At 35.5% G+C, this 72089-nt stretch overlaps 2 long non-coding RNA genes and 1 other non-coding gene across 3 annotated transcripts; 2 read left to right on the plus strand and 1 right to left on the minus strand.

The window, feature by feature from the left end:
- Positions 1–11326: 11326 nt before the first annotated feature.
- LOC109493097 lies at positions 11327–50525 on the minus strand. The gene is made up of 4 exons (XR_006597879.1): positions 50399–50525; positions 34888–35062; positions 30494–30680; positions 11327–11504 (listed from the first exon to the last, which is right to left on the minus strand). It is a non-coding gene; the product is annotated as an uncharacterized LOC109493097 (long non-coding RNA).
- A 12170-nt stretch (positions 50526–62695) lies between these two features.
- On the plus strand, positions 62696–68455 carry LOC111561819. The gene is made up of 3 exons (XR_006597907.1): positions 62696–62706; positions 64779–64784; positions 68303–68455. It is a non-coding gene; the product is annotated as an uncharacterized LOC111561819 (long non-coding RNA).
- LOC111557043 lies at positions 68283–68446 on the plus strand. Its single transcript, XR_002736793.1, has one exon. It is a non-coding gene; the product is annotated as a U1 spliceosomal RNA (small nuclear RNA).
- Positions 68456–72089: the final 3634 nt, after the last annotated feature.

The following is a 72089-nucleotide window of genomic DNA, read 5'->3' on the forward strand; positions in this document are numbered from 1 at the left end:
ATTTTAGTCCCAAGAGACAGCACTTCACTCATACAGAAAATGACTTATCTAATCATGCTGGATTTCAAACCCATGCTGTCCTGTTTGAACCACTGGCAGGATTTGGGAATTAGAAGTGGAGAAGAGGTTTCAAAAAGGAACCAATGTTCTTGGCTTCCTTGATTTTATGCCCAGCAGCAGAGACTTTCTTAAGGGCTGAGGCAAAGGCGTCATGCTAAGCCCAGAACTGCTGGACGGAGGAATACGATGTGTTAGAGCTTTTTTCCTGTGCCGATTCTGACTTATCCTGAATCAAAGTATTATCCTGTCGTTATCACAGAGACTTAACATCGGTAATGCCTACCTCTTGATAATATTGATTTTCTTCTGTTATTAAATAATACAAAGGGAAGAGAATTTGGATGTTAAGGGGCAAGAACACCCAGAGATAAATAAAATTTAACTTCAGACAATTATAATACAGTTAACTTACATGATGCTTTAGGGATTACACTTTAAATGTACTTAGAAAAATTCATCACCAGCATTTTCAACTATCGTTAAATAGTCAGCTAAAGTACTGTTGTGAACGATTGCATTTTGTTGAGTTTTTATATTGTTCACAAGTGTTTTAGACAGTGACAAGAATTTCTTTTAAAATAAATTTAATTGTTCAATGACCAAAGCATACATATTGATCAAAGAAAATTAGAAAATAAATAGCGTATGTAATTAAATAACCTACCCTGATCACAATTATTAACACTTTATACATATATTTGCCCTATTCGTTCTATGCATGCGAGTACGTGATCAATTATATAACATGAAGGATTCATTTTGCACGTAAACTCACTGTTTTTTTCCCTTAAAAGTAAATGCAATGAACACATTTTCAAATAACTTTGTTTAACTAGAAGAAGAATATCTGGACAAAACCCACAAATTTAAATTTTTCTTGTTATTTAATTCAGAAGAGATTTCCAAAACCGGTGTATTTCTAAATTTCACTTTTACAGCATAATATGAGTACATCTTTTTCCTGAAAAAATGGCTAGATATTAATTCTATTTTTATTTTTTAATTTACAGTATATTTATGGATGGATATCTCATACGTTACACTAATTTTGGACAGTAATAAGATCGAGTCCCCTTGTTATTAATACTGTGCATTTTGCCCTCTGTGGTTCGGCATGTTGAACACTTCAATGGTTAAAGTAAACATTTTTGGAGCCAGATTAGCTGTTTCAAATCCCAATTCTATCTGTAACTTGTTTTGTGATATTGGCAAATTTCATAATCCTTTAGTGCTTCAGTTTGTAGAAGAATGAGTAGGAAGTTACTGCAATAATCCAGGAAAATTAGAATATTTGTATCAGAGTCAAGAAGTTTATTAGAAGTATTAAATGAGTGACTGCATGTAAAACAATCGAGAAAGTGCCTTAGAGAATATGGGTACTTACATTGTTTTAATACTTTAAAATTTCTATGTATAAATCTTTGATTCATCTGGAATTAATTTATTATATGATATGAGATGAATTTTATATTTTTTCTCCCAAAACAATTCTTCAAGACAACTTTTTAAACAACCAATTATTTCACCGTGGTTTATAGCATGTATTGTTGATAGATTAACTTCTCTTTACATATTCTGGACTATATGTTCTACCTAATCCATTGTTCAGTATTCATCACAGTGTTCCCTGGGCAGCATTTAACAACTGACTGCAAACTTGAAAAAACCCTTCTGCACATCTGTGGGACCATATTCTCTGGATCAGTCCCACCTCAAGTCAATTCTTTTTTTACCCTCTAAACTTTGAATTCCATGAGTATCCCAAAACTGGGTCTTGGATTTTCCTTCGACCATAGATGTGTTCCCATTTTTTATTGTTTATTCACATGACATTATACATCATGTTGATGCTGACAAATCCCAAAATTATTTCTGTGGCCTGGACCTGTCCTGTGAGTTGCAATGTGCTATAACTGCCTGATTGACAACAGGGTCTTGTAGGCATATCAGAGTCACCAGGTCCAAAACAGATACTTTGTCCCTATCTGTACTATAACCAACTTGTTCCTTTCCTTCCCTCCACTTCTCGGTAGCATGATGAGCATACCACAACGTCACTATTTTTCCAGTTTTGAAATCTGGGAGTCATTCGTCAACTCTCTTTTTTCCCTCTGTCCACACATGTATACAATTAGTTCATTCTAAATCAAAAGCAGTGTGATTACAGTGGGAAGCAAATACTTTGAGTCAAGCAAAACTGATATAATTTCTGGCTCTTTTGTTTACTGACTATATCATACTCTAAATTACTTAATCTTTCTGTCTCTAAGTCTTTTTATCTGTAAATATATTGCTTAACTTGCGATTTGACTGCAGGATTACACTGAAACTCCCATTGTCATGTTTATGGATCCCTTCAGTCATTATTATTTTACCCATCAAGTCCCTAAGCATTTGGTTTTCTCTTGAAAAAAATTTTTGAATTTCGCTAAAGTGTTAAAAGAATGATTGGGATAATACATGGTATAACTACAGAGAGGTGTGAATATGCCTGGGAGGTAAGAAAATATAATTTCTTAAAGAAATTGTCACATTATATTAAGGTGTCAAATTAAAGGTAATACGCGTGTTGCTTTATTTAATATGCTGATGAAAATACTAAAATTGTATTTTAAAGCATATACTAAAATACTAAAGTTGTATTTTAAAGCAAAAAAAATACTTCCTTTTATTTCCTATTTAATCATTTTAACAAAAATTCATGATCATTGTTAATTATTATGGTTTTAAAATATCATCTGTCATTAATATTTGTGTCCTTATTTTTCAAAAATTAGGATTTATGCTTCTGCCTTGTCTCCTTGAACACTCTTGATGTTGCTTTTCCTACGATTAGTCTCAGAATTCAGAATATTGAAACTGTTAATATGTCTTCTATGCATAAAATACCTGAGGTTCCCAGAAGGAACACCAGGTTAAAAAAAAAAAAAGAATTTTGTTCCTTTATCCTTTATCCAATCTGGATCCTTTATCCTTTATCCAATCTGGATAATAGAAACAACTCTGTATTTCTTAGTATGTTCTGAGTGGCAATTAACTCAAATCTATTGTGAGCTATCTTTCATTTATTCAACTTATGAATCAAAGAACAGCTCATATTTCAAGTTTAATTATGTATAAAAAGATACATTAACATAAAGGCTTTTCAGTCAATATATGGTTTCCATTTAAAAGAAGCATGCTCATGTTCAAGAACAATAACTGGTGCAATAACTATCTACAATGTGCTTTTTTTTCCCCTCTAGGCTTTAATTCCTTCTCTAGCAGAGATAAGCAAAGTGCATGGCATCAATAGACACGGACTTTGTCAATATCCTCCCTGTTCTTAACAGGTTCTTACTCTCAAGGACATTATTAGCTATATTCCCACAAACTGTATATCATAACTCAAGAGACGATTTCCCTCTTTTTTATCTACTGATGTGAGTTAACATAAAACTTTAGTCAGAATTGTTCGGTTTTATTGGCACAGTGAGGACAAATTAACTGTTGCCATGAATCAATGGTTTGGGAGACATTTTGCCAAAATTGTTGAGTGTATCTTTATTTGCTTGTCTCAATCATCATGGTTCCAAATCTTGGCAAAACTATAAAGCGTCCTTTGCAAAAATTCAAATGTATTCCCTACAGCTTGAGCTGGAAGTAGATTTTGATTATGTCTTGATCATTTTTTTCTACTGGCTATGAAGAAAACCATTCTCTCCAGCCTGGTGAACACAGACCTATCCCCCCAGTAAAGAAGAAATCATTTTACTGAAATTTTTATTAAAGAACTTGGTAGTCTGTCACTTAATAAATTGCACTGTCCACATCCACATCAACCTTCATGGAAGGTAGAAAGAACAGATGGAAGTCTGAAACTAAATGAGTCAATGTTCACAGAGACCTTAAAACCTGCAGTCTAAGGTACTTCCTCCTTCCATGGTTCAACTGTAGTTTGTGAGTTAATAACAGGCCAAACCATGTGTCTAGAGACATTACTTCTGATTCTAAAATCTACAATTGTTTCCATAAATGTTGTCAGGGGCTAATGAAATCCATTCTTATCACCAACATGTACTGAAACCTTAGTATTCTCTTGAGCCCTGCCTGCAGAATTGTTTCTCAAACCTAGATATCAGATTTGTTGAAGAGACACCATAGAATGACATAAGGATAAAAGTCACTGACAAGCAGTTCTGCCAACCAGCAAAGTGTAAATCTTCAAAGACTGATCCCTTGATTTCTATATGTCAGATGAGGAGCACAGGTCTTCTTTGAATCGTGGGACGGCTACTCTACCCAGAATCTCAAACTGAAGATGCTTAGGATTCTTCCAAAAGCAAAAGGTCTTGGACAGGAGTTGGCTTCCACTAATGACATCCAGACCAGGGAAATCATTATGTGATAAATAAACATCTACCAATCATTCTTCATAGAAAAAGAACCACAGTTTGTCGTACTCAATCTGTATGTTTTGATTCTTTTTTTGCACAACAATCTTTTTTTCACCCCCGCTTCTTCTTTAATATTACATTTAATTATGTTACCCGTAAAACTATGATTCCTAATACTTCTTTTGTCATCTTTAGTCACTCCCTGCAGGAGTTCAATAACTGGTTGCAACTTGTTTATGATTTGGCTAGAACATACATGTGAACCATGGTTGAGTTTGCACACATTCTCCTTGAGGTGCCAGCCAGCTCCTTTTAACACTGGTCCCTTGTCATGAAACATTTGGGTTTACCAATATTTGAACTCAACTACTTATTGATATTTTATCTAGATAGCAGAGCATTAGATAACTAAAAATCTAAAATCCCAACTAAGCTCATCTAGGAAGGGAAGCCTATGCTTCTAAGGGACACAACACTCACAGATCATTTATAGAAGGCAGCTTCTATAACTACACTTTCAGAAAGAGAAGTCTTGAAAAGGCAATAGATTAAAATCATATGTATTTAATACTTTCTCATATTTAGAGACTTCAGACAAATCAGATCTACCCTGCCCTCTGTGTGATGAGTTTTCCATTTTATATCCACCATCTGATTAACACTAGAATGACACTGAAAGCAAACAATAAAATTTATCAACCCTAATGACTTCTATGGATTTGTAGTACCAGAATCTAGTGACTATTACAACAAACTTGAAAGAAATGAACCATATTAGTGTGATAGGCAAAATAATGCACTCTCAAAAATGTCTAGATTCTAATCCCTCAAAGTGATGAAAATGTTGCCTTACATGGCAGGAGAGACTTTGCAGATGTGATTAAAGGTAAGGACTTTTAAACAGAATTATCCTATAGTTTTGGGTGGCCAAATGCAGTCATAAGGCTTTTTTCAAGTAGAAAAGGGAGACAGAAAAAATTGTAATGTGTAAAGGACTTAATATGCTCTTTACTGTTGAGCCCTAACTTGTATAGAAAGTGTTGGTATTTTGCTATGGAGTCTTTGGGAAGTAATAAGATTTAGATGACATCATGAAGATGGTGCCCCCATGTTGGGATTGGTGCCCTTTGAAGTAGAGGAAAACGCACAAGAGAAATTTCTTATCTTCAATGAGCAAACACTGATGAAAAGCCCTGGGCACACATAGTGAGAAGGTGTCTGTCTGTAAGAGGTTGGAAATCTAGGAAGTGGGCTCTCTCTAGGAAATGAATATGCTTGATCTTTGACTTTCTAGTCTCTAGAACTGTGAGAAATGAACATCTGTTCTTTAAGCCATCCTACTTTTTGCATTTTGTTGTATCAACCCAAGCTAACCAACACAGGGTCCATGAGCTGAAGAATGTAGTTGGGATCTAGGTATTGAGAAAGACAAGAACATGGATCTTCCCGTAGTATTAAAGGAGGAATGCAGTCTTGCTGATATCTTGATTTTAGCCCAGTAAGACTTGTGTTGAACTTCTAATATGAAGAACTATTGAATAATGAATTTATGTTGTTAAGCTACTAAGTGTGTGGTAATTTTTGCATCAACCATTAGAAACCAATAAATTTGGCAAGTGAATACATGTGTTCATGATGGTCAATTAATATCACTCAGGTTCCATTTGGGCACATTATTTCTATTCCTTCATATAAACAAAGCAAAACAAACAAAACAACAAAGACAATTTTATTAAGTAACTTGGTTTTGAAAAAGGAGAAAAAGTTGAGCTTTTAATCAAATTTGAAATGCTTGAAATCTTAACTACTTAACAGGAATTCTATAAAATTTTCCTCTCTCATCCAGTCTCTTCATATCACACTTTACACAAGGCATGAAAATTAAAAAAAAAATCTACATACTATGGTTCACAGATTACAGATGAACCATAAAATGTCAGTGAGCCCAAGGAACTCCTCAACTGAGAAGTTAATGACAATGGACAGCTGATGGCATAAAGTATTATAAATCATGTAATTAGATACTGTTGGCACATATTCTTGTGGTAGCCAACCACCAAGTACGTCTTCAATTATCTTTACCTCTTAGTATTAATGCTCTTGTATAGTCTCTTCCCACATTGATCTAGAAGTGCTCTAAGTGACTAACTAGGTATGGCAGAGGTGACAGCGTGTGACAGTGTGCAACTTCTGAGGTAGGCCTTAAAAAGCATGGTGGCTTCCATTTTGGCTTCTTGGATTATGCACTCTAGATGCAGCTAGCCATCATGTTAGGATGACTTTGAAATAGCCTTAGAAAAGATGAATATAGAGATAAAATGAGGCTGTCCATCACCAGCCAATACCAGTTTACAAGCCATGCAAATGAGCCATCTTGGAAGTGAATGTCCCAGCCATAGCCAAACCTTCAGATGACTGCAGTTTCAACCAACAAATAAAGAGTAGCCTCTCGTAAGATCCTTTGCCAGAACAACCTGTCTTTATCACCTACTCACAAAATTATTAGATGTCTACTACAGTGCCCATTTCCAGCTCTCCGCATTCATCAAATTGTAGTAGAATTTGTTCTTTTAACTTAATATGTGTTCTCTTGTCTTCCTTAGAAGTGGACTACACATATCGATTATAATTCTTCCTTTAGTATTTGTCTCTAATATTGTTCAAATATGTGATTTCAAATGTTGTTCAGATGCTGTCCCATCAAGTGATATTACAGATGATCAACCACACAAAAGGATAGAAAAAAAAGACACTATACAGTGGTCAAAATAACTCCCAAAAAACACCTTATCTATAATTACATCTCTTCAAACAACATTGTACATCTGGATTGATCATGTTCCCAAATAATAATGGTCTCTCCTCCATTTCAGGCTGAGGGACAATGAGATGGGATAAAAGCAATAAAAAACCTAAGTCAATATAACGTGGGTTTGTTTGTTCGTTTGTTTGTTTTATCTCCACAGTGTAAGCCTTTGCCCTTGAAAAAAAAAAGAGTATCAAATGCTAAATAAATTTATTGTTTGCCTCAGGAAATCACTCAAGAACAATTGAGCTGAGACAACATGCTCGTTCACCTAGGCAAATATCTTACCTATGCAACAATGGTTTCTTATCAAAACTTGCTTCAAGACCTTCACCTTGCTGTGGCCATCAACCTTGCATTATTGCATTCTGACCAATTTTTATGTTACTCCCCTTGGAAGACTCATTTAACTCACTTGAGCCCATACTCCGTAACAGGGAAAAATCCTTCTCTGAGTCCTCACTATTGAGACATGACTAAGAGTCTGTCAAAGTGTCATACTTCCTTGCCAGAGAGAGTTTTAATAAGTTTAGTTTTACTTCAAACACAAGTTGTCCTGTGCTATTTTCGGGAGTTATATTGGTTAAAATACAAAATGTTAGCTAAGGTACTATTTCGTGAACTTGTGATTGTGCCATATATGGTAGACAGTGTTCATTACTGTAAAATATACCTATTATTCAATCAACAGGCATTTTTTGAGCACATACTAAACTCTAAGTGATTTGAATAGAGAAGATTGATCAAAAACATACCCTCAATGAATATACATACCTTTATACATAATATGCTGAGTAGAGAGCCCCTGACATAGTCAGTGTCATGGCAACAGGCAAGTTTAGGTGAGCATTTCCCATAACAAAAAAAGCTATGTTCATTTGTGCACTGTGTATTTGTGTTTGTGTTTGTGTTTGTGTCTGTTTGGTGAGATAGCTAGCAATATAATTTGATGTCTTAAATACCCAATTGGGAAAGGCATCTCAGTAATAAATAAATAGAAATTCTGGTTTAGTTATTAGTGTTTTTTTTTTTTGGTTATCTGAGCTTTTTACTAGGATGTGATATCTTATCCCATTTTTACATTCACATCTACAGACACACACACACACACACACACATGCACACACACACTTAATATGGTGATATTCTGCTCATGGTAGAAATAAAATATTATTTCTACTATCATCAAAACTAGTCATTTTGAGAGATGCCTCATCTGAAAATTAACAATTTATAGTTCCTTTATAGATTAATATGAAAATTTGATGTTTCCTTTCCAGAAATTCAAATTCATATTTCAATAAACAGGCATCTCTCTCTGCAAAACCTGGAAATGTAGTTCTTTTGAAAAATAATCTGTGCTGGAAAATTGCATGTCATTTTGGGAAAAGACCAATCACAAACAGTAATTACACAGAAAATCAAGCCACAGAAACATCCGTTTCCCTTACAGTTAAGAGTCCTTACTCTCCGAAATGTACACAGGAAAACCAAAAGGGGATGAATGTTCCTGACACTTCAGAGAAAAAGTCACTTGAACAACAGCTCAGCTGACATAATCAAACATATGCAAACCTGGAAAGGAACAAGACGACTGTTTTTCATATTAGTTCAGCTGTCAAGAAAGTGCAAAATAAAACTATCATTCTTTACTGCATGATGATTTTTTTTTCAAATCATTATTTGTTCATTTTGCAACTTCAACAGCTAACTTGCAGGCTGTGTTCCATGACATTGAAGGACTACGCAATCACACTCATGATAATGTAAAGGGAGATGACAAGAGAGTACGGTGGCATTTGGATTAATTTCTATTATTACATGCAATTTGTGACCAAATAATTCAAGGTGTATTTTTTCACAGCATTTTAATCAAGATGAACATTTACTAATGAGTCATTTTAGGGGACTTTTAATTTTAAAAATCAGGGCCATCTTTTCTAAGGGTTAGACTGCTTATAACTTTAGGGTTTTTTTGTTTGTTTTTGTTTTTGTTTTTGTTTTTGTTTTTGCAATTTATAGTTAATGCCTAAGACCTTAATGATTTCTATTTCATTTCAATGTCTAACTTCCTTTACAACAAAATTCCATATTTGGCATATGTAACTACAGTACATTTGTTATTTGCAACCAAAAAGCACTCAGTGGTAAACATTGCCTGCTGTATAAGAATAAGTTAAATTCCGGGGCACCTGGGTGGCTCAGTCAGTTGAACTTCTGACTTTGGCTCAGGTCATGATCTCACAGTCTGTGAGTTTGAGCCCCGCGTCGGATTCTGTGCGGACAGCTCAGAGCTTGGAGCCTGCTTCAGATTCTGTGTCTCCCTCTCTCTCTGACCCTCCCCTGTTCATGCTCTGTCTCTCCTGTCTCAAAAATAAATAAACATTAAAAAAATTTAAAAAAAAGAATAAGTTAAATTCCTATTCTCTGTGTTCTATAGAATTCCTAATTTCTTCCATAGTGTCAGATGAACTTAAAGTGTAATAAGATGAAGGAATCAGCCTATAGGAGTGTAGATCTAAACTAAGTTGAACCTATGAGTGTCTGATGATGGATGGTGGAAGAAGTTGTTATAGCAATTTGTCTCAGGACTCTAACCTAGTATTGGATATTTTTAACTGAGGCCCAGTGCATCTGAAATTCCAAGCAGGTAGAACATTTTGAGTGGAGATCTCTTCCAGGAATTGCCCCTCGCAGGGAATACATGACAAGATTAAGGAAAGCTCTTATAGAGTTCTCATAGGTGACCCAAGCAAATGTGTTCTAGGCAGATGCTGATCTCAGGAGATCTGCACTCATCCATCCAACAATTCTCAGGATCAAACTGAGAAACAAAATTATTGGACTTATGCCTATTCTTTTTCCTATAAACTTCCTTTTTATAGGCTCATAAAAATATGATGACATACTACAAAAGGAAAGTCAGCAATATTCTACGTACTAAGGCAGGTTTTTGTCAAGAATAAAATAGGATCAAATGATCGAAGAATTCCTAAAAGCATTCCTCATTTGTGGGGTCAAAACACATACAACATTTGAAGATCCAACAAAAAAAAATTCCATTTTAGGTCTAACACAAAACTTATTTTCACTGTGATCAAGGAGGCTTTCAAATGTATGATTCAAAAGGCTTAAGAGAAACTCCGTTTCTGGGTTAAAAAACTTGAATCATAATGGGAAGAGTGTCTTGGCTAGTTCCTGTAAAGCCCCCAGGGATGTTGCTTAGTGACTCCCCAAAAGACCAACTAAAGCATGTTGAGTAAGTAAAGCTAAATAAAATAGAAGTACAACTACAGAGGAAAACACTACCTTGACAGGGTGGTGTTTTAAAAGAGTAGATGATGAGGTGATACTTATAGGCCATAAGAGTGTGGGTTCAAGTGGATACGCAGGCCTTTCAAGGCCAGTAACTGATTAGAATAGGTAAAATCCATGACATAAGTACTGAGGATTGAGGGACACTTTTAGATGAGGGCCTTGAAGTGAGTCTTCATAAGTAAACCGCTATTTAATAAACAGCTATCTGCCCAGGTGAGAAATCTATTGTCTGAAAAGAGAATTGTTTGCTCACACAAATTGGTTTGCAGAAATTTCCTGAAGCAAACAATAAAGTTATTTATTGGTTTACCATCCTACCTTCCTGAAAAAATAATATGAAATAAATTTTTAAATCATGTTGACATAGACAGTCTCAGGTTTTATTTCTAATAGTTAAGCTATGTAAATACAGGTAGTCTAAAGTTTCTATGTACTGTTGATTAACACTATCCAGCGAAGATATTACTTTTATTTACTATGAGCTTCAGCTGAAAATCTAAAAAAAAAAAAAAAAAAACTTAATTTCTTGTCTTTAATGAGATTATTGTAGCTGTGATAATCAGCGGGCTGTGTGTATGTGAGGAGTGTGCATACTGTCAACATATTCCAAAACATCTTCTCTAAAATTTCAATTTTGAGTGAATGGGAGAACTGTTAAATTGTTTAAGTCTTTTATTACTTAAATCCTATATTACTTCAATTGATTGCTCTGTATTTTTATGGCCAAGTTTTTGATATGTTGCCATGAATTTCAATGAAAAATCTGTTCAGCATGAAAACAGAAGTATTTATTTTCCAAAAGGATTCTCCACCATATGTCATTTACAGAACAGAGTCAATTCTTCAGGGCGTAGATGTGTACATTTCCTTCTGTCGGTGTGGAAGTAAGCGAAATGCCGACGATTATACATTCTTCACGGGATTCTCTGCAGCTTCAGGTAAAACTGTTAAGATGCAGAAAAATAAAAATAAGCTGCTAGAGATTCATAATTACAAATCAGGAAATAAAAATAGAATCATTGCTTGAATTTCATATTTCTCTCTAGGGAATTAAAAGCAGTATATAAACATTGTTTACAAATGTCCATATAGTCCTATGCTGATTCCATATGTGAGCAATCGACCTTCTGTTGAAGTCATTGTTGCATTTGTTTTTCAGACTGGAAAGTACTTGTCTGCCAGAAATTTTGATTTCTTCATCTGAAATGAGGGGATAATATATCTGAAAGCATATATATTTTTTAGCATGAAAAAATTGCTTTTGTATTCTAATATATGACTGAAAAAACCTCATATTTAAAAGAATCTAGGGAACAAGGTGCCATATCCAAGATAAATTGTATGATAAGTACATATTCCATGAATTTATACCAAATAAATATTTCACAAATAATAATAAAGGAACTATTTTACAGCCTCATTCCTACAACTAATAGCAATGGTGCACACACACTCATATGTAACTATATATACATATACATATATACATATACATATACATATACATATACATATATACATATACATATACATATATACATATAGTATATATACATATACTATATGTATATATGTATATGTATATATATATAGTCACATATTATATATAAGGAGAGATGGTTCCATGCATATCATTAGCACTGTCTTCATTGTCATTAGTACCACCACAGAGCTGTTACTTCTTTTTTATATATGATCATGTGTGTATGTGCATGTGCATTCCAGGTACAATCGAGAATTTCTGCATCATTTCAAATATGCCACTCTCTTATTACCAGATCAGTAAAAGGTAGTTTATGAATTCTAAAACTATACACATAGACATCTTCCACTTGTTCAATATTCATTAAAGCTCAAAAAATATTTGGATTTCCATTCAAAACTCTTCCCTATCTCTTTGTCTATCTTCTTTAATTTTCACTGTTGCTTAATTTTAAATAGCTACCTTTTGTCACACAAATTCCAACATTAGGCTGCCCAACCTTGGTCTCAGAGTAGTCATACATAATACTGTATTAAGGCCTTGTCCTCCCTAAAGTCTTGACCATAAAAAAAATGTAAGAAAGAAAAATACTGCAAATGTCAAATAAAGGCCCATTCTATAGTGTAATTGGTAAAGCCCTGAACTGACCGTCATAATCCATTATAAGGTAATCAAGCAACTGAAGAGATTGGAGAGTATTATAAAAACTTTATTGCAATTAATCATCATGGTCATTGGTCTATAGGAAGGTACTGTGTAATCGTACCCCTCTTTTTGCTTTCTCTTGAATGCCATATTTAAATATAAACGGATGGAATTCATGAGATATAAAGTGACATAAAAACAATGTTCCTCCGGCTTTCCAGTGGATCTTATTTCATCTAGGAGGTACATTTCCTCCATATGTATGTGATAATTATAGTCTCATAATTTGGATTTATTGAAGCTTGTTTCTAAGAAGCTTTGGGGTTGATAGCAGGGTCTCCTTTTCCTCTTATATTTTCATTTGACCAGCTTTATTGTCTGTGACTTTCCCACATTAATAACATAATTACTGTGACCAGTGCTTTGATTGTTCAATATGAATGTGGAAAGAGATGAGTCATATTATTAGATAAAACACTGCAGACAACATATTATTAAATAAAGATTTATCAATCAGCCAGGAAAAAAGTAGTAATACTCCTGGAGGGTTATTTCCAATAGTTGATATAATTATCATTGCAATGGCCCTATAAATGAGCAAAAAGCTAAAATAAAAGAAGAAAAAAACAGAATAGCTTAATAGTAACTTCTTGCTTTGATTTCACTTGAAATTTGTTTATTTAATACTATATACAAGTATCATTTTTGTTAAATGGCATTGATAGGACATTCATGATTAAGTTGAAAATTTAGAAGAAATATTTGAAGACCACACTTACAACATCATTAACTAAACTTAACTCAAATGCCCAAGTGTAGACTTAACCAGTAATATACCTATGAAGGAAGCTGGAAAACAATCTGAATGACACATATTTAGATTTGAACAGAGGCAGAGAAATATCATGTTCTTGGAAAAGACTCAAAATAACAAATGTGTCATTTCTCCTTAAATAAACTATATCTTTCATGGTATTACGAAACAGTATTTTTGGTGTTTACTTTCCTGGTGTTAGATAAGTTGACTGAAATTGACTCAGAGGGGTAAAGAAGCAGAAATATGAAGTCAAGGTATCTGTAGGACAATGCTCTCCCTAAAGGCTCCAAGGGAGGATCCTTCCCATCTTTGTTTTTTTTTTCTTCCCTCTTAGCTTCTGATGTTGGCAGTAATCTGTGATGCTCCTTGTAAATGCATCCCTCTAATCTCTACTCTCTTCACACAAGCGTCCCTTCGTATGTCTGAGCTTTCACATTGGCCTCCTCCTCTGCATGTCTATATTTCTTCTTTTCTTATAAAGACACCAGCCATATTGTATTAGGTTTCGTCTTAACCAGGTTACATCTATGAAGATCCTATTTCCAAATAAAGGCACAGTCCTGGAAACTGAGGGTTGCAATTTCAGTGTATTTTGGGGTGACACAATTCAAACCACAGCACCATCCTAATGTTTCACTCACTAATGAATTAATATGTATTGACATATAAACATTTTTACATTTACATGGTGACTTTCTAAATTATACTGTGTTGTATAGTTTGGTCCACCAAGAGGACCAAATGGAATCACCTACCTTAATCAATTCAAGTATGTTGCCTAAGCAGTGAACGCCATTGACGCTCAAATACAAGAATACCTTTCATTTTACCTGTAGAAGAAAAGTAATAGAATCCACCTTTGTTACTTTCCTGTCTCTCTCTTTTTATCCTGACTTCTCTTTTTGCTGTTCTTGCTATGTCTGGTTATTGGTGTAGGAGCAGAAAATGTTTCCTTTATTCTCTTCTAGGTTCTTTGGTCTAATAATTAAATTGACATAAAACATATTAACACGATAAAAACAAATTTAATTTTGTACTTATAGGAGCCCCACCAAAAATATGAGCCTCAAGGGAATAACCAAGCAGGCAGATTTTTTACCTTTGAGACAGAAAAACAAAAAAAAATTGTGAAGAACTGATAAAACAGAAAAACAAAAAAAAATTGTGAAGAACTGATAAAACAAAGAAGTTGGGGTGGTAAATTACTGAGGTATTAACAAGCTTTGTTGCCATAGCCTCTTTGGCCTTAAATTTCCTATTTTTTGTAGTAAGGATGTTTTCTACCTTCCTGGTACAGGGAAGGTGCCTTTCATATGGGAGGTTTATTTCCTACTTTTACCAAGACAAAGAATGGTCAGAGTGTCGTTCTTGCACTGGCTGTTTCGTAAGAAACTTTAATTCAAAATAATCATGATGCTAAAATGGCATATTATGGGGTAACATATTCTGCCCTCCTTTATAGTCAGTTTGGGTTCTAATTCTGATTAGTGCATGACCACTGAACTACTCTCCACTGTTATAGCAATGGTTAATTCCTTCAGGACAATGTTGAATAGAAATAGGGAAGGGGAACAGCTTTGCCTTATTCTTAATCTCAGGTTAAAAAAAAATCTCAGGTGAGTTTTTAACATATCATAATTTAGTATGATGCTAATGGAAATGTTTACAGATGACTTTTGACAGGTTGAGGAAGCTATTTACTATTCCTAGCTTGCTGAGAATTCTTAAAAATTAATGCTGAATTTTGACATTTTTTTTTTTGCTTCTATGTCCATGATTATATGTTTGTCCTTTCAAATTGTTATTTTGGTGAATGAGACTGATTTTTTTTTTCAAATGGTGATTTTACTTTCCATTTAAGATAATATTTTATTATGGGACGCCTGGGTGGCTCAGTCAGTTAGGTGGCTGACTTCAGCTCAGATCATGATCTCATGGTTCATGGGTTCGAGCCCCACGTCAGGCTCTGTGCTGACAGCTCAGAGCCTGGAGCCTGCTTCGGAATCTGTGACTCCCCCTATCTCTCTGTCCCCTTCCCAGCTCATGCTCTGTCTCTGTCTCTCAAAAATTAAATAAACGTTCAAAAAAATTAAAAACAAAAGATAAAATTTTATTACTTCTAATGCTTTTCACAGAGGTAGAAGCTGGAACTGATTAGTGAGTATTTTAAGAGATTTTGCACATTAAGTTTTTAAAAAGAAAAATACATTAATATAATTTTAAAACTATGTTAAAATTCCAATTTTGAGTTGATAGAGCAGCAAATGAAGTCTACAGTATGGAATACAAACTTTAGAAACTTTTCAACATAGAAAAAAATGAAAAGAACTAGAAAGAGAACAGGAGAAATAGATATACATTATGAGAGGGATGGAATAAAACACGAGTATGCACATCAAAAACAAAAATCTAAGATATTTAAATACTATTCATATGCAAGCAGAGACAATATAAAAGAAAATTTCATGAGCTGGTTTTTTTTAACATAGCTGAATTTGTATATCAGAATGTGAACTAGATTTCTGACTAATAAAAATAGACCCTTTTCTAAAAATATCTTATAACATTTAAAATACAATGATAACAAAAATATATCTACAATAATGACGCAGGATTAATATTTTGATTTCTGTAGTATAATATGTTTGGATAGCCATAAACTTTTTTTTTTAATCTAACATCTAGAGGTTGGAAGAACTCTCTGTTGGGATTTGAAAGATATTTTCATACAAAATTTTATGCTCTGTATTTGTAAAAACGGAAGTTTTTAAAGGTATTATATCTCCATTTGAAAAAAAATAAATGGTAAAAAAGGAACATGTGAATAACATTAACCAAAATAAGGTACTAAAAAATAAGATTAAAAAAATGATTGAAAGTACTATTTATGACTACATAAATTTAAGTAAAACTATGGTTACTGTATTGAATAGAATTAAAAATATTTTTGCAAAGATATATGATTAAAGTATTATAGTATTATGGGACTTATCACAGATTAAAAAATAAATAAGAGAATAATTTATTTCTTAATACTTAACCTTAGTGCATTTAGTGATTTTACTTGTTTACATTATAAATGTGAATTATTTATTTCAAATATTGAAAGAAATGAAATATATGAAGCTCCATTTAAAAATAAAAACAGCAGCTAGTATAATTCAAAGTATTAAAAGTGTTGTTTGTAAGCTCATAAAAGCTTTATGTAAAAGGTAAAAGCTCTATGTCATTTCTCACAATAAATACAAACCATATAATTTTCCTAAAAGAGATGTAAATCAAAATTTAACGAGGGAGAAGTCATTCTTAAACTATATGATTCACATTGCTTAAAAAAATATATGTTTGAAGATATATTGAGACATATTGTGAAAAAAGAAAGTGAAAAGAAAGTGGACCTGATATCAATGTGCAAAGAAGAATTCATAGCAACATTGCATTAAACACGCATCAATGTATTGATAAAATCCTGAGAGGGCGCTGTGATGCACTGTTATTGACTCTTATAGACATATTAATGCTAGAATATCAAATATGTAAATTAGGCAATTTATAGTAAAAAAAAAAAAGGAACTGGCAGACATGAAATGAAATGTAAGCCTTTCCACATTAAAAGGCTTTCTGGGGCACCTGGGTGGTTCAGTCGGTTAAGCGTCCGACTTTGGCTCAGGTCATGATCTCATGGTTCATAAGTTCAAGCCCCGCATTGGGCTCTGTGCTGACGGCTCAGACCCTGGAGCCTGCTTCCAATTCTGTGTCTCCCTCTCTCTCTCTGCCCTCCCCTGTTTGCATTCTGTCTCTCTCTCAAAAATAAATAAACATTAAAAAAAAAAAAAAGCTTTCTAAGTTGCCCATGATTTTCCAGTGACCTGTTTGGTCATGGAGTATAGGAAAGGGTGTCCAGATTTTGTAGATAAGCACAGTATTGAACCAGATCTCAGTGTTGAGTTGGATAGAAATAAAGCACAGACCACATATTTAATTCTACAGTTGGTAAAACCTGAGTCCCCTTGAAAATACGACCAGCATAAAAGGAGAGAAAAGAAATGTGATTAAAACTGGGGTATATGATTGGATCAATTGTTTCAGACTGATTAAAGATTACTCCTAGAAGATAGTTTTAAAGTTTGCCTTTATGGTTTCCTTCATCTTTCAGTCTGATTTAAAACATCACTTTACACGACTCTGCAGAGTATAAAAATATCAAATCATTGTGTGGCACACCTGAAACTAAAATAATGTTATATGCCAATTAGACCTCAAGAGATAAATGACTATTTTTAAATATTAGAATAAAATCAATGCATATGTCCATTTCTTATTTTAATTTACTTATACAAAAATATTAAAAAGTAAAATGAAAGCAACTCGAGTTGGCAAAAATAAGCTCTCTTCTTTTGGGTGGAAATGGATAGTGAAAACAGTAAGATAAACCTAAGTGCAGTTTATTTCCACAAATTGGAGCTTCTTTTCAAGCTTCAGAGAAGTCACTGAAGAATTTTAATTAAGGAGTCAACAGTGACAAATTTGTGCCATCAATTGGACACTCAAGACAATATAGAAACATACTTCTCAAGTTATAATGAGTATATAAGTAACCTGGGATTTTATTAAAATGAAGATTTAATAGAGTTTAGAATGAAGCCCAATAGTCTGAATGTCTAATGGATTAAATTAACAAAGGTGAGGAGGAAAATTTTGGTTACTTTACTGCATATGTATTCACAAGCATAGGCAAATACATATTGTTTAAACTATCACTCTGGTAAGAAAAAACATGTATTTTAGAAGACTTTTTTTTTTAGATTCAGATTGATTTATTACTATAATAATAATAGAATCTTTTGACTATACGTAACTCTATATTCCAAACAGCTAGAAACTTTTGAGTAGTAATTGTTCACCATCTAATAACATTTTTCCTGGATATCTAATGCACTTTTGGACAAAATAGCTGCCTTCCAGTGATTTCCAATTTATCCAATTTTCCAGCATCTTGTCTACCCACACAATGACAGATTACTGTTTCATTCTGTCTACTCTGAACAGCTAAGCCAATTGTTTTCAATCTTTTTTTTTTTCCTTCAGCAGTCTTTCTCTTAAAACATTTAGAGTGGTTCCTGGAGGGATTTCTTTTTAAATCTCTCTTTAAATGTTTATAGATAGACTTCTCTCATCATCCAGAGTAACCGACAGAGAGATAATGATAATTTCCTTTGCATTAGGGCAAGTTCTATTGTTTCCTTCATCTTGCCAGTCTGATTTAAAACACCTTTATAGATCTGATAACTTAGTTTAGAGGTTCAGAAAATTTAGGGACACAGAGTTTCCATATCTATTTGGTAAATTATTATTACGTATTACTAACCTATCTAAACTCTGTGGTCTCCTTAAAATAACAAAATGGAAATAGTGAATACTATGTACAACAAGAGTTTTCTTAAGAAGAGATCTGCTTCAGCAGTTGGTCGGTAATTCAATGCAAAATCGTCGATAGTTCCAAATGCTGTTTAGGAATGAGTCTGAGCAGGGAAATTATAAAGTGGGAATTCTCCCTACAGAACATCAAAAATCACCTACTGATTTGGGGATGGACCAGTCTCCATTATGCCTCCAAAGGCTATCTACTTTTCCTGCTTCTAAGTGGCAGTGTGCCGGGTGATTCCATTCTCCTATGCAAATTTCCAGAAAGCCCTTATAAAGATTTACATTAAAATTACATGATGTCAAGTGCTAGCCATTACTTTTTTGTTCAATGATAGCCTCTCGGAAAAATATTTGATGAGATCTCTAATTTATTTAATTATTGAACAATGCAGTCAATATTGTTTATCATATATCAATACTTTTATGTGGCTTTGTAATGTTCTGTGAAGTAGATAGTGCAACAACCCATTTGAATAACCATTATATTCTTGCCAAGTGACTTATCTAAGGTCGCTGAAGAAACCACAATATTAACTTCTTGACTCTTGGCCCACTGTCATATCTAATAAAGTATTTTTTAATTAAAAATATCCATGGGACAGGGGTACCTGGCTGGCTCAGTCAGTTAAGTGTCCAACTCTTGATTTCTGGGATTCTCTGTCTCCCTCTCTGTCTGCCACCCCCACCCTGACTCATGCTGTCTCTATCTCTCTCAAAATAAATAAATAAAAGTAAACAAAATTAAAATATAAATACAAATAAAAATTAAAAATATCCCTGGGAAAGATATTTTAAACAGATATTACCTCATATTTAAGAAATATTAACTCATGTGAGAGTTATTAAGACTCACCTGATGATACAAGTTGATTCTTCTTTTGGACACTATAGAATGACCCTTAGAATGCTCTTGAATATATCTATATCTAATCTATATCTATATCTATATCTATATCTATATCTATATCATCATCTATCTGTATCATCTATCTATCCAATAATACTTATGATCAGCTTATGGTAACACTTTAGATAGATGCTCTATTTATTACTAATTACATTTATCTTAGCTTCTTATTCATACTGGAATATCTCCTTGTAGCTGTTTGCTCATAAGTTGACATGATGGAAGTGTTTAATCTTGGTATCATATGCTCTAAAATACAAAAATACCTGTATTTTTATTTCAGAGAGTTTAATATTTGAGCAAACGTTATATATCCATGGACCTACTATACCTAATACAGGCATGGTTTAGGTAAATTCATAATGTATAAAAATAATGGAAAGTCATATGAACATTCCATATTTTTACTTATGAAAAAATATCATATTATCTATTTTGTGAACATTCAGGCATATACCTTACTAAAAGCTTATGAGAATTAATAACTAATGTCCTCTATGCTCAGAGTTTGTACTAATATAAAAGCAAGATAAAGTGATAGAGAAAAAAGGATAGAAGGAAAGAATGTTATCTCTAATAGCTAGAGTATATAAATTGTCCTACTTGTCTATAGTTTCAAAACATTCAGCATATCTTAACAATCAACATATATTAAATACCGATGACATTTATATGTACCATTGGAATACAAATAAATTCAAGGTAATATTTTCTTCATGATACTTTCACAAATTTTATCACAGGTTTTATGGTGTATTAATTTAAGATATTGAAATTATTATCCACTATAATGCTGGTTGCAACATAGCTAAAGGATTTTAAACACTTTGTAAAAAACCCATTGGAGAAAATGCAAATGGAAATTGTGTCTTACGAGCAAATTTCTAATGGAAAAGCTCATCTGATGAAATGTAAATTTGAACCATTACAAAATTATGGCCTCTGAAAATCGTTTTCCCCAAAGACACTCTTTTCTTAGAGGTTTCATTGTCATTTGTAATTTCTGACAGCCTCTTTTTAGCAAACAAGTGGAAGTATGTGAATTAACTACTATAACTAACCTACAAGTGTAAATGATTTCCCTCGTAACTCTGTAACTGAGAATATATATCCTTATAAACTATTGTGTATGATATCACCTTTAACTTTTGAAAACTAATGTAAACTCAGAAGAAAAAAAAAGGAAGTGAAATTTTGTTTCCATTATGACATTTCTGTGTTATTTTTAAAATATCTTTTATAATATTACTTCATAATATTTATACAGTTTATAATACATTATAAATATGTGTTGATTGAGTGTTGGAGATAAAAGCTAAAACTTCTGACAAATGTATTTTACTTGGAAATTCAGTCAATACATTATCAGACATGTATTATATACATGGCAAGATTATAATGTCAACCAATGTGACTTTGTTTAGAGCACACAGGATTTTGAACACCAGTGAATAGTTGGGAAAATATGAGGTAAAATTATACAATATTAGTGTGGATACCAGAAGGTCATGGTTCTTCTTGACATACAATTGGTAGAAAATACTTTTTTTTTCTTTTAAATAGTGTAGTTATAAGATGTCAGGGGATGAAAAAAAAGGAAAAATTATTTGTCACTTTTGAGTAATTTGAGAATGTTGGCCTTTTCAAAATTGTAGTTGTTTCAAAATGTGTTTTAATTCTTAGCAATCATCTTTTTTGCTTGTTTGTTTTTGTTTTTTTTCAACGTTTATTTATTTTTGGGACAGAGAGAGACAGAGCATGAACGGGGGAGGGGCAGAGAGAGAGGGAGACACAGAATCGGAAACAGGCTCCAGGCTCTGAGCCATCAGCCCAGAGCCCGGACGGGGGGCTCGAACTCACGGACCGCGAGATCGTGACCTGGTTGAAGTTGGAAGCTTAACCGACTGCGCCACCCAGGCGCCCCATTAGCAATCATCTTTATACTAGCAGAGTTATTGCCTGGGGCTCCTTGAATTAAAATAAACAAGTCAGAGATAAATACTTTCCAGATTTAAAATGTTTTAAATTATCATGTATATCATATATAGTATTATTTCTGTCTCTATTCTCTTTTTCTTTCAACTTTTGTGTTTTTTCTTGTCTTTCTGTTCTTATCCTTTCTCATTCTTTCTCTTTTATTTTCTTGCCTTTTTCTGTTCTGTTCTTTTTCTTTTGTCTTCCCTTGCTTTTCATTTCTTTCCTCTTTGTTGTTTCTCCCAATATATTCTGAATCCCAAAGATTATATTTGAGATGAACATCTTCTGGTCTAAGGAATAGGTGAACAGCACACATACTGAATTTCTAGAGACCCTCTTTACTTACAAATATTTCTAAGAACCAGTGATCCATTAACCCAATGTCATTATTATGATATTTTACATTCCAGTTCTCACTTTTGTGTGGATTTGTATTTTATTTTATATTTTAAAGTTTATTTATTTATTTTGAGAAAGAGAGAGTGGGGGTGGGGCAGAGAGAGGGTGAGAGAGAATCCCAAGCAGCTTCTGCACCCGCAGCATGGTTCTGATGTGGGGCTCCAGCCCATGAACCATGAGATCATGACCTGAGCTGAAATCAAGAGTCAGGACCTTAACTGACTGAGCCACCCAGGCGCCCCTGGCTTTTGTATTTTAAAACATGCATTAGTAATAGTCCACTTTGGATGATGTAATTACTCACTTGCATAAGCCAGAAATTTAGAATCCAATCTTGATTCGTCACTTTCCTGTAGATCTCTGCCAAATCCATTTCAAGTCTACTGATTTAATCTCCTAAATAATATGCAACGTGCCTACTTGTCTCTGTCTGAAACCATCAACTTAATTCATAAGAGGGAAAAAATGACAACCCTTGGGATCTTGACTTCAGTAATTGAGGATGATGACATCACTACTGAAATGAGAAAACATGAGGAAGGTTGGTAGCTGATGTCTAAGGAAAACTAATCTCCAAAAATATTCTCCAGCTTCTACCTCCCTTGCTCTTTATTCATTCTTCTTCCAGCAGATCCTACTATGGTGGAAATTTAGCCATTTTACTCCTCTTTTTCAAATCATTCAATGGATCCCAATGTCCCTTGAAATACAAACTCTACATCTCAAACTACAAAGCCATGAATAATTTGAGTTATCTGTATTTTTTACTTTACAGAACAAAACTCTTTTTTTTTTATTTTTAAAAGTTTATTTTTAAGAGACAGAGACAGACCATGAGCGGGAGAGGGGCTGAGAGAGAGGGAGACACAGAATCGGAAGCAGGCTCCAGGCTGGAGCTGTCAGCACAGAGCCCAACTTGGGGCTCGATTTCATGGACCTTGAGATCATGACCTCAGCTGAAGTCAGATGCCCAACTGACTAAACCACCCAGACGCTCCTGGGGCAAACTCTTAATTCCCCAAATATTCCAAGTTTTGTCTGATTTGAGGAATTGTTCCTCCAACTTCATTTTCTCTTCACCAACTCCTCACAGCTCAGACTACTGCTTAAATGGCGCTGCCTTAGTGAAGCCCTCTCTACTCTTCTAAGTGGTCTCCTCTACTGCTTTTCTGAGGCCATGTTTTGTATTCTGTGAACCATTTTTGATAACTGGGAATAATTTTACTTATGTGTGTGTTTATTTTCTCTAAGTCCAGTACAATGATGCAATTTCTCTTTCTGCAAATGTATGTCTGATGCCAGCACAGTGCCTGGTTGGCGAAAGTATTCGCTGAATATTTGCTAATGAATGAATACAAATATTTAATTAATTTGTGGTTGCATTTTGACAGAGGCTATCTTAATTACAACGTGTTCCTGGGTGTACTTCTCTAAACTTTTGCTTAAATTACAGCTTGAGGTATTCCTGCTGTTATTATTTTTCTTGTAGGGAATGACCTTCATAAATTGCATACCCTATAATTGTATGAAGACGAAGATTTCCAGTTTTGTCTTTGAGTATTAGGTATACACGTTATTTTATGTATCGAGAGAAATATTTTCACTTACCATGTGGATTGTTTTAATGTTTATTTAGTTTGAGAGAGAGAGAGAGCTAGCACGAGGCAGGGAGGGACAGAGAAAGAGAGGGAGAGAAAGAAAATCCTAAACAGTCTCTATGCTGTCAGTACAGAGTGGGACACGGGGCTCGATCCCACAAACCCCATGAGATCATGACCTGAGCTGAAAATAAGAGTCAGATGCTTAACCTACTCAGCCACCTAGGCATCACCCATGTGGATTTTTATAGTCATATAGGAACTTTTCTTTATGAGTTTAAAAACAAGGGATAATAGTCAATTTGTTCTTTGGGGGAAACAAGATTTTTACCCCTTTTGTAATTTAAAATTTTCTACAAATAATATTTTCTCCAGCCATATAGTCTGTAATTCATTTTTTGAATTTTCTTTCTTATTCTCTTGCACAGACTCATCTGTATACAAATATGCATTTTCCTCATGTTTCAGGGAAGGGCTATTATGTAGACATTACCATATTGATTTTTTTTTCTTTACACCTGAACTATCAGTATGATTCTTAGTTTATTGCCAATATCTTTTTCTAAGTATTACCTTGGTCTTACTAGTTTTTTCTACTTATGTAGAATAAAAATTCAATGCCCAATCAGTTGTATTGTTAAAAGGGCTTAGGAGACAGACATTTAGATATCCAAATTTTAACTTCATTGGAAATAGATTTTTATCAAGGATAGTTAGTGACTCCATTCCATATGATGCTAAAAATTAATTAAGAAAAAGTAGGTTCAAGTGCCTAGATGGCTCAGTCGGTTAAGCGCCTGATTTCGGCTCAGGTCGTGATCTCAAGGTTGGTTAATTTGAGTCCCGCCTCGGGCCCTGTGTTGACAGCTCAACTAACAAGATAACTAACTTCTATTTATCCTTCTTATAGTAGTTCAAATAAAACTCTTAAAAAAGGCTAACCTGACTCTTCTTACTGAATTCAGTGACCAGGATATTTTCCCTGCCTTTGCCCCTTTATAATACATGTAATAATTACTCTGTAATGTAATCTAATAATTCTATACTCATAGCACAGGCTTCATTACTTTATGTTAAACAATTTTGCAAAAATATTTCGTAAGTGATGTATTATTTACCATATCAGAAAGCACATGCCAGGTTGTCCCATTATTACTGATGCTAAGTTACATCTGTTGCTCAGATATACTAAACTTAAAATTTTCTTTTGCAATTTCTAAGTCATCGGTAGGATAATGCTTGGGCTTTATGCCGTCATCTGTGCTTATTCACTGCATTTTTGAAGTCACCGTATCTACTTCATAATTAAGCCATCTGAATTAAAATTAAATGAAAATAACTGGTTTCATAGGGCAGCATTCATTGTTAGGGCTCTTTCACTCACCCAACAGCTATAGCCAAACTCTACTGTTAGGCTAAATGAAGGCTTTTTGAGAAAATAGGGGAGATATCAAAGGCTCCAAAAAGGATCTCTAAAAAGGAAGGCAGCTGGAAGGTGTTGTCTTGGAGACTCTAATCGGGTCAGGGCTTCACCATGACTAAGGCTCTCTCATGTCTGTTGCCATATGGGAGCAACATCATTCTGTCCTACTGTTGGACAATTTAATTTTCTTCTTAAGAGGAAGAAAATCCACCAGTAATCAAATCAGAGGGGAAGGATGCCTTCTTTTCCTTTCTTAGCCTCACTATTAAACCTATAAAGAATGAATCTGGTTGATTTGTCTTGGGCCTGTCATGGCTACAGAGATTTGCTCAGCCTTGGTCGTGTAGGAGTGAATGGCAGTGGCACTGGGTCAGGCTGAGAATCATGAGCCTGTGGCCATTGTTAGAAACCGGGCAAGGAATTATTATGAACTGGAAAGTTACCTCAATTTGGGTCTACCAGAAGCCGTTTTATATGGCTATAAAATTCAAAAAGGGAAGAAAGTTTAATCATGAAAACAATATATTTTTTTTAACCAGAGCTTGAGCTCAATTATGTCTTTTATATCTTTTAATATACTGAGAAATGCTTTTTCCTCAAGTAATAAGTGATTAACTATTAAAAAGACTTCAGGGACTGGTTCAACTCATATAAATGGACATATGGATTCACTAAATGAAACTTAGTTTATTGTGGGAAATAGCTATCATTAGAAATAAAGCTTATTGGGTAATATATCTTACAATGTTAGATATGATTTTAAAAATTATACCAATTTATATCTTTATCTCATTAATCCAACGAGTAACCTACTCTTATGGTCACTGAATTAATCATGTACAACCTAACATTAATATATCTAGTCAGTGACCATTGGCCAATGAAAGAAAAACAAAAACAAACAAAAAATTCTAGCATATATTCTCTGAAGTTCCTTATGAAAATAAATTATCTCCAGAAAATGATATAGAAAAGAAGAGGTGACAAAATAAAACATATATGTATTTTTTCTAATGTGACAAAATCAAAGTAATTCTTAACTATTTTATCATTTATTTCAATACTATTAGTAATTACAAATGTATTTGAAAATTCTTAACAAAGATGCACTATTATAAATTACTGAAATAACATGTGTCAATTTAGTTAGTAGAATATGTTTGCTTCACCAAGTATTTGTAAATATTTGTTTTCTTAAAAAGATTGGCAGAACAAAAAAATAACAATTAAATTTTTTGAATCAAACATTTTAATTATAGAAGTGAATAAAACTAGTTTCTAAACTATAGCCTGCTCTACTATAATGCCTGTTTTGAAATGTAAATTTGTTCCAACAGGATGGATATCTTTGGGGACAATTAGAGCACAATGTCGAGATGGGTTTGCTCATATGAGATTTTGACCTAAGGAAATATTAGGTGAATGCAGAAAAATGCACCCTGCTGAATCAGGCACACAGGAACACACAGAATGCATGGTGTGTGTGTATATGGGTACAACTCAGATATCTACCAGCTGCCTCAGTTAACTATGTGTCATGACCTATGTCCATCTATATTAGGGAATACAATAATCTCATTACAGAAAATCTCCCTTCCACTACGTCATAACTCACAAGCTGTAACTGCTCCATGGTCCATTTCTATAAGGAAATTTCAGGGTGAGGTGCCATAATTACTGTAGTATTTATTTAACTATTTACTATGTGTAAGACTGTGTTACTATTTTTAGTTTTAGGTTTTTTTAAATGTTTATTTGTTTTTGAGAGACAAAGAGAGACAGAGTGTGTGGGGGGAGGGGCAGAGAGAGAGAGAGAAACACACACACAGAATCCCAAGCAGGCTCCAGGTTCTGAGCTGTAAGTACAGAGCCCAACATGGGGCTCGAACTCAAGAACCTTGAGATCATGACCTGAGCAGAAGTCAGATGCTTAACTGACTGAGCCACCTAGGCACCACTAAAAGGTGTTACCATTTTTAGCTAGGTTCCTATCTTTTTCTCTCCCCATCTGTCACTGATGAAGTTTGTGTGTTATGCTGTATCTGCATGATTTTTATTGCATATGTGCATGTCCGGCTGATTTTAGGACTGAATACATTGCATTAGAGCAGGACAGATAGTGTATGGGTTTTTAGGAAACGTCCTGACCAAAGCAACAGAGTGATCAAAACAATTTCTGAGGAGTTTTAATAATTGAATGTTCCATACATAATTTGATTTTATGTAATGTTTGAAATTAATTATAATGAAGTTTGTAAAGATAGTAATTTGAAATTGCACATAGGCCTATCTCGAGTCTACTTATATAAATATTCATGCTATATTAGAACTAATTTCCATAAAACATGTTATTTATGGATATTAATTATAAACTAAATATGGTATTGTTAAATGGTAGGATATTTTTAATGCTGTTATTTCATTTAAAAGTGTTTAATGTTACGTTTGGGTAGTAATTGTGGAATGATTTATTTATTTATTTATTTTTTTCAACGGTTATTTATTTTTGGGACAGAGAGAGACAGAGCATGAACGGGGGAGGGGCAGAGAGAGAGGGAGACACAGAATCGGAAACAGGCTCCAGGCTCTGAGCCATCAGCCCAGAGCCTGACGCGGGGCTCGAACTCACGGACCGCGAGATCGTGACCTGGCTGAAGTCGGATGCTTAACCGACTGCACCACCCAGGCGCCCCTGGAATGATTTATAAAATGTTCCGTATTACCTTTGAAAAGAGAAAATAAATAAACATCATCAAGAATAAAATAATAACATATATGCTTATGTAATTTATACAATATAAGTAATTTTATTTGAAAATTAAAATAGCTGGGGCGCCTGGGTGGCTCAGTCGTTGAGCGTCCGACTTCAGCTCAGGGCACGATCTCGCGGTCCGTGAGTTTGAGCCCCGCGTCAGGCTCTGGGCTGATGGCTCGGAGCCTGGAGCCTGTTTCCGATTCTGTGTCTCCCTCTCTCTCTGCCCCTCCCCCGTTCATGCTCTGTCTCTCTCTGTCTCAAAAATAAATAAATGTTAAAAAAGAAAAAAAATAAAAATAAAAGAAAATTAAAATAGCAATTTAAATATATTTACTTATATTTACCTGAATATAGTTAGGTAAAGGTTCAATTTCATGTCAAAGTTTCATATCAAAACATCTGATAATCTGCATTACGTTTTTCATAACCAAGAGCTTTTAGAAGAGTTAATTAACTTTTTTCAACCTCACATTTTTCATTAAAAAATACAAGGTATAAAATTTTAGTGTGACATTAATAAGAACATTTATATGAAATAGACCTAACTGCCATGCTTACCATAAAACATGCATAAACTATGTTCTTTTCTCCCTCTCCCTCTTTCTTATTTTGAAACCACATATTAATTGTGAATATTTTTAAACAAGAATCAAGCTACAGCTCTTGATGAATTATCATAAAGAGGGCCAGGAAAGAGACTGGTGGTAGATAAAAAACATTTGGATAGAAAATAAAAATAGCAGTTAAATGTCTAAAATTCATACTAATATCTGCACCTATAACATAATTTACACCTAGAACTTAATATGTACAGAATGGTTGAATTTATTTTTACAGTCTTATTCAGGTTTCTGACATCTTATTAAAATTTTGATTTGCCTTCCTAAGCATCTGGTCCTTAAGTAAGGATATGGCACCAGCTTCCTCTTTTTGGAGATTCCTGAGTGCTTCATCTGTCAAAATGATTGGAAGGCACTAATAGCATTTCATAGATGGGGGCCAACAATGCCAGATGTCCTGCAATCCTACACTGCCTCCCCCAATCAAATGTCCCAGTGTATATCCACATGGTGATAATCTGTAACTATTTAGTCAAGCAACAAAATCTTTATATGTAGATACTTTCGGAGGGTTTAATATAAATTAAAATTTTCAAGAATATAACCACTATATAAACTAAAGAAAAAATATACCCTGCTCATTCCAGAAACTTCCAAGAGTTTTCAACATTTGCTAAATTGTGTAGCAATGAGAATCCTATTTATGTTATTTGAGTCATCAGTAGAGTACTGTAGCAAGCTGTATTAGCACATCTGTACCTTGTCACATCCAGGATAATTGTAATATTTAAATATATAATGATTTAGTCCACATTAATAGAAAAGGTGTCCACAAAATTCATTTGAGTATTTCAACTTGGGCATTATAGTATAACCAGAAATGTACAGTTCCCAATGTACCTACCATTTTTTGTATTAAAATAATAAAAATAATAATGTAGAGACTATTTAATAAAGTATGTGTTTAATAAAGTATTTAATAAAGTATGTATGTGCAATATACATATATACATATGTATATAATGCAATAATATATCATGCTATTAATATAATAATATATATTTAATTTTTGAAATCTATAAGCATAGTTTGGAAACAAAGTAGTGCCATATTACTGCTAGAATGTCTGCAGCACGTTTTAATATTTTAATCACAATGGAAAGAAAGGCACTAGACATTTTAATCCCTCTTTGTAATTAAAGTTGCAAAGAGCAAATGTTCTTATTTGGGTTAGGAAAAGTAAGTGATACACTTTTAATTTGAATGAGATATCCTGAAAGTCTCCTGAAATTAATTAGGGTTTTCTCAGAGGTCTTCTAGAATGCATGTATCTTAACAAGGTCCCCAGCCCTGCAGGCACTTAGAGAATTCTGAAGTTAAAAAAAAAAAAAAAAAAAAAAAAAAAAAAAAAGACTCCCTCCTTGTCCAAACTTTAGTTAGGAACCTGTGGGTTCTCTTTCCAACTCTAGTTTTAGCAAAGAATAATGGTTAGCCAACTGATCTAGAATCCCCTCACCCCTGATATTTAATCACTTTGGCCTGTCTTTAGCAAAAATGCATTTTGACAAGAATTCCCCTACCTCTGACATCTCATCAACTACTCTTTGGCCAAACATTCCCAGCTGTCTTTGGTGTATTTGGGATTGAGTTCAGTGTGTCCCCTTTGTTGTAATAGCCTCTCCAGTATTGCAATAGTCCTGAATAAAGTCTTCCTTTCTGTTTCTAACAAGTGTCAGTTGTAAACTTTTCTTTTTAAGAAAATTCAGTCATCTTTCCATGGGGAGAAGAGTCAAGTCAACAAAATGTAAAGTATTTCAAACCATAAAAACCCTGGAAAGGATTATCACACAGGGTATAAAATGCAGAAGGTAGATTTGGCATGTGAATAAAAACGTGCAATTTAAAACCATATGAAGAACAGTTATGTTCCCAGATCTCTTACCATTACCGAACAGCTGTTAATGACTCTTCTTTTAGCATCGCAGAGGGTGGGAGATTTATTTTGTAGAGAGGCCTGTAAGATATTACTCATATGTTTGCTTGTATGCTTTTCTTCAGCAGGGTTCACGGATTAGAAATAGGTAGAAATCACACAGTAGACTTCACTCAGTGAAAAGGTTGGCAACTTGCTGGTGAAAAAAAAATAAAGGTGTGAAAGAGGGTAGGTCAGAGATCAGCAAACCTTTTAAGTGAAGGGCCAGGTTGTAAATAGTTTCAGTTTGTGAGCCATACAGTCTCTAACAAGTACTCAATTCGAACCTTGAGTGCAAAAGCAGCCATAGGTGATATGTAGATGTGGGCTGGTTTCTAGTAAAACTTTTAGAGTTTATTTATTTTGAGACAGAAAGAGAGTGTGTGCACAGGAGGGGCAAAGAGAGAGGGAGAGAGGGAATCCCAAGCAGGCCCCATACTGTCAGTGCAAGCCAAACCAGGGCCAGGAACGGTGAGATCATGACCTGAGCTGAAATCAAGAGTCGGACGCTTAACCGACTGAGCCACCCAGGCAGCCCAGAACTTTATTTTAAAAATAGCTGGTGGGTTAGAGTTGGCCAAAGAGAGGTAGTCAGCCAATTCTTGTTTTAGTTTACTGACAATAGAGTGTTTAAATTATTCAGCCATAGAGTCCCCCATATTGATTCCCAAATATGACTGCATATAAGAATCCTAAGAGGAGCAGCTGTAAAGTCGTAATGTCCAGTACCAAGTTTCAGAAATACTGGTATAATCTTAGTTGAGGCCAGGTCACCAGAACTTTAAAAATCTCCTCCCCGGTGATTCTAATGTGAAGCAAGTGTTGAGAACAGCCATAGGCATTTGATGCTCATAAGGATTAAGTATCCACAGGGGGGCTCTCATGGAATGGGAGAAGGCAAAGGTGCCAATGGTTTGGAAGTCTTAATGATATAGGAGAGTAGCTGCAGGGGAACTGTTAATACATGATAAGGGGATAAGAGATTGGTAAGAGATGTGTGTGCTTAAATTAGTGACTTCAAAGGAACAGCAGGTTTTGTAATTATTATTTCAGGGACTCGGTAGGCAGCCTCTAAAATTTCCCCATTGATCCATACATTTTAATATTTATACCCTTGAGGAAACCCCTGCCCTTGAGTCCTGGTTGAATTTATTAGCTCACTTCTTTCATATACACTATGACAGAAGCAAGGGGATGTCCCTTCCAGGATTAAGTTGCACAAAGACTGGCTTCCATCTTCGGAGCTCTCTCTCTGTTTCACTCACTCTCTCATTCTAGGAGAAGCTGACTGCCATGTTGAGAAATGCTATGTGGAAAAGCCCACATGTCAGAGAACTAATGTCACCAGTTAGCAGCCAGCAAGGAGTTATATCCTACCGAAAACCACATGAGTGAGCTTGGAAATTGATCCTTCTAGTATGTGCCATTGGATAATGGCAGACCTCACCAACCTCCCGACTTTCAGCCTTATGGGAGACCCTTAATTAGAGGATCTAACTATTGCTAAACTTCTTCACCTAGAGAAACTATGGCATAATGAATGTGTGTGTGTGTGTGTATGTGTGTGTGTGTGTTTAATGTTTATTTATTTATTTGGAGAGTGAGGTGGCAAGGAGAGAGAGGGAGGGAAAGAGAGAAGCCCAAGCCGGTTCCACGCTGTCAGTATGGGAGCCTAATGCAGGGCTAGATCTCATGACTGTGAGATCATGACCTGAGTTGAAATTGAGTCGCTCAGTCACTCAACCGACTGAGCCATCCAAACACCCAGTAAGTTTTGCTGTAATAAGCTAAGGAGAAACAGGTATCTAATAAAATGGGTGATCTGGAGAAAGGAAGACTTAAGCAGAGAGAAGATAAAAGTCAGTAGGTTACAAATATCATTCAGTGAAACTGAAATGCTTGTAGTTGGGGGGAAAGAGCTGTAAGTCTTATTGCTAACAATTTGGTTCACATGGCTCATAATCCAGGGGTCATATGCTTATATGTGCCTCAGAGAATAGATGAGTTTATTCCTGGGTATAGGATTAAAAGTTTCCAAAAAGCACGGGGACCAAATAAGATAAGGACCTCACCCTTGAACTCTGATATCCAAGGCATGGGGCGGGTGAAGAGCTCATGATCAGGGCACAAACAAGTTCATGGTAGAACAATTTGTGAAATATGGAGAGAATGTAGGACAGCTTTCATGACCGACTGAGTGATTAATTGGTTGATTTGGAGGGGTGTCAGTGGTATTTTGTCTTATTTCTATGAGTGCATAGAAAATGTTTTCTGTCTTTCCTCCTGGATTTCCTGCAATATAGTTAAGGTGAATTGATTTCAGAAAGTATACTGAGAAAGCTTTAATGGTATTATTAAGTTGGTAGAGAAAATAACTGATGTTATAAACTCAGGTTTTCAGCCAACTCTTTTAGCACTTTCAGAATGATTCCAGAAAAACCTTGAATAAATTGGATATTTGTATTAATTTTATGCCCTTTTATTGTGACTTTATAATAAATGAGAATTTTTTGGTAAATATTGGAAGTTAATATTCTATAGTTGGGAAAACCAATTTGAAACACCCAGACAGCAAGCCCATATAAAACTACATAACACCACAGACTACAGCAAAAGAATAACTTAATGAACTTAGAAGACAAACTATGCACTTTGCGCCAAGCTTATTAAGGAAGATACAATTTCAATACCAATGAAATAAACTCCCACAAATTGATTTTTCTTTGTGTGCACTCATCAGTGTAAATACAATTAAATTATAAAGCCTGTACTTGTTCAGGAACGACATTTTCTGTTCATATTCATGCTATGTGGGTGCTTTGGCTTCTGATACTTTGTTATATAAAAACCTTGAACAGTGACAACAAAAATCCAACAAGTACAAGTTTGTAAAGCCTGTAAGTATCCTCACAACACGGATGGGCCTAAATGGTATTATGCTAAGTGAAATAAGTCAGACAGGGAGAGAAAAAAAAAGCATATTATTTTATTATATACGGAATCTAAAACAAACAGAAAATGGTCTTATAAATACAGAGAAGAAACTGGTGGTTGCCAGAGGGAAGGGGGTGTGTGGGGATGAGTGAAATAAGTGAAGGAGATTTAGAAGTACAAACCTCCAGTTATAAGATAAAAAAGTCACAGGGATGAAAAGTACAACATAAAGAATATAGCCAATAATATTGTAAGGACTTTGCGTGGTGATGGATGATGATTACATTTACCTTGATAAGCACTGAATCATGTACGCAATTATGGAATTGCTGTGTTATATACCTCAAACTAATGTAACATTGTATGTCAGCTATACTTCAATAATAAAAAGTAATACAATGAAATGTTACAAATTTAAAAACACCTATGCATTTCCTTTAACAACTAACATTACAGTTTTCATCAAATGAGAATGTCACGAATATCTTTTTGAAATAAATTATCATTATTATGAGACTTAAAGTTTTAAATTAGCACATTCTGTAATTTAAATAATAGGATCATTTTTCCTCATTACAATAGTACGAAAGACAAGAAAATCCAAAGTTGTGTGTTTTTTTTTTTAATTTCAAAGAATAAATTCACCTAAAAGTACCACTTTTTAAGGGCTGAAGAGCTTCCAAGTACGATACAAGTATAAATTACCTAATTCAATAATTTAAACTTTACAAAAATCTCCTAAATTACTGTTAGGATCTCTGACTTTCTGATAAGAACACTGATTCGGTGATTATCATCTTGCCCCATATAATGCAGTCAGAGTTACGATTTGGAATTTCACTTTTGCTGACACCAAATTTGATTAATTTACCAAATAATCAGCTGAGTTAAGCTCCATGTAACCGAATACTCAATAACGGATGTTTTCAACAATCTCCATTTGGCTGAGAAGGGAGAAAAAGGGTCCCCTAGACCTGCCCCAGGTAAACATAGACATTCTAGAATGTGGTGAATGTGAGAACATTTAACTTTGAATCTAAAACAAATATTCAGTTTGGGTTTTTTGTTTGTTTATTTTTCGGTTTTGTTGTTGTTGCTTTGTTTCGTTTTGTTTCAAGTTTCTATAACATAGGAATCAACATAAGGAAAACAATATTCCACTCCCCCCTTCCCTGGTTACAGAAGGACGGAAGATATGTTCAGCTGCACAAGTCAAGAAGAATGAGCAACATGACTACGTTGCAGGATATGGTCTCCAGATAAAGCAGCCACATGAGCCGGGGTTGGAACTGACGGAATGGAAAGTTACAGCCAATGAACAATTTTCCAGGGACCATGATGGAATTGAGCATTAATGTATTTTGAAAATCTCTGTGATGATTCTAATGTGCAAGAAAGGCTAAGAACTCCTTTGAACAATATAGACCGACCTTTTTATTTCCTCTCATCCCTCAGGGGTGTATATGCAAACACTCCAGGTCAGATACGAAGTTTTCATGACTATCAGACATCCAGACTCTTTACTCTTTTCCTTGGCCATCTTCCAAATGGTGCTTTTTCTCATGCTCTCATATGACTGCTCTGGATCCAGCCATCACAGCACCTCTTCCAAGAAGGAAGAATAGTAAATAAATATACTGCAGAGGAATAGAACAGACCTCTTCTTTTAAAACTTCTCAGAATTTACACATTTCTACTTCATGGGCCAAAAATTAGAAAAAAGTGTCATGTCTAGTGTCAGTAAAGGATTGGGAATATAGTATTTACTCCCGGTGATCATGTATCCCACTAAAAATTACAAGTCTCTTTTTTACTGGTGAAGAAAGAATAATGGATATTAGAGGTAATCAGCACTCTCTGCAAAAATTAGTACACATTCCATCATAAGTGTTATAGGAAATGAGGCACCACACAGTTTAAAACAATTTTTTTACATTTATTTATTTTTGAGAGACAGAGACAGAGCACAAGTGGGGGAGGGGCAGAGACAGAAGGAGACAGAGAATCCAAAGCAGGATCAGGCTCTGAGCTGCCAGCACAGAACCCCACATGGGCCTCGAACTCACAAACCATGAGATCATGACCTGAGCTGAAGTCAGATGCCTAACCTACTGAACCACCCAGGTGCCCCCAGACAGTTTTAATAGATTAAAATTACTGTCTTTTTCCCCCTTTGGGGAAATGCTGGCAATTTTGTTATGGAATTAAAACGATGACATCATAGCCCACAAAAACATAATTGTGGAAAAGAGCTTTTGTTTATTTATATTCAAACACACAAAATAGATTTTTTTTTCTTTCTGATTAGTCCAGCCAAATGGAGGGAGCATTTATTTGTAAGTTATTATTGTCATCAAGTTTACATCTTTCCTTCATAAGAACAGAGTTTTGTTTAACACAAAAATCCTTGTAATAATTAAGTATAACTAAAAACTTATGCTATATCCTTACAAATTCTCAACTATATTTATATCAGTAATTGATAACCCTGGTCAACTTCAAAAATACTTTTCTGGTCTCACTACCAGCCTCATTTACACAGTATTAGGAAAATCCCAGAGTCAGGCATTTCCAGCATACATCCAGAGCTGTGATCACTAATTGCTGGATGTGCTAATAGAAAAATATTTTTGTAAACCATGCCATATTAAAGTGAACGTTTAATGTACAACTTAACATACATTTTAATATGACACGGATTGCAGGTTGTGAAAGTTCAAATTGCAGGTTGCATTGAACCTTTTATTTTCCTAACTTTGCCTCATTATAGACAAGGATGCAGCCCCAAGATCCAAGAATTCCATAAAGATCAACATTGACGTTTGCTGTCTGGCGTCTCGTTAGCTTTGCCCCAACAACACACATATCAAGAGGTACAGAAATTGAACAAAGCCTATCATTACTGTATTGTTACAATCAGCTTCTAGCTTGTTTACAGTAAGGCACCACATTTGGAGGGGATAGGGAAGAACCATGTGGGTAAATTTTCACCATACAGAATGCTTCTCCCCTTTAGGGATTCTATGGTGATCTCCCCAAATCCCTGATGGGAGTTGGGGAAGGGATGCTAAGTCTTATGTAGTTTAGAGGGAAAGAAAGAACTTTAAACTCACCCCCCTCATCTGAGTCAAAGAGAGACTACGTAAGTATTAGCAATTTTGAGGGAGAGCATGCTAGGCAGCTAGTAGCAGCCTAAATAAACTTGTCTTTTAGGAGCATCCCTGTTTCAGCACATCACATATTTCTTGCATTGTTTGCTTGTACATGTGTTACACACCTAGGGTTATGTTCTTAGGTTATATTAGTAAGAGTTGTATATCTAAAGGAAAGTGCGATATTCTCATTAAATGTGAGAGGACTACTTTTGACATTAATATAAACAAGCAAATTTCTTCCTTCTAATACTTTCAATCAGGTTATTGGAACTCAATGATATCCTTGGAATATGATTTTCCAGAAATTACTTATGACCACCAGATAGCAAAAATCTGAAATTAAGACAAATTTCTGTTTAAAAGCTTGGCTTGTTTATGTAATTAGATTAATTATTTTATTATGAAATCAAGGTGTCACGCAGTAAAGAGTCAAGAAATATGCTATGGTAAGAAATTAAATTATGACCACAAAGGCCCTAGTATATTGATCCCACAAGCGTTTTCCATTTCTACAGCTATGTTCATCAAAAACAACAGCAAAAGCCAGGACACAAATGCTTGATGCTTGTTTTAAAGCCAAAAATAATACAGAAAAATTAACTTCCACTTGAGAGGTATTTAAAAATTGTTTAATCTATGACCCAATTTGAATCTCATTGTCTTGAGAAGTACAATATGTCTCCACGAGGAATCATCCCTATCACCTAAAAATTAGCTGCAAATGATAGACTGTATCTGCTTACCCTGCTGGAAAAACTCAGAAGTTATCCCAAAGATTTAATTAGATATGGACATTTTGAAAACTACATATTTTTATTTATTTATTTTATTTATTTATGTATTTTTTAAAGTTTATTCTATTTATTTATTTTGAAAGAGACAGAAACAATGTAAGTGGGGAAGGGCCTGAGAGAGAGTGAGAGAGAGAGAATCCCAAGCAGGCTCTGCACTGCCAGCCCTGAGCCTGACGTGGGGCTTGAACTCATGAAACCATGAGATCATGACCTAAGCCAAAAGAGTCAGATGCTTAACTGGCTGAGCTACCCAGGCGCCCCCATATTTTGATTTTTAAATATATAAGCAATATAATTCTGTATTTTGACAAGTGATTTGATAAACTAGGTTAAGTGATAGTTATTAAACAGTGATGTTGGTAAACTAGTGCTACAAATAACAAACAAAGTCTGGATCTAGTGTTTCCTGATCCAAGGTGTAAATCCTCTGACCATGGTTGCTTTCAAGCTATTAACACACCATTCTCCTGAATGTGAAGTTAGGGATGTTGTCAGCAGAATGATTAAGTGTGCCCAATCTTTAAATAAGAGGATTCAGCAATGCAAAGCTTCTGAGACATGAATAAACCTGGGATTTTTGTTCAGCAAAAGAGTCACTGGGCTGAATGAACAAGATGAATCAGCTAACAAAGCAATTTTAGCCAATGATAAGAAGGAGTTTGCAAACATCCTTTTGAAATTCAGCTTTAAATTCTTTTGGCTAGTACTCTTGCTTTTATTTTCCCTTGAACTTGTTTTTATAGGCTCTGGAGGTAGGTAATTAAATCACTAATCGATGCATTTTACTATTCTAATATGAAATTTTGGTACTTAAAATTCCCATGTTATTATAAATTCAGCTTTGGCTAATGCATTTAATATATTACATTTTAATGCTTATTTAATCCAAAACAATGTCAGTGTCCTATTGGATTTCTTCTTTAACGTGTGCATTATTTAGAAATGCATTGTTTAATTTCCAAATATGTAGATATTTTCTCAGTGTCTTCTTATTTTTTCTATTTTAAGAAAAATAAGATAGAGAATACTCTTAGCATGATTTTAGGTTGTTTAAGGTTTGTTTTATGGCTCAGAATGTGATTTATCTTGCAAAATTTTCTGTGTTTATTTTAAAATAATATGTACTATGCTATTGTTAGGTGGATTAATATATTCATTTTAATGAGTAAATTTTTGAGAGTTTGTCCAAACCTGTTTACTTACTGGTATTTGTCCTATACTTTTATCAATTATTGGTGAAATGTGTTGAATTTTTCTACTACAATTTTAATTTTCTCTATTTCTTTTTTCATGCTCAGCAGGTCTTTCTTATTTTGTTTGGAATATTGTTATTAGTTGCATACATATTTAGAATCATAGTGACTTGACCACTTATCAATCATAAAATAAATCCTTTTCCATCTTTTTACCTTGCTTTATATTTTGAAATTATGCTTCATAGGGGTGACTTAGAGGCTCAGTCAGTTAAGTGTCTTGATTCTTGATTTCAGCTAGGTCATGATCTCCAGTATTGACCCCACATCGGGCTTCATTGAGCATAGAGACTGCTTAAGATCCTTTGTCTCTCTGTCTCTCTCTCTCTCTCTCTCTCTCTCTCTCTCTCTCTCTCTCTCCTCTGCCCCTCTCCCCTGCTCATGCCTCTCTCTCTAAAATAAAATAATAAAATAAAATGAAATGTAAAATAAAATAAAATGAAATGTTTTTTTATATACAACCTATAGTTGGTTGTCACTTTGTTTTAATACGATTTGGCAATTTCTGTCTTTAAATTGCTGCACTTGTATTGTTAGTTTTTCACGTACTTATCCATATGGTTGTGAAGTCTTCCTCTTGGCACCTCTGGCCAACTTATTAGACTTTTAAGTTTTAGCAAGTACCTTTACCCCATGTGATTGATTAGCTAAACCTTTCATTGTATATCTACAGATCATATATTTTTTTCCTAGAAATAGTTGAAACCAAATCTTCTTATACAACCTCCTCTGGGGCGACCTCTCATGTGCACAGCCTCCAAGCACCACAGGTAATGTCTGTAGCTGGCACCACTGATTTTACATGCAATCAAGAAGTGTTATAAATCACTGTGCTCCCCTTTTACTGACTAACAGCCCTAATGTTCCTTTAAAAAAATTGGGGCCAGGCAAAAAATTGAAAACAATAAAACCTTTGGGGCCAGAGAGAAACCTGAGAGTTGGTTTTTGAACAAGAGTCTGCTTTCTTCCCAGGTGGCTGGCCTCCTGAATAAACTCCTCTTTCTTTCCAATCACAACTTGTGTCTTGATTACTAGCTTTCAGAGTAACCAGCAGCCAGTCTAGCTTGGGTTTTTTTTTTTTTTTTTTTGGCAACGATTGGATTAAAATCTTCCATCTTGTTAGATGTTCTCTTTATTTCTTATCTATTTTTTTCTTTTTGTTCCTTTCTTCCTTGTGTTTGTATTATATCTTTATAATTCTATTTACTCTCTACTACTATCTTATTATTCATGCCTTTTTTTAAAAAAAATGTATTGTATCTGGGGATTACAATATACAATTTAACTTAGTTAACCTTTTGGTATCAAAATAAACTCATCTCCATATGTATTACAATTCATTATGAGTAGAAGGTTTTCAATGAAAAGAAAAGTTAGGTTTATAATACTAGATCATTGATAATGTCACTAAAAATCCTTCAGGTGCCTCTCAATCTTGATTTTTCCAGATACTTTCTTTTTTCAACTATTTATCTAGAAAACTCAAACAGAAAAGTATGTCAAAAAGGGGGGAACATACACGTTTGGCAGAAAAGTAGCAAATTGACATGGAAAATTAGATTTTAATTATAAAGATTATAGCTGGAATAAAACATTGAAAAAAGAATGGAAAGTGTAGCATATTTGAATCAATAAATTGCTAACCAAATTCTTCAGTTTCATCCCTTTCATAAAAACTTAAAGACACATATATGCTCACATGAATATTCCTACTCTTTTTTTTTTTTTTAATTACAGTTCCCTTTGTTTCAATTTCCATTTGTATGCTGGTTTCTGTCATTAGGTATTACAGCTTCTTAGTTCCTATGAAGTTTATTTGTTCTGAGTTCTTCATCTAATACTACCCTTTTGGTTTTTAATTTTGCATGCTTAACAAACGGTTAGTAAGAGTGGAGGATAAGTTAATCAAAGAATATAGGAAAATTGATTTTTGTATATAGTATCCTTTTTAAACGAAGGGATGTTTTAAGAGAAAGGCATGCAAGAAAGAAAAGTAAGGTGATCTCTTAAAGTTTGTGCGTGTGGTTTCCGACATAAAGAGTGTGTATTATCCTTTGCTATTCTTGCTGCTGGGGGAAAACATGTTTATTGAAATCGACTGCATTTTAAGAAGCTTGTCATATTCTCTAAGAATAAATACCAAACTTCTCTGTCCACAGTTTAATTTAAATACAGAAAAAGTGAAATCCCTTAAATCTGTTTCTATTGCACCATTGGTATGAAAAACGTGTGACTAACCAATTTTAAATAGACCTACTTCAAGGAGAAAAGAAAAACAAAGAGTAACATATTATTTTTTTAATGTATGTACTGACTTCAATAGCAGGAAAATAGATTTCATAGATTAAGAATCTAAACACATCCTTGATAACAAAGGGATTTTCAAAAAGGATATTTGAACGGAACCTGAAATGTAATCAATTTAAACAAATCCAATCCAAAGCATCATTTTAGAGCTTAAAGAGCTAAACATGCTTCAGAATTGGTCCTTAACAAAACAGCAGAGACAAAGTTGTCTTTTCCCTACCTCTTTCTTTTTCAGCTTGTCTTTTTCCTTTTTTTAAGTTTATTGATTAATTTTGAGAGAGACAGAGACAGCAGAGAAGTAGGAAAGGAAAAGAAAATGAGGGGTAGAGAGAGAATCCCAAGCAGACTCCGCACAGCCAGCACAGAACCCAGTGCGGTGCTCAAACCCACAAAGCTGCGAGATCATGACCTAAGCCAAATACCAAGAGTTGGACATGTAACCGACTGAGCCCCTAGGCATTCCTTCCTTTTCCTTTTTCTCCCCTATCTCAAAAAACCCTCCTGTAATGTGTCCATTCTGGAAACAAAACTGCTTCTTTCAAGCACTATCTTGGACACTATATCCCTACTGTATCCATGAATCCAGTTTTTCCTAAACGTGGACTAAAGATTTCCATTCCTGAAAAGCTAATTCCACATCAATAATCCTTGAAGAATTAAAAAGAATTCAATCAGATACAACCTCTACATCAGCAAAATATTTCAAGGTGGAAGGGAGCACTGGCGCTGGGTTTGTGCTCACTTAATAACATTATTAATGATGTGGATGAATGAACAAATATTATGAAAAGGAAATTCATAGGTATTAAATATGTAGAGTATGCAGAAACAAATAGGCTGGAAGGTGATGTCTGCAAAATGACCTAGAGAGGTTAAAAAAGTTAATAACTGCCCAATATTCTTCTAGTTTTCAATAAACTACATCACTTAACTGGTAAAAATAGTCAAGAAATATGCAGCAATGATATCTAAGCCAAAAGGTGAAGAGGAGAAATTATATAATGCTGCATTTTTGTATAGTACAGTATCTTATGAACATTTCTAAAGTTTTAATTCACACATGAAACAAACCAAACCAAAAACAGTAGTTCAATTGTTCTTCACTGAGAAGATAAATTATTTATGTGGAAGCATATTCAAACTCACATACATAACATGGGTAATCTCTTTATTGGGAAGTTATTCATAGCATTTAAGTAACTTGGGATCTTAGGAACTCATTAATTTTCATCAATAATTGATAATCAAGATTCAGTATATAAAAAATCATGATCTAATATTGAAAGGTGAACCATTTTAACCTTCATATTGTTTTTCACCTTGGCTGTGGGTTGGAATTCATTCTCAGTCTCTATAGTTTATTTTGAAACATTTTCATGTGAAGGTCATACAAATATTTTATTATTCCTAATTTGGGGAAAGTTGTTAACTTATTACATCATTCATTGCTTAATTTCCTTTGGTGATCCAATGTAAATAATTTTTTCTATATTCTTGCTATTTTAAAAATTCAGAGTGTATATATATATATATATATATATATATATATATATGTACGCATTCACATACTCAATATCTATGAAAGAACTTAACTTCGAAAATAAACAAATTAGAATCTTTTTAGGTCACATAATATAATATCTATGGCATTCCTACTTTTACCATGACTCAAGTTAATATCATTTCATTGTCATTCATTAGATTTCACACGTAAAAAGAAACATCATGTGCTACATGATAAAATAGAAATGAAACCAAATACAGTGTTTTAGGAAATTACAAAAAAGTTTTATTTTACCTTAGGGGACATATAATAAAATCTCTCTTCCTTAGTATTTTGCTCACTATCTAGCAAAATTGAATGGAATCTACAAGCATTTTTAACAAGGTTACTTCCGAATTTTTCAGCATATCACAATCAGATATTTACTCAGGCCACTGTTCACATTCTAGGCTTCTATAAATAAGGTGGAAAAAATTTCAAAATGATGACACTTTCCTGCCTAGACAAATTTTCATGCAAAATACTCAGTTTCCTCTTTATTGATAACAGAATAGTAAAGAATTCACCTTGTAGATTCAATTTTTGTTAGCATTTCTACTTCTACTATAATTAGGTTTTGAGTAATTCCTAGGTATAACCTTTATGTTTAATAATTTAATTTAAATGCACTGATAAAGCAAATAAAAGTACTAACAAAGTAACTCTCTGTTATCCGCTTATATAAAAGTCCTATAAATTCAAGATTTCCTTGATTTCCGCCATGGTAGCACATCAGTACATTTTTTGTGAGTTAACCTTTCTCTTCCTCTACATTAAAAATAGCAATTTTTACTTCCCCATTTAATAGTCTGTGAACTATTTCAGTTTTTTTTTTATGCACAGATGATGAATAGAAGCAATGCGTAGTGTTTCGGTTCCATCTATTTTCAAATCTATTAAAATTCCATCAATCTGGGATCTAACAGTTCTCAGGCCCGTGATTAATTTTGAAAGAAACAACAACCAACTCCTATGTGATTATTTAGAGCCCACATTTTCTTACCCCTTCTTCAGTTTTAATGGAGCTACCAATGGTTTTGGCAAAGTTTGTGGTTCACTATTCCTTTAATTCAACATATTTCTTGAAATGGTAAGATATCATGTTATGTAGGGTATAGTCTCTTGCGCCCCTGTTTAGAAGTGAATTCTGCCACAAGCAACTCTCAAAGATGCCCTAAGCGCTCTTCTGACCTCAGGATACAAGCAGCGAGTTGCAAGGGCCTACTAACTTTGAGAGTACTTCGTTAACCGAGTTTACATGATTTTGGTGTTAGAGAAATCAATACAAACAAAAGTCAACAGAGTAATACTTAAACTGTAGAGCTCTTACAAAAAAAAAAAAAAAAACCCATATGTTCCATGCTTTTTCTCATTTCCAATGCTACCTGACATGACCAAGTCCTCTTGGACACTTCCTCCAGACAGGAGGCCTAGCAAGTATACATCCTGAGTATAGAGGGGAGCTGTAGTATAATCAATGTTCTGGCACTTTCTCTTACCTTTTCCAATGATGCACCCATAGACGTGGTGAAGTTGTATCTGACCTTTTCTAAAACTTAAAAATGCCAATTGGTGAACGAAATTCTATTCAATGATCTCTCCTACAACTCTTATTCTTCTAATTCTAAATTCATAGCAAGCACTGTGAAACCTCCTGGAATATTTCCCCTGCATTTTGCATCCGGTTTCTATGTACCCTGTGTAAACGGAATGAAAAAGTTGAGGATGGTAAAAATAGTATTTATCATACAAGATGTGGGGTAACAATTCAACATAATACAGTGGCTTTTACCTCTGCCTGACCACCATCTCATCAATCTCTAAGGCTCAGTTCAAAATCAGTTCTCTGAAGCGTTCGTTGGCCCTCAGCATCCTTTATTTCTGCCATAATTCTAGAACTATCCAGAATTATGTTTTTGTCAGCTTTGGTTTGCTTGTTTTCCTGTTGTCCTCCACAATAAATTTGGAACATGTGTTGGTAAGGTTCATGCATTTTTTTTTTCTGTATATTCAAGACATTAGATTCTGGTTAGATATTCGATATATTTCCATGAATGTGTAGTTAATCATATGCTACACAGCAGATTTTAAAGAGTTTAAGTCTCAATGCTTTTGAATTCTAGGGAAAGAAATTCAAAGAAAGAGAAAGACGTGAGTTATTTTAGGAGCTGGTGTACAAAGACTGAAATGTGAATTTTGAAATTTTGAGTATCAAGTCAAACATATATTTTTTTCAAAGCAATTAAACTGGGCTTTTAATGATATTGCTTAGACATTCCAGACAAAATGCGTAGCAATGGAACTAATTCTTATAAAATGACTTTGAAATCCCTAAACTCAAATAAAATCTCATGGAGTCATTATTTGTGATAAAGAATTAATATGTTTTATACCTTCATTATAAAAAATAGTGGAAGAGGGAGGAGGAAAAAAAGCTTTATTATGAGTTACAAAATTTAAAACCTAAATTGATCATTTTTATTATTTCAAGACATTTTCCCCCAGAGCTATTTTAGCAGCAACATCAAAGTCGGGAACCTAGGTTCCTGTAAACAAAAGAGTTTACAGGAGTTTAATTGTATCGCACTATCCCTTTTTCCTCTGTCTCTTAATTTTCTCAGTAGTTTCTAAGGAGTGAAAACCATTCCCCATGGAGAGGAGAGTTCCATGGAGGTCTGATGATGGTAATGATCTTTGTGAAACAGAGGCAAGTACTGTCCGCCAAGCTGTTTCTAATGAGGTGTCTGGGGAAAATCGGGTGGCCTTCTGTTGCGTCTCCTGTACCTAGCTGGCATTATCTTTGTTTGGGGGAGATGTTCTGTCTTCTGCATATAATCATGGGGCTGTTGGAAGTATCTCTTCTCTGGGCGTCCTGCTGTGGCACAGAGCACTTCTTTTTTTTTTAATTCCTTTTTCCTTTCTTCTTTCCTTTTTTGAAGATATTGATGCCTCTTTGTTCACATGGTCAGTGACAACAGTACAGCCTTCAAGTTTGGCAACTTATGTCAATCTCATCAATGTTTCCATTATACGTGCATTTTAAGCTCATTACTGCTATGGGTTTATTCTAATTCAAATATAAAATAAATAATCTTAGCAATGGCTAGAGGTTTTATACTCACAGATGACAGAAATATGCATCTGGACACACTTTGGGGCACAGAGGACATTTGGGGATATAATTGATAATATGAACTGACGTGTTATTTTGCATATGCTACGCTGTCCACGTTAATATAGCCTGGGATATATTTATACGGCTCATTGGTTTGAGATTACTAGTTAAGAAAGTAGAAATGACCCTGAGGTGGAAGCAAAGAGTGGCGTTATATGGTGGGAAATTAGTCTCTCGTCTCAATACCATCATTTTCTTCCTCAGATGAAGTGTCGTTGTTGTCATCAGTAAAATGTCAATTTTTCGCCATGCGGCTGAAGCCAATACTATAAATATCAAAGGACAAAATGATGGAGTATATTTTTTTTAGCAGGATAGCCATGCAAGCCTGGACTTCTGACCTCTTGACTATTATAGTAAAGACAGATTAACAATTTTATTTAAGCTACCGTATTTATCGCAATGCACAAGTGCCTACCTTGCTCGGCTCCAAAGGGCACCATTTTCATATAATTCATTCCCAAAGGTAAATCCATAAGTATACTCCCTTTAACAAATGGCGTATAACATATGGGACGGAGAAGAAACACTTAGGAAGGATGGGGAAATGATCATCTAAATGTCTATGTTTATGCATTGCACTTTAGCTGTCACAAGCAGCAATGAACTCATTATAATTATAGGTTCTTAATTTAGAGAAATGATTTTTAATAAAATCATGGAGTGATGTTAAACAGTAGAGTCTATATTAGTAGAGTCTCTAAATAGTAGAGTTCACTGGGAAAGTGAACAGTAGCCACCAGAAAATATGGTAAACATGGTAACCAATGGTCAAGGGAAGATGACAAATAGAATGGGAAAAAATAAAATTAACGCTGACTCATTCGATACATAGAGATAAAATCATACGATTAACCTTTAAAGCAAAAATACCACTAATGTGATATGAAATGACATATGTAGATATTTTACAGGTTCTATAATTCCTGTTAAAGAATTGGAAATATTTCATTCTACTTCTTTGTGTACAAGAACACATACTATGTTATAAAATAAATGCATATAGGGTGAAATGGGTCTGTGAAGACAGGAAATGTAGATGAAGAGAGAGATTGTAGAAAGCATTTTGTACTGGTCCCAAGGCCCGTTAGTATGTCTTTATATACTATATATATTTGTGTATATATAAAGGCCATGAGTCTGAGACATCTATAAGGATATGGGGCATTGTGATAGGCATAGTCAGGTATGTTAACAATGACAACAACAACAACAAAACGTGTCATGAGAGCCCTTACATAATATAAGGTCCACAAAGTCTCCTTGCAGTTCTGTGTTCCACAAAGTTGGATTTTGAAAAGCTGAGGCAGTCTGAGAGCTCTTCACCAAAATATTCTTCCCTTCTTCCTGTGTAAACAGCTTGCTAAAATTTCCACACAACTGAGTCCTAGTTAATATGCACCACTTCCAGGGCTGGACCATAAACCCCCTCCCTGATCCTCCTCTTCTTTCCACATTTGTCAGTTCAAAATGGAGAACTCCACAACCCTATGGGCGGCTCCAGCTGGAAGAAAGGAGTAGGCCACTTTCCTGAATTACTGGGTAGAGAAAGTCAACCACTGACCAGGAATGTTTTCATTTGAATGTTGCCAGTGAGAGTAAACTTTAACAATTAATCTACTTTAACCGTGAGAATTGTCAAAACATTGAATGTCACCCAGGCATTTACAGGAGACTAATAAATAACTCTCCATTTTTCCCTCCTCAAATTCAGATTGAACTGAGATATAGGTATGGAAGTAAAACAGACAGTGGTAAAATGTTCCCTCATTTATGGATAAAGCTATTTCAAGGGGTGTGGTTTAGCATTCAGACTTGATCTCATGGGCTTCTAGAGACATAGGGGTAAGTGATCCTCACTCTAGGTCTCAAGTTCAGTTTTAGTTCTGAGCACACATATACACTTCAAGGAGGATTACAGAGCCTACAGGGGCTGGGATCATTCATAAGGCCTGCTGTTATACCTAAACTCACTGACCCATGCTGTGTCTGTTAGTCAAATTGCATCTGGTATATTGTGATAAATGAAATGCACCAGCCTTAGATAAGCTAGTCCCTGACACGTGCCTAGACAAGACTTAGAGAAGAATGGCTTACGGTGTGAGTGTCAAGGCGCACTTTGTTGTCAAGGTGTGGAGCTTCCCGAGTTGTGAGGTAACCTTCACTTCTTCAGAAGTTATGATCTGCACTGGGGGCTCTGGGTACCCTGCCGTTTTAGGCATGTTCATTGGTTTGTCTTGAATTTGAATGCACTCTCTTTCTTCTGTAAGTATTAATGTTTTTTCTTATGTTTTTCAATGTTTATTTTTGAGAGAGAGACAGAGAGAGAAACACAGAGAGAGAGACAGAGTGTGAGCAGGGGAGGGGCAGAGAGAGAAAGAGAGAGGGAGATACAGAATCTGAAACAGTCTCCAGGTTCTGAGCTGTCAGCCCAGAGCCCGAGGCAGGGGGCTCAACTTTGGAAATGGTGAGAACGTGACCTGAGCCAAAGATGGATGCTTAACCGACTGAGTCACCCAGGCACCCCTCTTTCTGTAAGTTTTAGTAGCTAGGTTTTATTTGATTTTCCCAGGTGATTTGCCCACTCATGTGCTTATGGAAGGCACTCTGGTCTTCCTATAAATTTGAACGTACTATTGACGTTAGTAAGAACAAAGGACACGCACAAGCAGAGATAGATTGCTGTGCCTTGCATGAAAAGCAAATGAAACTTAAAGTCCTTTTGCAAGTAAGCTTTTGTTCGTTTTGGTTTCTTAGAACTCCCTGAAATGCTATGATAATTACAGTGGTGTAGTGAGAGTTTCTACTGTTTGCTAAAGCTATCCATGCACAGTAATTTTGCATAACACTGAAGTAGGTAATGCGGATACTGAGTAATAAAATGATGAAACTGCTACTGCTTTGTACGATGTTTGAATCCCTTTGTCCATTTCTTGGTAGACTGTTCTTAAATAATGTGCTGCTACCATTCCCACAAACTGATTTTTTTTGAGTTAAATAGAAGGTGGTTGACATGAGTTGAAATATCTTTGCTACATTAATTGTTTTTTTCCTTGTAATTGAAAGCGTAAAATTAACAGACACACACACACACGCTTGCACACACATGCACACATACTCAGAGCTCTAAACAACAACAACAACAACAACAACAACAACAACAACAACAACAAACATACTGCCAGAGAAGTAGGAGGATTTGCTGTGGAATAAAAGCTGTAAATGGCACTGCATCCGAACTTTCTGCACAGCCTTGCAGATTTTTATGCATTATTCAATCCATTAAAAACCACCTTAGAACATAAAAGCAAACACAATAGAAACTAAATGAGATAGTCACAAAGAACATCAAAAATAGTAATTTAAGCTCCCATATGATAGCAAGCTTGTTCAGAGTTTAATTTTGGCTCTTTGGGTTCTCTTTAGAATCTAATTCATTTTACACATGCATATGTCTGTAGGGAGTGGGAGATAGAATTAATTAACCCAAACATCGGACGCCCACTCCTCTAATATTTCTTATGTTAACACACAAATCTGTTCTCTTCATTACTATTAGACCGCATTCAAATTACAACACAATTAGAGATCATTAACTCTCTCCTTTGTAATCAGCAATTTTCACAGGCCTCAAATAGACATGCACCTTTAATATATTCCTATTCATCTTACACTTTCATTTAGGAGAATGTCAAAACAACTTTTTTTTTTACATTATTGCTATTTGTTTTAGTTTTTGCACCCTGGCTGGTAGAAGATAATTATTTCTACTAAACGTCTCTTCCCTTCAATCATTCAAATAGCAATTCATTGCTATTTAAAATGAAAAGAAATGGAAGAAGAAAGAAAGAAACAACACCACTGTAAAAATCAGATACTTTGGTTCTACAACTTTTGTTTCATGCACAAAGAGGTTTATTTATGTATTCCAAAATATCATGCTGAGGAGGAAGACATCCTCACTTTTTATTATTTCCTCTGCATTTTAAAAGGAAATGTGTAGGGAACAGATTTTTCCTGAGGTATTATATTCATGAGCTTTAAAGAGGAAGAATATTCAGTATGCTAAACAATTGCTGTTTACAAAAACATGTTTTATTGATTAATTTACCTAAATTCAGTTAAAGTTTCTTTCAGCTTAATGTACTTGTAGATATAAAACTGTGTATTTATGTTTTGTGGTAATGTGTTTAATCTGGTGTTACAATTCTAGTGTCCAATAGGTTTTACTCAATTTCAATTTATTCGCTTTATGGTTTGCCAGAATGTGCTTATGGAAGGCACTCTGAGTCATGAAAATGAAATTCTAAGCAGGCTAGCACATAACTATTTTTTAATTTATAAGCTTCTCGAGTTTTAGGGGACTGTGTTCTCTCTCTCTCAGTCACCCAGCTACAAGAACCCAGAGGGCCCTCGTTGCGGTGCATGGAAAGGCAGTTAAGGGAAAGATGGCCCCTTTATCTGTCTCTCACAGCGAACAGGCTCTGTCTGGCCTCTCGGTCACACAAATTCTCTCTTCTCTATTTTCCACAAGGCAGCCAGTGTACTGCTCCCCAAACACACACCCGAACATGTCAACCCCGTGCTTGGAGGAATGTAATCACTTTGAGTTGTCACGAGCAATTGTTTTGAACAGAATACAGATTCAAAAATAATCTGCTGAATATTGAAGGCCCCCAGGATAAAGTCCAAACTTTAATCTGTCTTCACTTACCAGTGTTCGGTGACCTTTTAGCTTCATTACTGATCATCGCCCTCTGTCACTAAGGTGACATGAGGCCTCCTCCACAATATTTAGCGGGAGAATACAGGAGGAGATGAGATCATTGCTTCAGCATTTAAATATCTCAGCTCCGAAGGGACAGATGTCACTTCTACTCAAATGTCATTGCCCAGTACAAGTCACATGACTGCCCAACTACAAGGCAGATGGGGGATGGAAGTCTCAAATACCAGGGAACAGCAGTACTATGTGTTACAGTGGCTGAAACACAACAGGAATTTCATAAAAATATTTAAGGAATAATCGAGATTCATTTGACTGCAAGAAGTAGACACAAAAACAGTTTGGCAAACAAGAGGGATGAACTAGTTTTTGTTGTTGTTGTTGTTGTTGTTGTTGTTGTTGTTGTTTTTCAAAATCTTAAGAAAGGCAGGGGCATTTCTTGGCTTTATTTTTCACAGAGACAGTGACTTCTCATTTTTATACACTTTTTCTACTGATTTCCAATCTCTGCTGCCCCTGGACCTCTGTCTTATCTGTCAGACTGGCCTCTGCCACAGCTATATTACTGAAGACCTCTGGTTCCTGGTTTAGCCTCCCGGACCTAATAGGTCTGTGGGAGTTGGGATAATATGACTGATGCAACTTGAATGAAGAATGTTTCTTTGGACCAATCACCACATCCAGAAAGCAGAGATTAAGCATTTGTGATGTGACTAAAATCCTTATTACCTGGAAGTCTGAGGCAGTTTCTGTCCTTCTAGAATGAGAAACTGAATATCTAAATAGGCGGTGGCCATCCTATATGTAAAAATAGAACACGGACCCACAACTGCAGCAACCACTTTGGATCATGGCCTCTGTAGCATTTGGCCCTGGATGGGAAGGGATTGCTTGAGGACTAACAGCTTCCCTAATTTTTGCCTTCTAGACCCAACTTGGAATCAATGACAAAAAGCCAATTATCCTTCCTAAATGCTCACACAGAATGCCCCACTTCTAGGAAGCCCAATCTTCTGTCTCCCCGTACCAACAATCTCCTATCAGGGTGTAAAAGAACCTTTCGATGTTTCTACCACAAATCTTTCCCCCATCCCCTGCTTGCTTTTTAGTCCCTGCCAAATGCAAGTAATGGTCGCTGATCCTCTGGCTGTCTCAGGCTCTGATAAATATCCTTTGCTTGTTCTCATTTGGGAAGTTTTGGGTTATTTTCACACTATTAAGGAGAATGCAACAACCTTTATGCTAAATGCACCTAACTATGCAAGCCTTTACTTTTTACCTAAAGAAACATCATTTTGGTTCATGTTACCAAAGAAGGCTCCCTTTGACTTGAAACCTTGGGATCGCTGCTAGATTAGTGGAAGCCTCCACCTTCCTCCCTTATTTTCCTTTTCTCATTTGTGCACTGTCTTATTGATTCCCTATATGGTAGCAACATTATTCTCCAAACTAGCCCAGTGTATTTAAACTCACGTTACTACTACTTATGAGATTCTTTTGTGATAGGCATGTCATATTATCAGCAAAAAATGCTTTGCTTTTAACCTGATATCCTTTTCTGCCTCCAAGATGAATTGTAACCACATATTTCCCTGATAGATATTTAAACTCTCATCTTGTCCAACAGAGTCGACTTAAATGGCATACCTTTAATCAATCCTGATCTCATATTATCTGTTGACAGTCTCTACCTTAGGGGAGAAAAAAAATAAGAAGGTAACCTTATTTTGGATATGCTATTACTTCTGAACACTCCGTCACCTGGATAGTTGAATTATTTCATGTAATTGGAACATGCAACCTAGCCTGAGGCAGGAGAAAGAGAGAGAGTGGCAGAGAGAGGGAGAGAGAGACAGACAGAAAGAGCAAGAGAGACAGAGAGAGGGACAGAGATAGACACTTATATACAGTTAGTATTAAGACAGTATTAGTATATATATAAATATTAGGAGTTGTTGATTTTGTGATGTAGGCTTTTCATGTTCTGCTCTATAGCCGCAGGTAAAGAAAAATATTTAAATAGTAAGAATGTACTTGATTCTTTAGGAATTATGCTATTAAGTTAAAAACACACTAGTGAAGTAGAAATAGAATCTAAGGTGAATTCTCTGGTACATTTCCCACAGGATGTGCTGCCTTTTGTAGACTGATTCCCATGTTTCTTCTCCTTTTGTAAAGTTACTTATCTGAAAGGATTGTAACAATCCACATATTCTTATCAACTTATAAAGCATTAGATGGTATTCTAAAATTATTTACCTATTAAGATTTATATGATGGTTCAATCATAGCCAACTGATGATGCCTAAATTCATATAAAGAACTTTAGCAACTGTACTACGTGGATATAACTAAAATATTAAAAATGGCTTGGAATCAATGTTACTAAAATATCAATGGAAGACGGGTGTGTGGAGAGGCACAAGCGTGCCTTATTGACAATGCGATCACTAACCCAGCTCTAGTAAGTCTGGAAGGCTGAGGGAAAACTTTAAACCAGCATCGCAAGCCCTTTTCAACACTGGTAAATGAACATCGTACAAACACCTTAATCCTAAGGATATCAATATATCCTTAAATGATTTGTAAATGACCAACCAAAGAACCAAGAGGGAAGGAGGAGGAAATTTTCGATCCCTACAAGCTTTACCAAGTGATGGAAAAACTCTTTTCATAAGCAAATCCCATCAAAGATTTTCAAGGTGGTCATGTTCTCCGAAGCATGATTATCCTCATAGCCTGAAAATACAGAAAAGGTAGAGAAATTAAATCATGTGTCCAAACAGACGTTACCTGACCTTTCAGAAAAATTTCATCTTCCTTGGTCAAAGGTGTTTCTCCTATTTGCTTCTCTTTCCCCACAGGTTTTCCTTTTCCTTTTCCATGAAGTCATTTCTTGGTGACCTATAACCAGTTCTTCAGCACTGTGTTTAGTGTCTAAAATGTAGACAGAGACTGATGTAACAATCCCTTCATGGGACTATCCACAGAGCTATCTTAATATTAGAATTCAGTATTGAGATTGTAGTTATAAGAACACTTCAAAACAGAGTCAATTGAATTTTAAAAGAAATCTGGCTATTTTACTGGACAGAATAGAAAACGGATTTGGTTGATTTGCCATTTAGATTCCTAATTTCATCTGAGGCCTGCTGTCCCCTGAGATGAAGGGACAAGGATTCTGGCCGGGCAGGTAACTCTAACCAGTTTTCAAGTGTCAAATCTGAATAACTGTGTCCTAATTCTTTCGGTTCCTTTTTCCATTCTTCCTCTCAAAGAATCTTCTGCACGCAAGGGTTTTATGTTGTTGTTGTTTTTCAAAAAAGAAATATATCTCAAATTCTTGAACCTTTCTTTGTAGCTTTGCCCCTTGGTGTGGAAATCTCCAGGATGCAAAAGAAAGGAGAAACTCAAAACATTCATCTTCATTAAAAACAAACAAACAAACAAAAACGAAACAAAATGAAATGAAACAAAACAAAAACCAGATAATTCTAATGACCAGGTAACAAAACCTTTTACCAATGATTTTTTTTTTAGGTTTTTACATTAAATTCTTTTAAAATCTTGAAGAAATGACTAATTGAGTTATCATTGGCCCTTGCTTATAAACTGGTTTATATGGTAAACCACTCTGTAATTTTTGTTACAATTCTTTGAAGGAGTTCACAGAACTGAGTGGCATTGACCTAACAAAGCCCCTCTGCTCCCATCTACTTATTTCTGAGAATGGGATTTCTCAGTGCTTAAATGTGTAAAAATGAGAATATAGGAACAGATATAACGATGACCCAGTCACATTCTAGCAAAAAGCAAGATTCATCTATGAAGACGTGAATTTACAGGTAAACACTTATTAAGAAATTAATTTTTCCAAAAATACTTTAAAAATCTTTTTTAATGTTTTTATTTATTTTTGAGAGACAGAGCACAAGCAGAGGAGAGGCAGAGAGACAGGGAGACACAGAATCCCAGAATCTGAAGCAGGCTGCAGGCTCTGAGCTGTCAGCATAGAGCCTGACGCGGGGCTAGAACGCTCCAACCGCAAGATCACGATCCCAGCCGAAGTCGGCCGCTTAACTGACCAAGCCACCCAGGCGCCGCCAAAAACGCTTTTTTAAATAATTGTACTTCAAAATCTGCCACGTGTTTATGCTTTTGTTCAAGTTTTTAACAAATAATAATGAAATTAATAAGTCAAAAGAAACAAAAGCACAAACTATACGGCAACAGAAAATTTAAATTTTGAATTGTCTCAGTGTCCACAGTATCGATATGTGGCTGGCAAACACTAAAACGAATCAACCTAATCGGTAAACGTTTCGTAGAGAAACTGCAAAGGCATGAACTCTGGAGCTCTTTGCCTTTGAAAAGCTCACAAAGGTGCGAGTGGTGGCGATTTTAGGGATGGCAGGAATTGCCCAGAAACCAAAGGCCCTTCCTCTGTGTCTCTGAATTCCACACCTTGCAGGGTTTTCCTAACACTGAAGGAGGGGAAAGGGGCCTTTAAAATAGCAGGTGTTTAATTTTTTCACAAATTAATTTCAGTAGGGGCAGAGGCACATTTAACTTTGTTTAGAAAATTACGCGAGAGTGGCAGTTTGCCCCTGAGCGTTGTGAAGAAACTTTGTACCCCTTCAGAGCAGCGTCACCAGCTTGTGCGTTTCCTGGGGACAGTGACAGAGTTTGGCGTGTTGATGGATCCTAGACCTCTCCTCCATCAGACTCCATAATGGGTCAGTAGAAAGACTGTTGGGTCATGAGGACCAGCCTTTGCAAAAGCAGGGATAAGAATCCAGGCGTCACCAACTATCATCTCTGAAGATACCATCTGCCTGACATCTTTTTTTCAGAGGGCCCTTTCTCTCTGAAACTTCACTTGCTTTCATAAATGGTTAAATGGACAATTCTGAAGTGTCCTCTTTCTGGTCTTTCCAGTGGAAAAACTCTGAAAGTAGTCTGAGCTGACATTGTAGACTTTTCTATTTTCTTGATAGAAGTATCTCCTTGCAGGAGAGTTTAAATGTCTTTTTAAACAAAAACTGAAAAGCATTGTCAGTAGTTCTACGTTTCTAACAATTACCAAATTGACTGAGAGCATTTGAAAGTATCATGCTCTTCCTGTGTTTGCTTTTATTTAATATAGCTGTCTGGAAAGATAGACTGTCCTTTTCAGGAAGGGCAAAATTGATCTTGGTTAGTATTACTGTTGTATCAATGCATTAGTTTTTAATTAGTGGTAATTGTGCCCCGGGTAGCCCTCATTGGCTACTATACTGCCACGGGACAAAACTTCAACGCAGTAGATTGTGGAGAAAGCAATGTGGTGTTGGTACAAGAGCAGCGACTTTGAGTATAAATAGTACCTGACTTGAATCCTGATTCTCTCACCTTTGTTTTTTTTAATTTTTATTTATTTATGAGACAGAGGGCAACAGAGAATCTCAAGCAGGCTCTGCACTGCCAGCACAGAGCTGGATGCTGGGCTTGAACTCATGACCCATGAAATCATGACCTGAGCCCAAACCCAGAGTTAGATGCTTAACCCACTGAGCCACGCAGGCGCCCCCATCACTTTTTTAACCATTTACTTCAGATATTTGGTTAATTGTTATGTAATTGACACTTCATAATTTTAAAAATATCAAACATTGCTAATTTGTGAAGACTAGATGAATACTTTGTATTTATATAAACATATGTATCATATGATTAATTTATATATTCTGGCAATATGTCTCAAAGGGATGGGGGCCCATATTAAAAGGTAATATTTTTGAAATTTATTTTATTATAATAATAGATAAAAATAAGTTCTTCCCTATTATACAAAATAGTACAATAGAAAAGAGCTTGGAAAACTCACACAGTTCTCTGCCTCCTTTCTTTGAGCCTGTTTTTGTCTGTTTTAAATAACTGAGTTGGATTTATTGACATTATTTTCGAATCTAACATTTTGGTGTTCCTCATCACAGAAATCAATTTATCCTTAACCTCACAAGATGTATTTCCCTTGATGGGAAACCTAAGAACACACCTATCAGAGTTCTAATTCTTCCTTACAGTATAGGTCTCCTCTAACCTGAGTCATATTTACAGGCCTTCTTTTTTTTTTCATAATTTGTGTAGATTTGGCATTCTTGGCTATGAAGTAAGAGTAAATGGTATAAAGAGTGCACTATTACACTACACTAAACCTGTTATAACAGTAACCTTTTAAAACAGGAATATTAATTTTATCCCTTATCTTTTTTTTTCCTTGCAGGTAGATAACATACAATGTAATATTAGTCGCAGGTGCACCGTATAGTGATTCAACACTTCTGTACAACACCTGGTGCTCATCACAAGAGTACTCTTTAATCCCCATCTTACCCTATTTACACCTACTTCCCCTCTGGTCAGTATTACTTTGTTCTATATAATTAAGAGTGTGTTTCTTGGTTTTCCTCTCTCTCTCTCTTTCATCCTATGATTGTTTGCTTTGTTTCTTAAATTCCACATACGAGTGAAATCGTACGGTATTTCTCTTCCTCTGACCGACTTATTTCACTCAGCATAATACTCTCTAGCTCCTTCCATGTCATTACAAATGGGAAAGTTTCGTTCTTTTTTGTGGTCGAGTAGTTTTGCATTGTATATACATACCACATCTTCTTAATGCATTCATCAGTTGATGGACATTTGGACTGTTTCCATAATTTGGCTATTCTAGATAATGCTGCTATAAATGTTGGGGTGCATGTATCCCTTTGAATTAGCATTTTTGTATTCTTTAGGTAAATAAGTAATAGTGTAATTGCTGGATCAGTATCCTTTATCTTGAATGTGTTTTGGCATCTTTTATGTTGATCTACTTTGAGTGAATACATTACAAGAGCAGGTGTTAATTTGGAGTGTTCACATCCTTACTACTCCAAGATAACAGTGTGATTTCCTTTGGGGAATAGGTGCATTTTAACTCTGCATACCTAACCAGTATCCCCTTGAGCATGAACATGCAGTATGAAATTCTCATTGCCTTTGTAGATGTGATTTCAGGGATCAATTCCAAACTAAGTAGAGAAATTGATGTACTATTACTAAGTTACAGTCACAGATGTTGACTTTAGGCCTGATTAAAATTAAAATTATGAATATTCATAATTCTAAAATTCTCAGAGAATAAAGTAGCATTTTAGATACAGAGATACATATATAGACAGTAATATCATCTTGTAAAATAAATGCTGTCATTTAGTTAATGTGCTTGTCATTACTTAGTGCTAATTATGTTTCAGAAGGTAACATTATAAATGTTGCTTTTATAACTTTCCACATTCCATCTTCAAACACACAGGCATATGTGTGTGCGTGCACACACACACACATACACACAATTACATGGTTGCTATGGTAAAATGATTTCCCTGAAAAAATGTTTGCTTCAATTTATTATAATCAAATTTATTATATTCTCAACAAGCTTTGTGCTTTTGAGCAGATAAGTTTTAACTCGTGTGGGGATGATTGTTATTCAACTGACATACAAAAATCCAGCATAAAGGCCTTTTTGTATTTTTGTATTTCTTCAGTAACACTTAAGAGATCCTTGCCAAGTGCAAAGAAATCTTTCCTATGTTGCTAAATGTTGTTTTAACACTTGAAGATGTTTATCCTGCATCTTTATAATTTACTAAAAGATGTTTAAACTTAAATTATCTTCTACTTGGCTAACGTTCCATGAATTCAGATATAAAGACATCCTTAAAATTCCATATCCTAACCTGTTACTAAAATGAAAATTGAAATTAAAATCCAAATAGCCTAATTTTGTACGTTGATGTTTTTAAAAAACTAAAAAAAAATCAAATTTCTTTGTCATTTTTAAATTTTATTTATTTATTTTGTGTGTGTGAGAGAGAGACAGAGCGCACATGCAGGAGGGGCAGAGAGAGAAGGAGAGAGAGTCCCAAGCAGGCTCCTTGCTGTCAGTGCAGAGCCCAACACAGAGCCCAGACCCACAAACTGTGAGATCATGACCGGAGCTAAAACCAGGAATTGGACACTTAACTGACTGAGCCACCCAAGTGCCCCACAGAGTTGTCAAAATCATTCTTAAAATCTCTAATAGGAAATTTCTATACTGTTCTTAATATGTCTACTATTTTTTCCTCTTATGTTAGAATGCTTTTTCTTTAGATAAGAAACAACTGAGCGGTTGTTTTACTTAGAGTCAGAACTCCACTAAAAATATGTGCCCCTTACAAAAGAATCACACTCAAATAGATCAGATGCTCATATTACGAAAGCCACGGTGGATTTTAGACAAACTGAGTGAGCATCAGCTATAAGTTTCCCTTCTCATCTAGTTTATGTTCTTTTGTGAGAGGGGCCAAGGATAGGAATTTATTATTTATATTTCATCTTTCCTTCCTTTTTTATTCATTTTGGCTGAGTGACTTCTATTTCAATTTCTCTACATTAAATATGTATACAAAATAAGACTCCATTATAAAATATTTTTCTATTTACAAAGAGATAACTATTGATATGGTTCTTAACAAAAATGCTGAAAATATTATTAATCAGTGTAGTTTAGGTTAATGTGTGTACGAGTTTTTATAAAAATAAAAAAAATTGCATCATTCTGACATAGTGCTGATTTTTGTAGGAAGTGAGACAAGGTAAAGATACTCTTTGACCAACTGAGTTGGCAACTAAGAATATATTTCTAAATCAAATGCAGCATATATTTTGTTCAAAAATTTTCTTTGGAGTTAAAATGAATCTGTAGAATGTCTTCTGACCGTGTTATATGATTTTTCAATACCTGTCACAGGAGGCAAATTTTTTTTTATTTTTTAATGTTTATATATTTTTGAGAGAGAGAGAGAGAGAGAGAGAGCTGGGGAGGGGCAGAGAGAGGGAGATACAGAATCTGAAGCAGGGTCCAGCCTCTGAGCTGTCAGGACATAACCTTACATGGGCTCGAACTCAGGAACCATGAGATCATGACCTGAGTCAAAGTCAGATGCTTAACTGACTGAGCCACGCAGGTACCCCGTAAAATATATTTTATCTGCTCATCACTACTATCTTTTTTGGAAAAAAAATAACTAGTTATACCTTTTATAATTTCTATGCTAGTAACAGTGTGACATTCAAATCAAATTTTTAATATAAAGGATTTTGGGGCGCCTGGGTGGCGCAGTCGGTTAAGCGTCCGACTTCAGCCAGGTCACGATCTCGCGGTCCGTGAGTTCGAGCCCCGCGTCGGGCTCTGGGCTGATGGCTCGGAGCCTGGAGCCTGTTTCCGATTCTGTGTCTCCCTCTCTCTCTGCCCCTCCCCCGTTCATGCTCTGTCTCTCTCTGCCCCAAAAATAAATAAAATCGTTGAAAAAAATTAAAAAAAAATTTAATATAAAGGATTTTGCTTTTCAGTAGTTGTTCACCAAATGAGTAAGTTTAGAAATCTGTGGCAGACATCCTCTCAAGACAGCCACTATTCAATCCTTCCCACCCCATGTATTCAGGCAATTATATTCAATCAAAACCTAGAGTCTGTTTCACCTACCCTTAACCTGGGCTGGCCTTGTTACTTGCTTTGGTTAACATAATGTGAGTCACTGATGCTGTCCAAATATCAGATCTGGTTACTCATTTATTCAGGTATTTACAGTTGACATGTATTTGACATATAGTGCTGTGTAAGTTCAAGGTGTACGACATGCTAGCTTGGTCCGTTTATATATCGTAAGACATGCTAGCTTGGTCCGTTTATATATTGTAATATGATCCCCATTGTAGCAAGAATTAGCACCTATATCACATCCTGTAATTATCATTTCTTTTTTGCAGTAAGAACAATTAGGGTCTAGTCTCTTATGACGTTTGATTACTATAATACAATATTGTTGTTTATATTCACTTAATCTCCAGGATTTATTCCAGGAGATTTATTTATCTACCAGTTGCAAGTTTGCACCCTTCATGTTATTTCAGGTCTAGTAGTTGAAGTGTAAGAAGTTCAGCAGCTTCTGGGGAAAGACACGCACCATGTAGCAAATCCCACTTTCCCAAGGCTACCACATTGGAAGGAAGCTCAATCAAGCTACTCAGAATTGCAACATGGAACAGAACTGAGGAATCTGGACAGCAGCGCAACTGAGACTCTGACTTAGACCTAAGTTGAGTAATCTCAGCTGACCACAACCATTCCAGCTATCCCAGCCAAGATCTCAGATACTACAGAGAAGACATAGTCATTGCTGCCCTGCCTTATCTGAATTCCCTAATCTAAAAAAAAAAATCATAAGGAACTGAAATGGTTTTTCTTTGGGGTAAGTCATTATATAGCCCTAGATTAATATAACATAGTCTTATTCTGGAGGACCAGATTGTGCTACATCTGATAAATGATAATAACAGTAAAAATAATTACTATTTTTTGATCTCCTACTTTGGTTAAGTAGGGATTTTATACATAAAATCATATATAATTTTTATTATAACCTTCAGAGGTAGGCACTATTATTGACCTGCAGAAACTAAGACTTGGAGAAAAGACTGTAGGAGATATATCATGAAGAAGAAGTTCCTAGAACTCTCTCCCCATTCTCCTGAAAGAGAAGTAAACACAGAGACTTATGGTGACAAAAAGACGAAGGCTCACAATTTGTAATATTGAATTTGTGTTTTATAATAATTCCATTGAGAGAAGCCAGAGACTCAATCTGCCACACAACTTCTTAAAATATCAAGATCTAAGTACTTATTTTCTACATGAGTAAACCCTAAACCCTACCTAAGAGCTTTGAGTGTGCTCAGGCGACCCTTAATTTAGAAAAATGAAACATCATGACGTGAAGGAGAGGAAAGAAGTCATAGTCATAAATTGGCAAACTTCAAAAAGACTGCCTAAAAGGATACTGGAAACTTACATTTGAAGGTCAAGTTTTATACAGAAAAACCCATATGATACACAAAGTACTGTTTTTTTTTTCCCCTTGGAAATTAAATATTGAAGATCTATTCAGTCACCGCTATCTTTGGAAAAGTGAAATAAAAAGAAACTTTTTATTGCCTGAGATGTAAAAGTTTAGGTTGTATCATGTGGTCCTGATGATTAGAGAGACAGAGTTCCTCCTCAGAATCTTTCCATCTCAACAATGGCACGTCCTGGCACATCCAATTTCAGCTATTTTAGGAACTCAACTCAACTTGTTCTTCTTTTTGAGTTTTGGCACATGCTGATTTCAGGTTAACAGTAGTTGAGAGAGAAACAGAAACTTCAGAAATGCCACAAATGTCACAGAAAGAGACAATTTCTTATAGGATAGAAATCCACAGAAAATATGCTATTGAGGAGCTGTTTTCTTTCTCATCTACTACATGCTCAAGATGTTAACCTCATGTTTCTCCTCTTACACAATAGTAAATCTGCTGAAAATTAAACAGAGTAACTAATCCGAGTCTGAAGTCTATAAAGAAAACCAGGGGAAGGTACTATAGTTAGAAAAGGCTTTTGGAATTTGGAAGAGGGGTGATTTCCCTTCAAATCAGATGAGGAGTGTTTAGAACAGCCTTTTTAGAGATGAGTCTACTGATGAATTTGGAAACGAGTTAATAAAGTAAGTTATAGGCCATATAAAATTATGTGACTCATGTGGGATTTGTGTGTTTAGGAAAGTTATGATTTAATTGTGGAGAAAAAGACTACCATTTTTAGTGTTTGGATTAAGACAGGATAGAGTTTGAATTCCAAGTCTATAATATTTTTAGAATTTTTTTTTAATTTATTTTGAGAGGGAGCAAGCACAAGCAAGGGAGGGGCAGAGAGAGAAGGAGAGAGATTCCCAAGCCAGTTCCATGCTCAGCGTGGTACCTCGTGTGGGGCTCGATCTCATGACTGAGAGAGGAAGAACCTTTAATGATGACCTGAGCTGATATCAGGATGGAGCCATCCAGGTGCCCCCCCAAGTCTTTCATACTTTTGATCTGTGGCTTATCCCTCTAAGCTAATATTTTTCCCTTTTATCCTAAAGGTAATAATTTCCAAGTGTCTAATTAATTAATTATTGTTTCTAAATATAATCAATAACTTAGATTATAAAATAAAATTTATCCAGGGGCACCTGAGGGGCTCAGTCGGTGAAGCGTCCAACTTTGTCTCAGGTCATGAACTCATGGTTCCCGGGTTTGAGCCCCGCATTGGACTCTGTGCTGACTGCACAGGCTCAGTGCAGCTCAGAGCCTGGAGTCTGCTTTTAATTCTGTGTCTCCCTCTCTCTCTGCCCTTCCCCCACTTGTGCTCTGTCTCTCTTTCTCAAAAATAAATAACATTAAAAAATTAAAAAATAAAATAAAAAAAATAAAATTTATCCAAAATGAAGGACTGAAGATATGATTTCACTGATTTAAATAAACTGTCATATTTGAACCATAATAGTTTAGGTATTTAGGCATTATGTAATTGTTTTTATAGATTTACTCGGAAAAACCTCACTTTTTATCATTTCCTTTTTTTTATGTTTATTCATTTTTGAAAGACAGAGACAGAGCACAAGCAGGGGTGGGGTGGAGAGAGGGGGACACAGAAGCAGAAGCAGGCTCCAGGCTCCGAGCTGTCAGCACAGAGCCCGACACGGGGCTCGAACCCACGAACCGCGAGATCATGACCTGAGCCGAAGTCGGACGCCCAACCGACTGAGCCACCCAGGCGCCCCAATATCATTTCCTTAAAGTGACTTCACGTTATGTTCTTCCAGTAACCAATGATGATAGTAGTGTTCTTAACAGAAAACATCATCTTCACGCCCTCAGCTATAGCTCTGGGGTGGGAATAGGGGTGCAGATCGGGGCAGAGACAAGTTGTTTAGGATACCTGGAAATGTTCCTACTTTGTGAGCCTTAAGAACTTAATAACACTTTCATTCTTCCCTCTCTACATTCATTTTGAAAAGGTGCCTAAAAAATTCCTTCCAGCAAGCAAACAACGGCGTCCAGAAAACCAGGTTTGGTCCTGCACTAGAAAGCGGTATTCAAACAGGGGGCCCAGCTATTCAGTAGGAAACTCATGCCAGCTAATTCAGACTTTCACTCGAAGATTGAATATGACCAGCGCTGCTTCCAGCACCTGTAGCAGATGGTCAGCGGAGCCGACACTGCCCCAGTCAGCACATCTCCGTCTTTAAATCCCCATGTACAAGTCACAGATGGCAGGGGGAGTGTCACTCTGTGGGTCATGGGCTCTGAAAACAGACCTCAGCCCACCTGAGACACACTGCTAAAGACATGCCTGCCTCGACTGAAAATGAGCCAAATCCAGGCTCTGCCCTGGGATAATCAGAGCACTGGACAAAAACCAGTGCAAACTCTAAGTGTGTATCTGCAGAGTGAGGGCTTATATGCACCCAGTATATTTAAATCTCGACTACAACACACATAAAAATCATTAACAGAAACAAAAAGCTAATTTTTTTTTTCAATTTCTTCTTCCTCTCTTTGAATCCAGTAGGAAGAACGTCTTATAGGCGAAACGGAAACAAATGTTTTCTCACCCTCCCCTCCTCCAAACCCCTTGACTTTAATGAAAGGTTACCACAGGATGGAAAGGTCCTGTAAGCCTGTTTTGTTTGCTCAGGCAACAGTTACTAGAATTGGCCACCACTGTTGAAAAATCATGAAGTATCCATCTACACATCTATTTTGCTTGTATACCTTAGAAAAATAAAGACCATTTCATCTTAGCTCGTTGGAATATCTGGCCATGACCTCAGTGGAGATGTGTGCGTCACTTGTGTGCTAAGAAGACAGATGCCAGACTTTTCCTGCTGACTTACACCTGGGCTGCATCACTCATGGATGTCACATGCCTGGTCCCTAGTTTGGAACATTTGAAACACTTGTTCTCAAACTCTAAAGTGTCTCATATCACCCAGAGGGCTTGTTGAACAGATTGTTCCAGCCCATTCCCAGAGTTTCTGATTCTATAGTGTCTTGAGGCTCAAAAATATGCATTTCTAAAAAGTTTCCAGATGATACTGATGATGCTGTTCTGGAGACTGTAACTGAGAACTATTCCTCTAGAACTAAAGTCAATCACCTAATATTTGTAGTATGTTCTTAATCCAGTATCACATTCTATGGCGCTTATGAGAAGAAGTTCCCTCAAGTAACATGAACTCCATTCATGGGTGTATTAATTTGCTATGGCTGTTATAACAAAAGACCACACACAGAGTGACTCAAATGACATAAATTTTTAGTTTTCATTTTGTTTAAGTTTATATATTTACTTTGAGAAAGAGAACAAGCTGGGGGGGGGGGCGGGGCAGAGAGAGAGGAGTACAGGGGATCTGAAGTGGACTCCGTACTGACAGCAGAGTCCGATGTGGGGCTTGAACTCACAAACCATGAGATTATGACCTGAGCTGAAGTCAGATACCTAACCAGCTGAGCCACCCAGGCGCCCCAACAAAAAGTTATTTTTTAACAGTTCAGAGGCAGGAAGTTGAAGATCAAGGTGCCAGTAGGGTTGCGTTCTTCTGAGGTCTCTCTCCTTGGCTCAAAGATGGCAGCCTTCATGCGGCCTCTTCACATGGTCTTCCCTGTGGGAGCATCTCCCTGTGTTGCCTTGGGACCTCCATCCAGAGCATCCCAAAGGTGTTGCTGAATGTTCTTGGTCTTATCACAAGAAAAAAATCAAAGACAGATGTGCAACACAGTGGACTAGTGAAACAAGTGGGATAGTTTATTTTAGTTCATTTATTTATTTATTTTTATTTATTTTTATTTTTTAATTTTTATTTTTGAGGGAGAGACCCAAGAGCTCGCAAGCAGGTGAGGTAGGAACAGAGACAGAGACAGTGAGAGAGAGAGAGATGAGGGGTGGAGGGAAGACAAGTGTGAAAGTTTATTAAAGCAAAAGAATACTCTAGAGATTTGGGAGTGAGTGAACTTGAGAGACAGAGAGCGAGCGAGCAAGCTGCGCACCATAGGAGTTGAGTTCCTAACTTTTATTGACAGTTGTTAACTAGAAGGTGAATATTTATTGCTTGAAGTGGAGATGCAAAGTTTCATGCTTTTTCTTCCTTATTTGGTCAGGGATTTCCTGTCATGGCACCCACCATTTAGGGCCTGTATAATTTGATTTGGCTTTTTGTGGAGTGTTGGCAGGACAGACCTCTGACTTTCCAGATAGCTGGTCATAACATGCTCCTTGTTGTTGACCTCCAGGTGTCCTGTTAGAAACTAACCAACTGCCACTCTAATACCAATGTCTTCCTCTTTTTATAAGGATACAGGCCGTAAAGGCCTTGGGCTCCACCATAATGCCTTCATTTTCACTTAGTCACATATTTAAAGACCTTATCTCTAAATATAGTTATGGTCACTATATTAGTCAGGGTTCTCCAGAGAAACAGAACTAAGGGGATAAAGAGAGGGAGGGAGAGAGAGAGATCATGAAGGATTTTATAGAAAGTGATTATGGAGGCTGAGAAGTCACATGATCTGCCAGCTGCAAGCTTGAAACTCAGGAAAGCTGATGGTGTAATTTAGTCCAGGTTCTAAGGCAAAAGAACCAGGGGAGCTGATGTTCAAGGGCAGGAGAAGATGGATGTCACAGCTCAATCAAAGAGCAAATTCACTTTTTGTCTGCCTTTTTGTTCTATTCAGACCTCAATGATTGGATGATGCCTTAGTGCTTTGGTGAGGGAGATTTTCTTTACTTAGTCTACTGACTCAAATGCTAATCTCTTCTAGAAACAACTTCACAGACACGCCCAAGAGTAATGTTTTACTACCTGTTTGGGCATCCTTTAGGCCAGTCAAGTGACACATAAAATTAACCATCACAATTATATTTGGAAGTGCTGGGTATTGGGACTTCCACATATGAATCTGTCAGGGACACAACTCAGCTCACAACAGTGAGATGAAACAAATCACATGAAGTAGAAACTTATAAAAGTTTTCATACAAACTTTAGGCTGTCTTAGCCTTATCCTCAGAGGAATTTGAAATTCTATCTAGGCCACTATCTAGTGTTTGAAAAACATTATCACAAGCTTGCAGTCAGTGTTTCTGAATCCTGTGGCTAAATTTCCTCTTGGAGAATCCTTCCTTTCTTTTCTGTGTCTGGAACTATTCCTATCCACATGATATATTTATGGGTTTTAAATTGGTCCAGCTGCACTTAATGGGATAGTTGCCCACAATTTCATTAGGACAGATAAATATAAAGAAAAAAACTCAGTATAAATTCCACCATCCATATGTCTCTACCATTAATTTTTGGTGAACATTTTTTATAACTTTAATAACACTTTGCTCATGGGGCACCTAGTGGCTCAGTTAGTTAAGGGTTCAACTTCGGCTCAGGTCAAGATCTCATGGCTCATGAGTTTGAACCCCGCATCGGACTCTGCACTGACAGCTTGGAGACTGGAGTCTGCTTTGTATTCTGTGTTCCCCCCTCTCTCTGCCCCTCCCCCCACTCAAAAATAAATAAACATTACTATTTTCTTTTAATTTCCTCATGAATTCTTCTCTCTCCCCCTCCTACCCTTCCCCCTTTTACTCCCCCTCCTTCTCCCTCCTCCTCCTTGCCCTTCTCCTCCTTTCCTTCCTCCTCTTCCTCCTCCTCCCCCTCCTCCTCCTCCTTCTTTTTCTTCTTCTTCTTCTTCTTCTTCTTCTTCTTCTTCTTCTTCTTCTTCTCCTCCTCCTCCTCCTCTTCCTTCCCCTTCCTCTCCTTCTCCTTCTTCGTCTTCGTCTTCGTCTTCGTCTTCTTCTTCTCCTCTCTATACTATATATACATAGTCTAATTTTGGTTGTGTATGCTATTTTCTTACTTATTTTTTCCAAAGCAAAAATATAACTACAATACAGGTATTTTAATTTAACTTTATTTTTCTCAGTGCATTAAAGGGGTTAAGACCCTGGACTCTGGAATCAAAGACCTTGGATTAGAAGCCTGGAGTCTAGAAGCAGTATAATTTTGGTGATAAAATAGTCTTACTTTTTACTGTTGTTAGGATTAAACAAGTTATAGTAAGTAAAGTCCTTAGAACCATGACTACTGTATAGTAAGTATCATATAAATATTAGGTATTATTATAATTATTATATGAATATCAATTTATCTAAATATGTTTTAATAGTTGAGTAGTGTTTTTTTTTTTAAGTTTTATTATTTCTTTATTTTGAGAGAAAGAGTGTGAGTGGGAGAGGGGCAGTGAGAGACAGAGAGAGAGAATCCCAAGCAGGCTCCACACCAGCAGTGGGGAGCCCAACACAGGGCTTGAACCTATGAACTGTGAGATCATGACCTGCACCGAAACCAAAATTGGATGCTTAACCAACTGAGCTAACTAGGCACCCCTAGTATTTATTAATATGATCATATGTTACTTTAGTTAATTACATGTATATTGGTATGTATTTTTTGTTGTTATATTTAAAATGGTTGCAAACATGTTCAGCCACTTATGAGTTATAAAGATGAGGAGTTTTGAACAATTACTATATTATTTTCTCAAGTAAATTCTTAGAAGTGGTAAATATTGATCAAATAATATGCATATTATTTCTTTTCAATAACCACACTGATAATTGAACATGTTATAATAATTTTATTCCAAGATAAATTTAATAGAGTAATTTACTTAGAATTTTGGCTTATTTTTTTTTGTTTCAAAGCATGATATTATATGCACTATGTCAAAATGCCACTTGAATTATACTACGAGTACACACACATACACACATATTCACATATGCTTTCACAAAACATTTTATAAACTAAACACCTGGGTTAGTAGTTTATATGATTGTTTTAGATATTTTAAAGACAGCTTGTTGTTGGGTGGATTAAAAATAGAATAACAAAATACTTACCTGGCAGGGGAGATACCATGATCACGAAGGTGGTTTTCCCAGGGCGAGGCTTATCCACTGCGCTCCGGATGTGCTGACCCCTGCGATTTCCCCAAATGTGGGAAACTCGACTGCATAATTTGTGGTAGTGGGGGACTGCGTTCGCGCTTTCCCCTGGAAAAAAAATAGAACAACAAAAAAAGAATACATAGATGACGTTTTTAAAATACAATAAATATAAAAAGAAAAAGTAAGGCACTTAAATGTATAACTTAAAATATCTGTGTCAACTGTAAGAATATAACGGCATGTCAACAAATAAGAAATGTGACTAAGATTAAATCATGCCCTTTCGTGGTTAAGAAAAGCATGATACCAAAAGAAAAGCAAGGAAGAGCTCATAGAAACATAATTGATTTAAATACAGAGGGGCGCTTGGCAGCTCAGTGGGTTAAGTTTCAGACTCTTGATTTCTGCTCAGGTCATGATCTCACAGTTTGTGAGTTTCAGCCCAGTGCTGAGCTCTTCTGCACTAACAGTGGGGGAGCCTGTTTGGGATTCTTTCTCTCCATCTCTCACTGCCCCTCCCCTGCTTATTCTCTCTCTCTCTGAAGATAAACTTTAAAGTAATAATAAAATAAAATAAAGTCACATAAAATAAAATACAAAATAAAATAAAATGTAAAATAAAGGAATATTTTATGTTTGCTAGTATTCAATAAAATATTATATCTCACTTATGGGATTAGTAAATATATTAAAAGTACAATAAAGATGCTCTATTATACTTTGTATGGAGTCTAAATTGTTATAAAGCATTTAGCAAAATATAATTTGGGAGAATATGTAAGAAAAACTGTTAAACAATGAACGTAACCTTTCCTTCCACTTGTAAAGAGATATTTCAAAAAATATTCTGAAATTCTCAGAGTTTTTTATAATTTTATTGTATAATGTTCTTTGTATTTTATTATGAATTACTTATATAATGTTTACAAAATAAAAGAAACACATAGAAAGTAATTTTATTAAAATTGCACAAGAAGGGGCGCCTGGTGGCTCAGTTGGTTAAGTGTCCGACTTCGCCTCAGGTCATGATCTCGCGGTTCGTGAGTTGAAGCCCTGCGTCGGGCTCTGTGCTGACCGCTCAGAGCCTGGAGCCTGTTTGAGATTCTGTGTCTCCCTCTCTCTCTCTGACTCTCCCCCATTCATGCTCTGTCTCTCTCTGTCTCAAAAATAAATAAACGTTAAAAAAAATTTAAAAAATTTGCACAAGAAATCTGGAAAATGTAAAAGCATACACGTAGTGTTTCAAAATAAAAATAAACCATATACTTGGGGGGAAAAAAAGCCTGGATGAAAACACATAAAAATAGTGTGTATGCTGGTTGCCTCCTGCTAGGAAAAATAATAATTGCTACAGGAAAATAATTATGACCAAGTTTAGAAGTAATAGAAGCGTTTCTTCCTCCCAAGTTTTTTGTTTCCTGTTTCGGAACAGGTTCTGATGAAAAGAAAACCTACCAGTGATACATTGTAGTAAGACACCAGAAGGTGGTTCTGGGGTTTTTATTGGTTTGTTTGCTTGTTTATTATTTTCCATTATGGATAACGATAAGAAGCTACTGAGGAAGAATTGCTGGCCTCCTTTCCATGAGATACTGCAAACTTGATGTTTTTAGAGCCCTTTGTTTAATTTTCACTGTGTGCCACTTCTGTTTCTTCACCTGAACTATGTTTCTTGAAGGCTGAGATGAATGGAGGTTAAAATTCGCCTGGGCGGCTCAGTCAGTTAAGCATCAGACTCTTGATTTGGGCTCAGGTTGTGGTCTCAGGGTTTGTGAGTTCCAGTGCTGCCTGGGCCTCTGTGCTGACAGTGCAGAGCCTGCTTGGGATTCAATCTCTCTCCCTCTCTCTCTGCCCCTCCTCAGCTCGCTCTTGCTCTTTCTCTCTCAAAATAATTGATAAACTTGAAAAAAAAAGAACTGCATGGTTGATAATATCATCATTAATCAACCAATTTTACATAACACCCATTTAAAAAAAATAGAACCCTTTAAAAATTAGCAGTGTTAGTTCAAATATTAAAAATAGAGCATTAGAAGAGTGGCACCTGGGTGGTTTACTTGGTTGAACGCACGACTTTAATTTCAACTCAGGCCATGATCTCACGGTTCATGAGTTTGAACCCCTGCATCAGGCTCTGTGCTCACAGTTTGAAGCCTGCTTGGGATTCTCTCTCTCCCTTTCTCTCTATCTCTCCCCTGTGTACTCTCTCTCTGGCTCTCTCTCTCTCTCTCTCTCTCTCTCTCTGTCTCTGAAAAATAAATAAACATTAAAAAAATTTATTCTGATCCACACAGTAGTAAGAAGGAAATGCCAACACTTTCCCCAGTTCTCATCAATTATGTCATCTTCTTTTTGGTCCTACACATAGATGATGGTGATGATGATGATGATGTTGATTTTGCATTGTCTTTGGTGTTTACCATGGGATTTGGTCCATAACTCATAGACAGACATGTGTTATCCATGCTTAACAAGTGCCTAAGATTTGAATCTCTGAAGAAATCACAATAGCTAACCTCAGCTTTCCTTTTGGGACTGGAAACAATTTTATTGAAGTCCACAATTGTCTTTCTGTGCATATAAAGGAAAATAAAATGATGCATCTCATTTGGTCATTTGAGATTATAAATATTCGTTTAAGAAAAGCTATTTACAGTGTGTGTGTATGTGATGGGGAAATACTAGTTTTTGACTGAACTGTAGACTAATATAGGTATGCAATTTTGTATTCCAATCAAATAAATATCTAGAGAAAGCATATGCCTAAAAGCCAAATTGAATCATTTAGATAGTAAATACTACTCTGTAAAAAGCATCAATTGTTACAAATTAGAGTACTTAAGGTTTATCTTAAGAAGAAGATAAAATTGAAAGATATGTGCAGTGAGGATTGATATAGGTGAATGAAAAAAAAAAAAATATATATATATATATATATATATATATATATATATTTCCTGTGGAAACCAATTCTGCAAATATACACCAAATATTAAAATCGGTGCATTTATATATATATTCTCTTCTAACAACTCTGCAAGGTACTCATTATTATTCCATTTCATGCAAGTTAAATTTCAGTGCAGTTACCTGGCTTTCTCAATTCATAGAGCTATGAAGTTTTAGACCTGGAATTCAAATATCATTCTGACACAAAAACCCTAATATAGGAATTGAAGCTTAGGATTTAGGCATCTCAGTTGTGACCAAAGTAGTAGTGTATAGCTATAAAATATAGTAAGTCCCTAAACAATGGAAGTGGCAAAGGGGGAAAAGAGAAACATTATATGTGATACTCAAGGAAGTGATACTTATTTTTTCCTCAGAAAGCTCAGTTTTCAGTACAGAGAACCATCTGTTTGTTCAATCTCAGTAGAAAATTAAACAAGCACACAAGTGAGAAAAATCTACAAAATTTTTCTCTTAAATATTCTCATTAATAACTCCTCATGTAATCCATCAGAAAGATTTTCATATTCTATTTACAAAATATAGTTTTCTCTCATCATATGGGTCAAAAGCACCCTTGAAACACAAAGTGGAATAGTTAAATGCTGTGACATGAGGGCTTCTATTCCATTCTGTCATTTTAAAAGAAGGGGATAATAATTGCCATCCCATCCTATTCAAAAACCCCAACCAATTTTGCTAGCAAAAGACGCTAAAATATCCATATAACCATTATTCTGGAAACATCGCACCTCTGGTAGGTGGGATTTATGTACTCCCAGCCTTAGACTTTTAGGTTTAA

The sequence above is a fragment of the Felis catus genome, chromosome A1 (genome assembly GCF_018350175.1).
Source record: "Felis catus isolate Fca126 chromosome A1, F.catus_Fca126_mat1.0, whole genome shotgun sequence".
NCBI classification, from domain to species: domain Eukaryota; kingdom Metazoa; phylum Chordata; class Mammalia; order Carnivora; family Felidae; genus Felis; species Felis catus.